Here is a 72,089-nt window from a genome sequence, read left to right on the forward strand (position 1 = left end):
TTGAATTTTTGTATTCTGTTCCCATGTCCGCAATGAACGTCTTCATTCCATACTTGAATCAGAAAAAAGGATTCAAAAATAGCTTTTGAGATTTTATTGGTGCTGGGAAATTAACCGTTGCATCTTGCGCTTTAAGCTTACATGTTAGGTTCTATGCTTGTTACTAAGCGGCGGACAGAACAGTTTAATTACAACCGCGAGTAAGGGCGATTAATTTATAGCGGCTCTCAAACGGCTCGCATAATAACGACTCGCATACGGCACACACACCATACACACACCCACTTAGCCTACCATTAGCATAAGAAATACACGTGGAAGAAATAATGAAGTATCACCTGAAAAGTGGAGTGTTTTCTTGTGGGCCCGCTAAAACATCGAACCTTAGCGCCAAACTCATTCTATAAATTAATTCTATAAATCACGCCATAAAGGCCATGAATTAATTCTATAAATTAATTCTACAGATTAATTCTATAAATTAATCTAACAGTGGTAAACCACTAAGTGTTCGAAAAAGTTAATTATTTAACTCAACTCGACGGATCAACCCGCGGTTCTACACGCCAATCATATAGAGGTTAACCTCGACGATTGCATAACCAATCACTAAATTGTGATACATAACCTCAACGGTCAACCGTTTACGACCTACATAGGTCAGGTAACTAATCAACATCGCTTAAAAGTATAAACTCATTGGTAAACCATGGCAGCACAAGACTTATCAAGTGGAATATATCATTGCAAGAAATGCATGCAGGAAGACAATGACCGCATGGTGCACTGCAATCGATGCTGTTCCTGGTATCATTTCGGCTGCGTTGGAGTAACAGACGAGAAATCCGAGAACAGCTGCGACTGCGTCAACGTGTCATCGGAAGTCATCACAACCATATTGAGCAACGCCCTGCAGAACCTCGAAAATACCACACGAGCAGGCGAACCTCAGGCCACTTCGTCACCAGCAAAACCAACGGGGCCGCTACCAGAACCGGATCGGGACTTTGGACTATGCCCGGCAAAAATATTCCAGGACACAGCTAGGACAGCTGTTCCTATTTTTACTTCTGCCAAACAAAAAGCGATGGTCACACACTCAGCTGTGCGTGACACGTGGCATTACGATCACGAGGCACCGCAGCTGCCGTTCCTAACCTCAAACAACACGCGTGCTACGACACGCGAACAACCGCACCTAAGTGCTACGCCGATGGCGCCCTGGAATTTCACGAATACTCAAAACAGGGCTGCATCGTACTATCCAGAAAGTAAAGTGCGAATGGACGTAGACCTAAAAACAGCAAATCAGGCACAACTTGCAGCCCGTCAAGCGATAAAGAGCTTCCAACATTTGATGGCAATCCTCAGAGCTGGCCTCTATTCTACAGTAGTTTTCAGACAAGTACGGAAATCGCCGGGTATACGAATGCAGAAAATCTTATGCGGCTGCAAGCTAGCCTAAAGGGAAAAGCACGTGAGTTAGTTCAATCCAAACTCCTTTTACCAGCAATGGTCCCTGAAATCATACAAACATTACGTATGTGTTTCGGTCGGCCAGAGCATATTTTGCACAACTTACTGGAAAAAACGCGGCAACTACCCGCAATAAAAGATAAGCTTGAACCACTTATCGAATACGCACTGTGTGTACGAAACATCTACTCAACGATGGAAGCATGTGGACTCACAGGTTACATGCAGAACCCAATGCTCGTACAAGAGCTACTAGAGAAACTCCCCACACAACTGAAGCTGCAGTGGGCAATGTTTTCCAAAGACACAAGATACCATCAATGGAATCTTTTAGCAAATGGATCTACGACATAGCTGAAGCAGCAAGCCAGGTAACATCGCCGCTTTACCATAAGAAGAGCGGAAGCCTAAATCACCACACAGAGGCACCTAAAGAGCAGGTCAAGGAAATTATGTGCGTCGTTTGTAACGAACCTGAGCACAAATACACAGCTGGCCATCGTTCAAAGCCACGCCACATCAACGAAAGATGTCCTTTCTGAAAAATCACAAGCTCTGCCAAAAATGCCTAAACCGTCATCACCAAAAGTGCCAACGTGAAAAGGTTTGCGTGCATACGCCGGAGGGCAAGCACACCCAGCGATCCAGAGAGTCCGGCTCAACATAGTTCCGTGTCATTCCAATACAAATCATCAATAAAACGAAAGTCACTAACACTTTTGCATTTCTAGATGAGAGATCGGCACTAACGCTCATCGACAACAAGGTCTTTAAGCAACTTGGTCTAAAAGGTGTTCCAGATCCACTGTGCCTAAAATGGACCAACGGTACAACACGCGAAGAAAATGCATCGGAAAGTGTCACGCTTACGGTTGCCAATCCACATAATGGCAATCAATTCTACTTGGAAGAGGTTCACAGCGTAGATACCCTGGATCTACCTGTACAGTCTATCTACATAAGGGCTCTCGCCAAAGAATTCTCCCACCTAGCGGGACTACCGATAGCATCATACACCAACGCACGCCCAAGCATCCCAATCGGGACAAATAACTGGAACCTCGCCGTACCCCTTAAAATCAAAGAGGGGGCATGGCACCAACCAATAGCGTCAAAGACGCCACTGGGATGGGCACTACAAAGCTCCACGCAATCAAGGGCCACTAGAAATAATGTCAGCGTTCACATGTGTGGATGCAGAGACGCAGACGCCAAGCTGCATGAGATCATCAAACAAGCGTTCTCATTAGACGCTACCACAGCAAAACCGCTATCATCACCAGAAAAAACTCAAGCTCTAACCAGACTTGAATCTACTACCGCCTTGAAGAATGGCAGGTACGAGGTCGGTCTAATGTGGAAAGACCCTGAAGTTTCATTACCTGATAGCTACGCAAACGCACTAAAACGGCTTAAATGCCTACAAAAGCAATTTTCCCGACAACCACAGTTGAAGGAGCAAATCACCAAGCAAATCGAAAACCTCGTCGAAAAGGGCTATGCTCGCATGCTGACGCCGGAGGAAATAGCTGCACCAAACAGACGGACATGGTATCTACCAACCTTCATAACTAAAAATCCAAATAAACCAGAGAAGGTCCGGCTTGTATGGGATGCAGCCGCCCAATCCGGCGGCAAGGCCCTGAATGACTACATCTGGAGTGGTCCAGAATTCCTAAACTCCCTGTTTGACCTCTTACTCTCATTCCGACTGGGACGAGTGGCGATCTGTGGCGATATCGCCGAGATGTTGCACCAGATCCGAGTGAGACTAGCAGACACCCATGCGCAAAGGTTTCTGTGGTTCGACAGCAAATCCGAGAGGCAAGAGCCTAACGTCTATTTTATGGAAGCGCTTACTTTCGGAATCAATTGCGCACCCTGCATTGCACACTTTATTCGTGACAAAAATGCAGATCGATTCTGTCAACAGTACCCTCAAACAGCATAAGTCGTGAAGGACTACCACTACGTGGATGATTTTATATACAGCGGCGACGACTACGTGGAAGTCGGAAACATCGCAACTCAAGTCAGAGACATTCATGCAGCAGGTGGTTTCCACATACGCAATTGGTCTTCGAACTCAAAGGAGGTCCTACGAATACTAAAGAGGGATTCGCTGCTTCCCGAAGCTGTCGAAATTACCGCCACAGAAAAGGTACTCGGCTTATATTGGGTGCTGAACTTCGACGTATTCACATTCATCTGCAAGTTCGCCAGGCTGAAGCGCAACGTTTTAGACAGCGACAAAACACCAACCAAACGCGAGTTCTTGCAAGTACTTATGTCAATGTACGACCCACTCGGCTTCATCTCATGCTTTACAATAGAGCTGAAAATCCTACTGCAAGAAGTCTGGAGAAGCGGCATTGGCTGGGATACTGGTTTGCCCGACGCATTGTTACCCAAATGGATACGATGGAAACGGATCCTTACAACAATCGCCGGATTGACCATCCCGAGATGTTATTTCAACAGCAGCGATCAAATCCATGATGTTCAGTTACACACGTTCGTTGACGCCAGCGAATTGGATGGAACTGCAGGCTGCAGTTATCGGAGCAAAGCTGAGTAACCGAATCCAACGCAATCCAAGTTTGTCAATTAATTCGAGTTGCTATTGGTCCGACTCAAAGACTGTTCTCAAATGGCTTCGTATGGATCCACAAAAGTTTCAGCAATTCGTGATGCACCGCGTGGCCGAAATACTGGAATTCACAAACGTTAGCCAATGGAACTGGGTTCCAACCAACCTTAACCCTGCAGATCTTGCTACTAAAACAAACAACGCCAATAAATATAAAACTTGGCTACACTATTTGCTGCAGGATCAACACGAGTGGCCAAAATGCGATGATTTGGGGCCACCAAACAATGCTGAAGTCAGGCATAACATACTCTTCATCGACAATTCGCCGATGGAGCTAAAACTTAACGCGGAATATTTTTCCGACTGGCGCAGGCTATATCGAGCTTTAGCGCGCTTTATTCTCTGCATTGAGAAACTGAAAGCGAAACAAAAGAAGGCATCGCCACCTACCTCATAGTCTTACGAAATGATTCAGCAGGCACGCACACTCCTACTGCGGCATGCGCAGTCATCTGAATTCAACCCAGAAATTCGCAACTTAACGAGAGGTAAACCTTTAAAAACAAATTCTAAACTCATATGTTTGAATATCTTCCTAGACGAAAACCAGCTCCGAGGTCGAGAAGAAAACCTAAACGGCCAAAACCAAATACTGCTCCCATATGTGCACCACATTACTCGGCTCATAGTGAACTGGTATCATCAGGAAATGCACCACACATCTCATGAGACGTGTATTAACAGGATTCGAGGCATGTTTTGCATACCACGCCTACGAGTCTTATACAATGGTATGAGGAAGTCTTGCCAACGCTGTAAAAATGAGAGCGCCATGCCTGTTCCAAAGCAAATGGCTCTCTTGCCCATCGCCAGGCTGGCTGCCTACCAACGTCCCTTCACTATTTCGGGCCCTTCTTGGTTGCTGTAGGACGGAGAAGCGAAAAAAGATGGACCGTTATTTTCACCTGCCTAACCATACGGGCAGTGCATATAAAACTGGCGTGCTCTCTAAACACGTGCATAATGTGCATCCGAAACTTCATCAATCGGCGCGGGACCTCGAGAGAAATTTACAGCGACAATGGCACTAACTTCAAAGCTGCCGAAAAGATTATCTATGACAAAGCGCAGACGATCAACTTCAACGCCGTGCAACCGGCGTTCGATGACATCAAATGGAAATTTAATCCACCAGCCGCTCCTCATATGGGTGGAGCATGGAAGCGACTTGTTCGTTCTGTCAAGACTGTACTCTACGCAATCTGCCCAGCGAGAAAATTCACCAGCGAGGGCCTACAAAGCGCACTCTGGGAAGTGGAATTCATCCTAAATTCCTGACCGCTTACTTTTGTCTCTCTGGACAGCAAAGACGACGAGGCTATCACCCCTAACCATCTACTACTAGGATCAGCAAGCGGCCATAAACAAGTCTTCGAAACCACACACACCGTACAGCACATGTGGCAAGCGGTACAAGAATTCGCCGATCAATTCTGGCGACGATGGGTACGCGAATACATTCCAGATTTAGCCAGGTGAGGAAAATGGTTTACGAAGAGACCACCAATAGCAGCTGGAGACGTCGTTGTAATATTGGACGAGACTCTGCCCCGAAATAGATGGCCAAAATGTGTAGTCGAGCAAACAATCCTGGCCAAAGACAACCAGGTGCGTCGAGTGATCATCAGAACCGCCCACGGGACTCTTCAACGGCCCGTGGCTAAAGTAGCTGTATTAGACGTCGGCTGTAATGGAGCAAAGCAACCCCCTGAAGAGAGCAGCTTTACTGGGGGGGGAATGTTGCCGCCGAAATCCGCTAACTGCCCAGCAGACCCGACGCAGCCACCAATGGGTTAACCCATATCACTCATTCTCTTTCATTTTTATACTTACACTTAAGCGCCAGCCTACGTGCTGGGAAATAACCTGTTGCATCTTGCGCATTAAGCTTACATGTTAGGTTCTATGCTTGTTACTAAGCGGCGGACAGAACAGTTTGGTTACAACCGCGAGTAAAGGCGATTAATTTATAGCGGCTCTCAAACGGCTCGCATAATAACGACTCGCATACGGCACACACACCATACACACACCCACTTAGCCTACCATTAGCACAAGAAATACACGTGGAAGAAATAATGAAGCATCACGTGAAAAGTGGAGTGTTTTCTTGTGGGCCCGCTAAAACATCGAACCTTAGCGCCAAACTCAACACTGGTATTGCTACTAAGTATTTCGTCAAGTAATATATTAGAGTGACTGCATATTCGTTACCATTTTCAGATTTTGGCAGTGGACCAATGGTGTCTACTATTACCCTATCTGTAATAACTAAGGGTGTTTTTTTATGTGCCTCGTCGATTTTGACTTTAGGCATTTTTCACATTTATTATTGTAGTCTTTTACATGACGAGTCATGTTTTTCCAATAATAATGTGTTTTTACTTTGGCCAAAGTTTTTGTAATGCCTGTATGGCCACCCTATATAGGATCATCATGGTATGTAAACAATATTGCTTCTTTATCTTAATCTCTTTCTATAATGGTCACCGGTTGGAGTAGCGCTACTCTTAATGTTTTCAATATTTTATTCCCCAGTTCTTTAAAAAATTCTATTGAATAAGTTTCAAAGATCTTTTCACTCGGTGCCAATTTGAGTTGTTTGATGTCGAGTATACCGGCTTGTTTTTCAAGCCTTTGAAAAACTGACCTAAGTCTAGATTTCCATTGGTGTACAGATCTCCAATCTCAATTCTTGCTATAACTTTTTTCCCATGTTTGAGGAAACATAAATTATGTGTTATGCGCAGGGTCCCTACTTTTCATATATCATTGCAGAGTGCTTCATGTATTTTGGGCTTAAAAGCATCATTAGGTACGTCCCTATTTTTATTTTTATTCTCTGACCAGAGATTATTTTGTCTTCTTTGCTGCCTGGTAGTGACTTTCAGGACATGTGCGCTTGTGTTCTTTAGATCCTGTATCGAAATGCGGGATAATGCATCCGCCACAAAATTATCTTTTACCTTCAGATATTCTATTGTGAACTCATATTCTTCTAGATCATGTCTCATTCTAGTTAACTTTGAACTTGGATCTCCCATAGAGAATAAATACGTTAGTGGTCTATGGTCTGTTTTGACTCTGAAGTTTTTTGCCATATATATATATATCCCAGTGTATAGCAGCTAGTTCTTGTTCAGTAGTGATGTTATTACTATCACCTTTGGTGAATGAACGAGAAGCGTACTCGTAACTGCTTATTACCACAAGTATGAGTCAAAGCTGCTCCACGAGCATCTGTTAACTGCAGCAGTGTGGGTTTTATTTAAGCTTCTTTCAGGTACTTTAATCCTTTTTGGCATTCTTCGGACCAAACAAAATCTACGTTCTTTCTACATAGTCGTGTTATCAGAAGTGAATGTTCTGCGAAGTTTTTAATAAAACGTCTGTAGTAGTTGCAAAAAGCTACGAAACTTCTAGCACGATCAGCATTTCAATACTGCAAATTTTTCAATGACATCGTGTTTAGGTTGTGTTTTCTGCATATGTCAAAAACATTCTTTAGGTTTTTGAGCATGTGTTTCTCAGAACAACTGATGACCATTAAGTCATCCATGTAAAGGAATGCTCGTGACGGATTTAATCCAGAGAAAGCAATTGTCATTGTGGAGACCTGTGCCAAGGGAGCTTTCGGTGGCCGGCGATCAACAGACAGAAAGCCCCGCGGCTCAAGCCACGAAATGAGCTTTTCACGTTCGAGCTTTGGGTATCGCTTTCTCCATCTCTCTTCATTTTGATTCTTGGCGGCAAGCGCAGCATATAAACGTATAAAGCAACACATGAATAAATTAATATCTAATTTGTTAATTGTTAATTTGTTGTTGTTTCTAATCGCTGGAATACGGGGTTGATACAGTCATCATTCTTTGAAAGGAATTTGGTGCTATTTTCAGATCATATGGTAGTCTAGTAAACTGATAAGATCCATTGCTAGTGGAAAAAGATAAAATGCTTCGCGATTTTTATTCTAATTCTTTTTGGTGGAAACCTGACATTAAATCTAGACATGAAAAATATTTGGCTCTGCCTAGTTGATCGAGATAACGTCTATTCTTGGTAATGAGAATTTATCGGGCAACAGTTTTTTGTTTATTTGATGATAGTCTAATACTGATCGCCATCGTTTCTTTTCTGATCCTTCGACTTGTCTTGTTATTTCTTCCTTATGATTGTAAGGTATTCTGTAATTTTTAATGTATACTGGCGGTTAGTCATACAATCTTAGTTTTTGTTGGTAAAAAAAAGCATTTCTGCACTCGGAAAGAGGAATATTGTAGTATATCCATACCATAGTTTGATGGTAGAACAGAAAATCTTCAGAGGTTCATGGATGCATTGAGTTTATTAAATACTCTAAAAGGCAACCATGAAAATACAGCAGTGTGTGTAATAAAGACAAAACTTAAAGGCTACACTAGAAATCTGATAAACTCTGAACTGACAATAGAAGCAATAATCAACCGTATTGCCACAAATCTAATAACAGAATCGGTAGCGTCAATAACCGCTAAACTAAAAAAAACCTACCACAGAGAAAGGAAACAGCAAGCCAGTACGCCCAAGAGGTTAAAAAGCTTACTGAATCTCTGGAAGTAGCCTTAATACTCGATGGTAAACCCGTTGAAGTAGCTAAGAAGTATAGAATTTCTATCGCTACAGTGCACATTGGGCCAGCGAACCGCTAGTTCGACGAAAATTCAAATTTCTTATTGAAATATTTTGTTCATGTTTGTCAAAGTGTTTTTTGTGTACGTTTATTTGTGTTGTCCAAAAGTAGGAAAAAGCTAACCTGCTCACTCGTCTGTTGTGGATTATAACTAATTTTGTGCCAAATTGTGCCAAAAAGTAATTATGTGTCATTATAGTTCAAAGTGTATATAATCTAATTTTAAAACCCGTTTTTGCTCCTTTTTGCTCCGATGTGAATAAATCCCTAATATTGTAGCTGTGGTTGAGTTCGCCTACGAGCAACTGCTTGACATCTACATACAAAATAGTCGTAGCACATCTGCCGTTTCGAGTTGGATTTGTGATGAACTGAAAGCATTCAACTTAAACACTGAGAAAAAGGGTGAAATCAACACCAAAGTGAGAAGCTTTCACCTTTACATACAAAGAAACCTTGCAAAATGTTGTAAAAATATGGCCAGATTTAAGACAAAGCATACCGAATGGCTTCTGTCCAATATGGATATAACAGTAAGTCCATCGTTGTCTTCAAATCCAAACCTGTCAACATCAAGACCAGTTCGACGCCCACCCATTAAATACGTTAACGCAGGTCCCCGTCAGAAGAGAAAATTGGCATCCATCGTTGTCTTCAAATCCAAACCCGTCAACATCAAGACCAGTTGGACGCCCACCCATTAAATACGTTAACGCAGGTCCCCGTCAGAAGAGAAAATTGGCATCCAATTTAGCTGTAAATCAGAACCACAACACATCTTTTCTTCTGCTTGCTTCCGCAGTTTCAGCCGAAATATCGAAGGAGAAGTATGCAGCCCTTGTTTTAAAAAAAACATTTCTTACTCCGAGTGACCCCAATGAGGCTAGAAAAAATATTTTTACTCATACAAATGACTCGGTTCGACTAACGGTGGATGAAGCTTTAGCATATCTGCTTGAAAATTCATTGACCAAAAGTCAATACAACAACTTTCGCGAGCTCCGCATTTCCCGATCTTGTGAACTTTTTCCTACTTACAACAAAGTGAGAGAAGCTAAGTCAAAATGTAGACCTTTAAACAGTAATATAACCGAGTCAGTTGCTGAAGTCCCGCTGCAAAATCTTCTAGACCACATTAGTTGCCGTAGAATTCAAATGCATGAAGATTTATTTGGGCGGCTTGGCAATACTTTAAGTCTGATCATTATTGCAAGCTATGGATTCGATGGAAGATTAAGTGTTAAAAAAATGAATTAAATAATTTTATGAATTTAACGAGTGCTAGCTTTATTAATTACCGTACAAGTATAGAAAAAGGAAACCTATCTCGTATGGGCGGCTAGAGAACGCGTGGTCAGCTCGGCCTGAAACTTAGATATATTTTTATGTGCATCGACACTATCATATGTACCAAATTTCAAGAACGTAGCTTTAAAACTTTAATTTTCGTCGAACTATCGGTTCGCTGGCCCAATGTGCAGTGGCTTTAACAAAGAATTGTATAAACAATCAGGTACGTAACATACTAAAAGCTGGAATATTCCGTGACATTAAAGAGCTGACCGTTGCAATAAAACAGAAATGGACAAAATAATTACCGATACCATTCGATGGAATTTTAGGCCTAGATTTCTCCTAAGTTTTTAATTGCCAACTAGATTTCAGTGAACCAAACGATTCACTAATATTAAGACCAAATAATTTAGATTTTAAACATCCCAATATTACACACCTGTGACAGTAATAACACAATACTCCCAGCAAGATCTGAAGTAATCCGACAAATAAATATTCCAAACAAAAATACAAATTTTGTCATCTTAAATCAAGAAGTCGAAAAAGGAATATTTATTGGGAATTCGATCCCAAGTCCGACACAAATATTTTTCCGAATTTTAAATACAACCAAAAGAATTAAGAGAAAAGAGTTGGAAAAAATCAAATATGAACAATTAAAGAATTGTGAAATAGTACAGAAAACTGATGACCAAAGAAGTCAATCAGTAATGCAAAGCCTGAAGCCAAACTTCCCACTTATGTTCAAAAACTCACTCACAGGTATACAGATACAATTATAACAAACTAGAACTGACCCGTCGAACTTTTTGTGTTTTTTTTTTTTTTTGGAAAAAATACAAAAAAAATTAAATAACTACATTAATCATTCATTATTATTTCTGTATTTAGTACATAGGTTGCTCTTCACTTAAGTACCTTGTGATACACGACATTTTTTGTTTTATTATCAGGCGCAAAAACAAACAACGCAGATGGTCTTCCGACCCGTGAACATGCCACGTATAATTGACCATGGGAAAAACATGAATGTTCTAGACTTAAACTACAAACTTTTAAGGATTGGCCTTGTGATTTGTTGATGGTCATGGCAAAAGCAAGACGTATCGGAAATTGAAGTCTTTTAAATTCAAACGGCATATCGGTTGGGATCATCGGGATCCTCGGAATGAGAACTTCCTCACCTTTGAATTTTCCTATTATTATCGTAGCGTAAATTACATTGTTCATCAATTTACTAGAAACCAAACGCGTACCGTTGCACAGTTTTGGTTGGTTTATGTTTCGAAGCATGATTACTTCGGAGCCAACCTTTAGGCGCAAATTGTGCGGTGGTAAGCCAGGCACGTCCAAAGAGTTTAAAAATTCTATTAGATAGTTGGTGGCTTTATTTTCATTGTGACGCAGTCAATAGATTTGAATGAATGCATTGTTCCAATGATCTTATTTTGAATTATGTAGTTCAGGTCATCTTCATCTTTATTCTTAGCCGTTAAAATTGCTCGCTCACTCAATCATTCATTATTTTTGTAGTTACAAATAATATTTGGAAATACATTGTTGATAAGTTCGTCTTTTGAATAGACAAAATTACAGAAATTATTTAGAAATGATATTAATCCGCTCGATTCATCGACAGGTACTTGACCATTACCGATAGTCAGAAATTGCTTCGAGAAATCCTCAGTAGATGTATCATTAAGCAATGTAACTCTTATGTTTGTTGTCAGCTGCAGTTTCTTCACATAGCGCCATAGATTTGACGATTTGAGGCAAGCGTTTATTTCATCGGCAGCTGTAGATCTTGGACTCACTGGCAGTATTTGGCGGAAATCGCCAGACAGTAAAATCGTTGCTCCTTCAAAACATCTCGAGTCATTGCGTAAATCTTTTAATATTCGGTTAAGTGCTTCTAATGCACGTTTATGCGCCATTGTGCATTCGTCCCAGATGATGATTTTCGATGGCGCTAAATTTTTGGCCATTGCTGAGTGTTTTGCAATATTACACGTTGGTTCTTCAATAGTTTGAAGATTTAACGGTAATTTAAATGCTGAATGACCCATACGGCATCCTTCTAACTGTCGCAGCTTATTTGTATCGTAGTAAAAGGCCTCGATCAATATCGATACATCTAGTATTTAAGTTTCGATTATTTAAATGTATTCTCAGTTTAACAATATACGGCCACACTCGAAAAAAGACCACGCCGCCAATAAGAACATTGTAAAAGCATACTATTAAAAAAAAATCAAAATAAAGTTTATAAGCGTCTAAAATATAATTAACATAGTGGTCCTTCGAGCCGGATAGCTTAAATAGCAATCAGCGATAGAAATACAGTCCATAAACAAAAACAAACCATTTAATCAAAAATGTGGCAGTGGAGCAAACAGCAGCTTGGCCGCATTGATTCGTGGAAATCGCAAACACTACGAGATGTACATTTTGCAATCTACCTGAAATTTGTTCAGAAACATTGATAAAACGACAGCTTCGTACGTTCAAAGGTTTAAATTATAACAATGCTGAAAAGGCAGAACATGAGCAGGCAATCTCAAAGGAACTAGGCGCAAACGCTTTATTGCGCGTCTGTGAGTTTCTTGACATCGGCGTCGGTGAGAAAGAGAAAAAAAATGATTTGGAGGCAAAAATTGTTGACGCCATATCATTTGTCAGCACCGGAGACTCTGATGGGTCAAATGCAATAGTTCTGGAGCAGCGACTAGTTATACTGGAACAAATTGAGAATGTGGATACAGCATACGTAGACGTCAAGCGTAAAATGTGCGAAAAGGAGACAAAGCTTATAAACAACAAACGGATACTGTCAGAGGCAGATAACAACCCAACTGCAAACTCAGAGATAGACTTAACTAGTATGCACAATGAAATACTTATAGTTCAAAGGGAACTAGAACTTCTTCAAGCGGAAGAAGAAGCACTGGTAAGTGAGAAAAATGTTCTGAAAGCCAAGGTCGCACTAACAGATTGTTCTTCCCGCATGTCCGAACGATTTGAAACATCTGAGCGAAATGAGCGAACTTCAATGTGGGTTCGTTCGCAATCTGAAGAGTGTCAGAATAATTTGGATGAAACCAATAATCCGAGCATGGCAACAAGAGCCATGAACCAGATGCTGGCGCGGCAGAGCTTGAACAGTAAACACCTGGAGTTTGATGGTTCATCAGCGTTGAATTGGACACACTTTATCCAAGAGTTCAATGCTACGAGCAAACATTGCGGATTCTCCAAAGAGGAAGATGTTCAACGATTATCAAAAGCTCTAAAGGGAGTGGCTAAGGAAAAGGTTTCTTTGCTACTAATCTCTGTAAAAGATCCAGACAAAATCATATCGATCTTAGATAAAGCGTATGGTGGAGCCGAAAATATTGCACTAGAGTTGATGTCAAGAGCGTGCCAAATAAAGCCAGTCAATAATATCGACAATTTCGAAGAATTCAATAACACTGTTCAAAACATAAGTTCTGCTTTGGAATACACTGATAACCGGTTAATCGACACCCAACGATTACTAGCTATGATGATCGGAAAACTGTCCGAAAACTATCTACGAGAATGGGGCGCATATCTACGAGATGCAAACGTGCGCGCTTCATTCTGTACATTTGACAAGCTAGCTGAGTGGGCACAAAGACAAGCAGATCTAATCCAAGATGTCTCATTTTTCAAAAAGGTTACATCAATTAACCAGCAGTCGTCATTCGCAGAGAAATATAAAGTAACCCAATCCCAACCACAGGAAATAGAGGCGGTGAACCAACCAAAGCCAAAATCAAAAGCAATTTGCTTTATTTGCAGCGAGAAAAAACACCCTCTAACCAAGTGCAACGTATTCTTAAAAGCAGATATTAAAAAGAGATGGGATTTAGCTAATCGTAACAAAGCGTGTTACAGCTGTCTAAAATTCCATAAAAGCCAATGCAGCGAAAGACAAGCCTGCAAAATTGACAATTGTGAAAAGTTTCACAACCCATTACTGCACAAGAGACCCATACAAGTAAATCTAGCAGCCACCACAAACGTCACAGGATGCGTATCTGATTCACCAAAATCTGCATTACTCAAAATGGCACCAATCACGGTACACGGCGAAAAAGGCTCGAAAGCATTTTTGGATGACGGTAGTACATCCACAATCATGGAAATGAGCTTGGCAAGAGAAGTTGGCATAAAGGGTGACGCAAAACCATTTTGTTTTACTTGGACAGGTGGTGTCTACAGATATGAAGCAGATGCGGAATCGGCAACCATTAATATCAGTGGAAAAAACGGTCCGAAACATCAGCTAAATGGAGTTTGGTTAGTCAACGATCTAAAAATACCAACCCAACAACTTGACTATAAGAAGCTACCAGAATTTGTACCAAAAAATATGGTAGACTACACGAAGTTACAGGATAGGCAACCCGTGGTATTGATAGGACAACGCCATGCTAAATTAATTACCGCACGAGCCGTTATAGATGGCAATGAGCATCGGCCAATGTTATCTAAAACCAAATTAGGCTGGGTAGTACATGGACCAGCACAAACCAATCTACAAGCATCACATTTTACTTGCTGTCAAATAGAAGATGTATGTCTACAACAAATGATTAAGCAACAATTCAGTATTGAAAACTTCGGTGCCTGTACAATAAAGATCGACAAAACACGGTCTGTGGATGAGCGGTACCAAAAGGGTAATTTCTACGAAATTGGATTGCCATGGAAATCGGATGACATAAAACTACCGGAAAGCAAGTCAATGGCTTTTCAACGACTCAAATGTCTTGAGCGAAATCTTTTGAGAGACAAGGATACCGTAGAAGCATATAAGAACGAAATAGCAAAACTTTTGGACAAAGGTTATGCCGTCCAATTAACAGACATTAACGTTCTCAACTCTCTAAAACTGTGGTTCTTACCACATTTTGCTGTTATCAACCCAAATAAGCCCGGCAAGGTTCGACTTGTATTCGACGCTGCGGCTACTTGCAACGGTACGTCCCTCAATAGCAACCTGCTTACTGGCCCAGACTGGTCAACGTCTATAATAGGAATTTTGATACGATTTCGGCTACATGCGGTAACAGTCGTAGCGGACATTCGCGAAATGTTCAATCAGGTGAGCATTACAGAATGTGATACTACAGCACAATGTTTCTTATGGAGAGATCTTGACCAAAAAAGAGAGCCATCAATATTTCAAATGAAAGCAATGTTGTTTGGAACTACTTGCTCACCATTTCTGGCACAATTTGTTAAAAATTACAATGCTAGTAAATTTAAAGATGAACAACCCGACGCAGTAAAAGCTATTTTGGAAAATCATTACGTAGATGATCTCGATTCCAAACCTAGTGCGTATGAAGTCATCAACATCATTAATGCAATCACGAAAATACACTCAAAGGCTGGATTTGAATTGTGTCAATTTATATCAAACAGCCACGAAGTGATGCAATCCATTCCAAAAACTCTCAGGGCGAACAAGTCTACAGCAATGATAGGGGAAAAAATGGACGTACAGCAAAAGGTGCTAGGAGTATTGTGGGACGCAAAAGGCGACTTCTTCACGTACTCCACTGCGGTAATGCATAAAGTTACAGATGATCTGCTTTCTGGCAAAGTTACACCAACAAAGAGGAATGTATTGTCAGTAGTTAATTCGCTATATGACCCATTGGGGCTCATGACACCAGTCACAATCAAAGGACGAATCCTTATGCGAGATGTATGGGAGTCTGGAATAGGCTGGGATGACCAAATCAAGGGAGATCTAATAAACAAAAGGCGAAATTGGATAAAGGCATTAATATCAATTGAGGGCACCAAAATTCCAAGGTGTTATAGCTCTAATCTGAACAATGCCGACCGCGTTGAAGTGCACATATTTAATGACGCAAGTGCAAAAGCATATTCTTCAGTTGCCTATATAAGATGCAGCTATGTTAAGGAGGATAAATGTCAATTTGATGTGTCACTAATTGCATCTAAGGCAAGGGTTTCTCCAATCAAACATATAACTATTCCGAAACTGGAAACGATGGCCGCCGTACTGGGATGCCGTTTGGCTGAAATGATAAGCCACGAATTACAAGTCAATATAGATCAACGTTACTTTTGGACTGATTCACGTACGGTTCTTACCTGGATTAACAGCGATAAACGTTTCGACGTTTTTGTCGCAAATCGAATAGGTGAGATTTGTGAAAAATCGGTAAGATCAGAGTGGCGCTGGCTATCAACAAATGAAAACATCGCTGACGTCATAACGCGTGACAACATATCAGAGCATAAACTTCATTGGTGGTTGACGGGACCCGAATTTCTTCAAAGACCCGAATCCACATGGGATCTTCAAAAACCCATTATAGAAGAATACGACCAAACAGAGGTCGTAATGGTACTTCAAGAGATGGAACATCCAATGGATATACTCATACAAAGAATTTAAGGATACAATAAATTGATTCGCAGTACTGCCTGGATTGAGAGATACATAAATAACTTAACGAAACGGTTAAATGGTAATAGAAAATTGAATGAGTTAAGTGTCGGCGAAATTGAATGGGCGGAAACTGTCTGGTGGAAGGTTGTACAGCAACAGCTATTTCAGGACGATCTAATCAGCCTAAAAACTGAAGAGCATTCTTCAAAGTTGAGGTTGTCTAAACATTGTGTATACCTGGATGACAATGGCATAATGCGAGTGGATAGCAGAATAGAACGTGCAAAAGAGGTATCGACATATACGAAAAGCCCAGTTGTTCTCGATGGCAAACATATCTTTACTCGGATGCTGATCAATAAAATTCATCTCGACGCACAACATGTCGGAACACAGGTAGTAGTACATCAGTTCAGGAAGGCATACTGGATGCCAAAATTAAATAGGATCATCAGGAAGACGATGAATGCTTGTGTTTGGTGTAAACGCAAAAAGGCAAAACCACAAACACCAAAAATGGGATTTCTGCCCGAAGAAAGGTTTTTCACCCACAAAAAACCATTTACAGCAGCAGGCGTCGACTACTTCGGTCCATTTTACACCAAAGCAGAAAGAGGAACTCGAGCCTCAAAACACCTCCGCAAGCGGTACGGAGTAATATTCACATGTCTGACGACTAGAGCAATCAACGTGGAGATAGCCCACTCCCTAGACACCGATTCCTGCATAATGGCAGTTCGTAGAATGATGGCTCGACGTGGACCTATACAAATCATCTGGTCAGATAATGGCACAATTTTTCGCGGAGCAGCACGAGAGTTACAAGAAGCCCTAGAGGACCTGGATGAGTGTGCCGTGAAAGAGTATATGGCAAGTATTAAAATAATTTGGAATTTCATTCCAGCAAATGCACCAAATTTCGGAGGCTGCTGGGAGCGACTAGTAGGCTTTTTTAAACGGGCAATTGAAGCAATTTTAACAGTAAACGCAAATCCCAGCGATGAAACGTTGCAAACAATTTTTATGGAGGCAGAATATCTGGTCAACAGCAGACCATATATACTGGAATCTGATGACCCCGACGACGAACTTGGTCTGTGTCCAAACGATATTTGTATCCCGCAAAGCTGCATACTCCTTGGCCCAGGCAACGTTACTCCCAATACGATGGAGAAACGAGCTTGGAGAATCTCGCAGTACCAGATAGACTCTTTCTGGAAACGTTTCATTAAAGAATATCTTCCCACACTTATACATCGGGAGAAATGGCATAAAGATGTGAAAAAACTTGGAGGTCGACGACATAGTTGTTATGAAAGACAACACCCCGCGCGGCGAATGGCCGCTCGGTCGAGTTATGAAAGTTTTTCCAGGTGAAGATGGAGTTGTACGCGTAGTCGAATTAAAGACGGCTAAAAACACGTATCGTCGCCCAGTCAACCGTCTATGCAAAATAGGAGTCAAGCGCTACGATGAGAAGGATCGTGCTCAAAAAAGGGATTCCGCACTAGGGGCCGCCATGTCGTAGCTTATTTGTATCGTAGTAAAAGGCCTCGATCAATATCGATACATCTAGTATTTAAGTTTCGATTATTTAAATGTATTCTCAGTTTAACAATATACGGGGCATCTAGGAAATATAAACCACCATTTTCATCAGCGATGGCCTTCATTAAAGTATCATAAACTTCCTTTTGTTGGTAATTCAACAGGGGTACATTCCTTTGAACTACTAAATCTAATTTCTGGTGATCATATTCACGTTCCCGTTCCAATTCTCAAATAATGCGTCATTCATTTTACGATTTGGCTCTTTCTCCTTGTTCATCGGATATCCTAGGACGTGGCATAATGATTAGATTCCTAATTGGTTTGGTTTGATAATATGGGTTACTAAACACTGCACAAAACACGATATTCGAATTTCTATTATGTTACTACACAAAACACAATATACCGATTTTTCCTTTAGTTTTCACATTGTATATTACAGAGCACTACAATGACATTAAAACAACAGTTGACTTTATTTAAATTGATTGTTAGAAAACGTTTGTAAAGAGGAAAGAAATCGGCTGTTTTGAGCGGTTTTCCGGCAATTATTTATTGTTTTTAAGATGTGTTCTGCTATTCGGGGGAAACAAATCCAAAGGGATCAATAACCATGAAGATTGGTTCAGCAGATCTCGAGTTATAAGTGGTTGAACAAAGCCGACTTTCTTTTATATATGTATATAGATAATTTTTACAAACAAGAACTAAGATTGAATGATTAACCGCCAGTATAAATCAAAAATTACAGAATACCTTACACTCATAAGGAAGAAATAACAAGACAAGTCGAAGGATCAGAAAAGAAACGATGGCGATCAGTAATAGACTATCATCAACTAAACAAATGAAGTAAGTAAGTCGTCTCGCCGACTTAGGTATACCATACACCAGTAAAGCAAATATTTCAACTTTATTAAACAAATGCAGTTTCACATGCTTCTTACAAGCATATCTTAGTATCTCGCTCACTCAATCATACGAGCACCCTGGCGCCCCCACCAGCCAACGGCCAACTCCGGCCTTATGGAAAAACGTTTATATGCATAACTCAACTGTTTTTTGTCCGATTTTGATCAAATTTGGTAGTTTGCTAGATATTAGTATTGAATTTAAGTGTGCCAAATTTGATTGCATAAGGTAAAAAAATACGGGAGATAATCAAGTTTTTCAAATTACGGGGGCGGAGATGGGCGTGGCAAAATTTTTATACATACAAAATGTGTGCATTTACTAAGCGAATATACATACCAAATATGGTGTCTTTAGCTGCAATAGTTTTTGAGATAAACGCTTTTTTTAAATTGCGGGGGCGGAAAAGGGAGTGGCAAAAATTTGAAATAAACTTGATCACTCTACATACTACACGAGTCTACATACCAAATTTGGTGGCTCTAGCTCTTACAGTCTCCGAGATCTAGGTGTTCATACGGACAGACGGACGGACGGACAGACGGACATGGCTAGATCGACTCGGTTGTTGATCCTGATCAAGAATATATATACTTTGTGGGGTCGGAGATGCTTCCTTCTACCTGTTACATACATTTTGGCGACTTTAATATACCATTTCACCCTATGGGTGTATGGTATAAAAACTGTTGCCCGATAAATTCTCATTACCAAGAATAGACGTTATCTCGATCAACTAGGCAGAGCCAAATATTTTTCATGTCTAGACTTAATGTCAGGTTTCCACCAAATAGAATTAGAAGAAAAATCGCGAAGCATTTCGTCTTTTTCCACTAGCAATGGATCTTATCAGTTTACTAGACTACCATATGCTCTGAAAATAGCACCAAATTCCTTTCAAAAAATGATGACAATTTCTTTCTCTGGATTAAATCCGTCACGAGCATTCCTTTACATGGCTGACTTAATAGTCATCGGTTGTTCTGAGAAACACATGCTCAAAAACTAAAAGGATATTTTTGACATATGCAGAAAACCCAACCTAAAACTGAATCCAGAAAAGTGTTAATTCTTCATGCACTGTCACTTCGTGGGGTCACAAATGTACTGGCAAAGGAATATTGCGAGATGACACCAAATACGATGTCCTTGAAAAATATATTATCAAACGAGATCTGGACCTTGCATTCGCAGATGCCGTTAAATAGGACACGAAGGAGATACTATCTGATGACCACAAAAAGAAGCAATGGTTGAATTGCTTTAAGGTGATGATCACAATAGAATCTGATCAGTTAGGGAGACTGGACAACACAACGGTCCCATTCGAGGTTGTTAATGGTTTTGAGAATTGGAAACCATTTCTGAAATGGAAATATATGTAAATTTCAATGTAAAGCTAGTACAGAAACCGTTGCGACGAATTCCGACCGTTTTGGAGAATCAAACAGCGAACAGTTTATTCAGAACTTCACCGGTAACTTGGCATCTAGTGGACCAGGCAAGAATGCTTTCATATACCCCCACCTGACAAAAGTATGCAATTCAAACCACTTTATACGTGGCTATAAAGGCAGTATTACTTAAAGAATACTGCTGCTCCTCAGATGAGCTGGAGGCCGTCGCTTGGGTGCACACACCCTGCATAGTTGCCCCAATGCTAAGGGACCAGCGGTTCTGGAGGCCTTTGCCAAACTAGACATTAAAAACACTTTTAACAACGCGGGCTATGGATCGCTGATTAATCCAACGTTTGTCAGCAGTTCCCTGTACCGTTCCTGGCAAATTGGCATCATGGCCACAGACCATGTAACCATGAGGCTATCTTAACCATTCTCAACTCGAGCCTAGTGTACACTCGAACTTATACACCGCTAGGAAAGCTCTAACGAAGTCAATCTACGCGAGCAATCGAAATCGTTTTCTTAACCTAAGCAACACGGTGGAAAATGACCCATGGGAAAGGGCATGTAAAATTATGGTGAAGCGCTTAGTTTCCGGAAGGCAGGCATATCCACAGAGGTGGTGCCAGATGCTGATAGCTGAGCGCGGGAGACCTGGAGTGGCATAGAGGCAGCTTTTAACCCTGTAAAGTAATTCCTTCAAGGAATTGGCCATACATACCAAATTTAGTTTACGTACCCCTTTCCGGGGGTTGAAGGGGGCGTGGCAAAAAGTTTGAATAATTAGTTTCTGGGCGCTAACTAAACGAGTATAAAAACAAAACTGGATGTCTCTAGCTGTTATACTTTTTAAGAAAAACAGTTTTATGTGAATTCTGGAGGCGTGGCCAAAATTCCAATTAACTCTATATATATTTACATACTACACGAATATACATACAAAATTTGATGGTTCTAGCTCTTATCGTCTCCGAGATCTGCGTGTTCCTACAGACAGACGGACGGACAGACGGATATGGCTAGATCGACTCGGCTGTTGATCCTGATCAAGAGTATATATACTTTATGGGGTCGCAGAAGCTTTCTTCTGAATGTTACATACATTTTGGCGACTTTAATATACCATTTCACCCTATGGGTGTATGGTATAAAAAGTCTGTCTGTCCAATTAAAACCGCGTAACGCGAACTTAAGGAATTGCTTCTGAACCGATTCAATACTACGCTGGCGAACATCAAATTGAGGGTTCCACACTGATCTAACAGATCAGACTTAATAGAGTAATGAGCTTGGAACGGAGACAAACGACTGCATATCATTAAAGAGCACTTTGAGGCATTAGGGTGCAATTTATTAACGTGGCACCAATCATAGAATGCATCGAGATCTGATTGCAAGTACTGTTGGAAAGAAGAATCATTATAGAAATAACAAATCTTGACGTCATCCGCAAAAATGAGCACGCGTGAATAAACCAAGGCGAGGGGCAAATCATTTATAAACAGGGTAAATAACAATAAGCCCAGATGACTGCCTTGGGGTACACCTAACGTAACTCGAACAGTTTTAGATATCGAGGAACGAAAAGACACCATTTGGGTTCTACCAATAAGAGACGATTTTAGCCAAGCCAATAGCATGATTAACCGTATCGAAAGCCTTCTAGAAGGTTGGTAAGCGACGAACGACCTTTCAGCCTTGAAGCCATGCTGACAAGTAGAAATAGTGGATCTGTATAGCTGTTGAAGGGAAGATATAATAATTTTCTCAAACAGCTTAGGTATTGCGGAAAGTTTGGCAATGCCACGCTAGTTAAAAATTTCCGATTTACCCTTTTTATAAAGCGGAATAATAAAAGACTCCTTCCAAACATCAGGAAAGCTACAAGTCTCACTCGATATAAAGAATTAGCGAGATAAAGGCTTAGATAGAGAAATCGAACACATTTTAAGGATGCAACTAGGTATATTATTAGGCCCAGGTACGAAGAAAGACTTCATAGATGATAAGTTAGAGATAATACAGTCTTCAGTAATGCTAGGAAAAAACATACAATTTAAATGTGGAATTGAGAAGGGATAGGATGTGGGATCCGAAGCAGTAGTAGAATAAGTCGACTGAATGAATTTAGCAAACAGTCTGGTCATTAAGTCTGAAGGTGGAAGGTAGTAAATTAGAGCGTCGTTTAGAATTAACAAAGTTGTAAAATCTTTTGGGGTTCTTATACCTTAACCTTACAGCGCACGATATAATAATTGTAGCATTGAGTATTTAATAGACAATATTGAGACATCGCTACACAATAATTTGCATAGTGAAGTCGCGATCCACTTTTTGTAAACCTTTTAAAATAATTCGATTTAATGTAACATTTTAAAATAACTCGATTTAATGTAATTAGACACCCTACGTGTGAACCAGAACGGCGTACTAGAGATGGTAAGGAGCATATACATATGCAGGGCCGCAAAGAGAAAATCAGGGCCCGGGGGTTCGGGCCCCCTAAATTACCTACTTCCCTTCAAATAAATCCGCTATTTTCGACTGTGATGTATAGCGGGCCCTTCTGAAAACTGGGGGCCCGGGGGAAACCCCGGAAACAACCGTCCCCAAACCATGCACTGGTGAGGTCGCTATTTTGTACTATAAAAGAAATGCATTATTCTTAGTAAGATCAGATACCAATTGTAGCTACATCGGGTGTTCATCGCTGTGTCTTTGCCCCCATTTCTACCTTTGTAATCTCACTCCTAGGTCCACCCAATTTATGTATTGGTTGCGACAACCTTTAGTCACTGGTTTATGTGCTAGTGCCTATATATATATATAAATAAACAAACATTTAATAACTTCAAGAAACACTAACGTCTTTCATTGAACATTTTGGTGACCCCGACATTGGCGGCTCCAAGTTAAAAGAGTAACAGACTTGGTGAAACCGTCATCAAGCTAAAATATTTGGTCAACTCAGGCGACCAATCTCTCAACAAAAAGGAAACTGGTCAACTAGGCGACTACTTTCTTTGCACGCTTTGGACACAACAATCCTAAGCGAGGGCACAAATTGATGAACATCTCACATCAATCTGGGCTCCCGAATAAAAACATCGCAATTGATTAACTTGGCAATCATTGCGTAGCCACCTTGGCGAATAAAAACAATTTATTGGAAAACTAGGAGTTGGTTTTTCTGCAACGGGGTAGCAATGCATACCCATTGAATAAAAGTTGATCAACTAGGCGATCACTTTATAAAAAACATTTAACAACGATTTGTGTCAATGAGGCGACCAAATCATAAAAAGTTATTTTTATATAAAACAAAGTTTGATCAACTCATAAACTCTGTTGCATTCCCTGGCGTCAGCAATATCTGACCTAGTTAACTCGGTCAGTAACCCAGGTAGTACGCACGAGTATAGATTTTGGCATTGGTCAGCAATTTTTGAAACAAAGAAACTCAAAAAATTGGTTCCACTGTCGGGGCATTTATCAGTGTAAAAGAATAGGTATATTGGAAATAAAAATAAACTATTGTTAAAACACTAATCAATAGGCGACTTCGACTTATTTCCTATTCTTATTTGTGCTACACTTGACCAATTTTAGGAACGAGTCGGAGCGTTCCCTGTCTTTGACAAAATAAATAAACTCCCATCGGGTCAAGTACTAGTACAGATAAGCAATTACATAAGAATCTAAAAGAACATGGAGGAGTTTTATAAGCAGCAGACAGAACGAGGAGAGGCAATTCAGGCCTTCATTTGGAATACCAAAAAGGATTCTTTCGCCAGGAAAACGAAGCCATATTATTTCAAGGAGAAACTTGAGCTCCTGGAATACATGTGGGAGAACTTCGAGAAAAGTCATCAGGAGTTGATGGACAAATTAAATAACGTGCCAACGGAAGATGAATACTTTGTAACGGACTATTTCAGCAAAATCAAGACGGTTGTATCTAATATAGTGGAAGATTGGAAGGACCATTTGGCAAAAATAAAGCTAGAGAGACAAGCTCGACAACGAGAGGAAGAGCGAGTCATGATCAAACCACTGGTTCGCATGCAAAGTGCTCTGCTGGATTCATTGTCCAGGACATTAAGACAAATAGTGCCTGAAGAAAAAATGACTTACAAATCGGTAGTCGACAAATTATGGATGCAAATTGAAGAAATCCATTATGAGATTCTTCGGCTAGCTGAAAATCCAGCCGAAGCCGGATATAATATAGCTACGTTTGTGGCCGCAGAAAATACAATACTGAAATTCTGTGTGGCACCAGCAGAAAATGTAGTGATACAATCACCCAAAATTCCCATTCCAAATTGATGGGGATTATCTGAAATGGCAACAATTTCATGACATCTATAAGAAGGTGGTTCATGAGTAAAATGTATCCACAATAGAGAAAATGTGGTACTTAAAATCAAATCTTTCTGGAGAAGCAGAGAGATTGATATGGCACCTGGAACATTACAAAATTCAGAGTTTGGATGGATTGTTGCTGGCAGTTTCTGTAAAGAACTTGTATGATGATATTATCATAATGTTTCATATGACAAGGAAATTGGACAGATTTAACCAAGCACTATATGAGCAATCTCTTTCCAACACAAGAGATCTACAGGAAGTAAAGGATTTCCTATCCTTCTTGGAACAGCGCTTCCTAACATTAGAGGCGATGGGAAACCAAGAAACGAAAATTGCAGCATTGACAAACCAAATCCAAGGAAAACATGCGCAACAGCATCTGGGACAAACAGTACCCTGTGTGCTTTCTGCGAAAGAGCAAAGCACAAACTCTTCCAATGTGAAAAGTTCAAAATCAAATCCGCAGCAGAGCGGCTGAATTGGGTGCAGAGACACAAATTGTGTGTCAATTGCTTCAAGTCGGACCATATGGCAAAAAATTGCTCTTGGAGGGGATGCTTTAAGTGCGATCAAAAGCATAACACAATGTTGCATTTAGAAACAGGCAACCAAATTGCTACATCTGCTTCTGCAGCTTCTGCATATAGAATTGGCAGAAAATACACCCTGTTGGCAACGGCCAAGGTAGTGGTAAAAGGGATCAATGAAAGGAACAGAGAATTTCGAGCACTCCTGGATAGCGGCTCACAAGTAAATGTCGTCTCAGAGAGACTGGTAAAGAAATTATCGTTAAAAATTAGCGAGACTCATGTGCACATAAATGGAGTGGGTGGTCAACCACAGATAAGCAAGGCGCGAGTAAGCTTGGTTGTTAGGTCAAGATACAACAAGTTCGCAATGCTAGTTGAGGCATTTGTATTGCCACACATAATAGGTGACCAACCCACAGAACAAATAACGCAGAAAGTCACATTACCAGACAACATTCAATTAGCGGACCCAACATTTGATAAACCAGGAAAAATTGTGAAAAATTCTTCCTCGAAAACCTACACACGGCGGCAGACAATCGACTAATTGTAAAGCTTCCATTTGCTGAAGAGGCTTCATCTCTTGGAGAATCTCGGGAAGTAGCCATAAGAAGATTCACGTCGTTAGAGAGGCGAATGAACCCTGACATAAAAAAGGAGTATGTAAAATTTATGTCAGAATATGAACAGCTTGGACATATGAAGCAGGTAATGGTGGATCAAATTCCCAAGAACCATTACTTTATACCGCATCATTGTGTACTAAAACCAGAAAGTACCACCACCAAGCCAAGAGTGGTATTTGACGCATCATGCAAAACCTTATCAGGAAAATCACTGAACGACATTTTATATCCTGGACCAGTTGTACAGAGTCAACTCTTCTCAATTCTTCTGCGGTTCAGAACACACAAATATGTGTTCACGGCAGATATTGAAAAAATGTATCGTCAAGTTTGGATAAACCCTGCCGATCAATTCAATCAGATGATTGTGTGGAGAGAGGATCCAAGTCAAGAACTAAAGTTTTATCGTTTAAAAACGGTAACTTATGGAACCACGTCAGCCCCATATTTAGCGACGAAGTGTCTGGAATATTTGGCACTGAAAAACATGGAAAAATTGTCGTCTGGAACATCAGCATTAAAAAATGACTTTTATGTTGATGATTGTCTCACAGGAGCAGACAGTTTACCAGAAGCCTTGCAAATAAGACAAGAGCTTCTAGAAATCTTGAGACCTAAGGGTTTCAACTTACGAAAATGGTGTTCAAATAGCAGTCAACTTCTAAAGGAAATTCCAAAGGAAGATACGATTGCTGACATCAATCTCGGTGACACACTGGAACAAACAAGTGTCAAAACATTGGGAATCATATGGGCACTCAAAGAAGACTAATTATGTGGAAAGGCTCAAAGACATACAAAAGGAATAACCAGACGAGTGGTGCTACCTGAAGTCGGTCAAATCTTTGATCCTCTAGCACTGTTCACACCGGTAGCGGTAAGAGCGAAAATGTTTATTCAACATGTTGCTACCGAACGAATTGAGATGGATGGTGACCTACCGCCGTATTTGGAGAAGCAATGAGAAGCCTACCGAGAGGATGTACAGGCACTAAACCACATGAAAATTCCAAGGCATATTTTTGATGGCAAAGTCCCCACTACAAAGGAATTGCATACATTTGTTGATGCATCAGAAAAGGCGTATGGTGCGGCAGTTTATGTCCGATCAACCTATAAAAATGGCCAAATTTCGGTCAGATTGTTGTGCGCTAAGTCGAGAGTGGCTCCCCTGGAAAAACAGACACTGCCCCGGCTGGAACTATGTGCAGCTGTACTTGGAGCTGAACTAACGGATAGAGTTCGACAGGATCTCCAATTCGGATCAGAAAGTGTGGAATCATTTTTCTGGTCAGACTCAACAGTAGTACTCTCGTGGATTAATCCACGGACATCACATTTCCACACGTTTGTGGCTAATCGGTTGACAAAAATACACGCAGTATCACATCCAAGGCAATGGCGTCATGTGTCATCAGCACTCAACGCCGCTGATGCTCTGTCTCGAGGCATATCAGCATTTCAGCTTAGCACACATACATTATGGTTGTATGGACCACTATTTTTGCATGGACCAAAACGTGGCTGCCCAGCACCATTTAAGCCTACAGAGCACACGATGGATACCGCTGAGAAGAAAACCAAGGTATTCAGCATGGTGACTGCCACGGCAAACAACAAGAGTGAATGGATATATACAGTAAATCACAGAAATTCGTTTTACCGGCTACAGCGAATAGTGGCGTATGTGCTACGGTTTTGTCACAAGCAGAACAGGAAACCAACGGCTCAGTTAGAGTTGGAAGAGTTGGACCAAGCACGGAGAGTGATCATTAAGCAAATTCACGAAACAGGATTTGCATATGAATTACGGCACTTAAAAAAAAGACGACCTGATCAACCGCAAGATCGCAAAAGCACGGTGGCAACATTGCCACTAATACTGGATGAACATTCAATCATACGAGTATCAACTCGGCTACAACAAGCACCAGTATCAACGGAAACAAGGAATCCATATCTCTTGCCGTATAATGATCCGGTGGTAAAAATGATGCTACGGAAACTTCATGAAGAGAATCTTCATTGTGGACATGAGGCACTACGCGGAATAGCTCGGCAACAGTACCACATCATTAACGTGAAACCGATGGTCCGGAATGTGATCCAGGGCTGCGTAGTATGCACGAAGTACCGGCCTCAGTTCCTTAAACAAGTCATGGGCGACTTACCTAAGCATCTGGTATCTCAGAATAGACCCTTTCTCAATGCCGGAGTGGACTATTGTAGACCATTCTGGATCCACCATAAGGTTAGAGGAAAACGTCCCGACAAAGCCTACATTGCAGTATTTGTATGCTTTGCAACCAAGGCAGTACACTTAGAATTGGTCGGAGACCTGTCCACCTCCTCATTTGTGGGCGCGCTTCAGCGCATTATTGGGCGCAGAGGAAGATGCCAGACATTATACTGCGATAATGCAACAAACTTTGTTGGAGCAAACAACCAACTTAAGGAACTGACCGATACAATACACTCAGAAACGCCAGCAGGTAGTATCAAGGAATTTTGCAATTAAAAAGGAGTGCAATTTAAGTTCATACTACTACGGTCTCCACATTTCGGAGGATTATGGGAAGCTGCGGTAAAGTCCGCTAAGCATTTACTGTTGAAAAACGTATCGACAGCAAACTTAACGTTCGAACCACTGTGTACCATCATTGTCAATGTTGAAGCAGTGCTGAACTCTCATCCGTTAACGCCAAACTCAGACGATCCCAACGACTTAACAGCTCTAACCCCAGGCCACCTATTGATTGGAGAACCATTAGTAGCCCAACCAGATGCCGAGCCAAAAACACAGCGATCGATTCCAGAGCAATGGGAATTAGTGCAACGGCTTAACCATACATTCTGGACACAATGGTCTCAAGAGTACCTACAAGAATTGCAGGGTACATCCAAATGGAAAAAACCATATAACAATGTCAAAGAAGGCATGATGGTAATTCTAAAGGAGGATAATGTGCCAATTTTTCAGTGGCCAATTCGACGAATTGTTAAATTATATCCAGGCCTGGATGGATACGTCCGCGTGGTAGACGTTAAAACAGCCAGAGGCACCTACAAGCGGGCTATCCATAAATTGGCTTTCTTGCTTAGAGAGACGGCGACAAAACCTAAAATCGAGGCAGATGACACAGAATCGAATTCCCAAAAAGACCCTGGTATCGACGACATGGCAGAACTAGAGACAAAACGACGGTTGTCGATCGGTCTGCCACCGTTGGCAATGACGATCTGCCTAATGCTGTTGTTACTGCCTATAGCATTTGCTCAAAGAAATAATATAACTCGATTCAACCCCAAACCAGGCATATACTATAAAAGTATTGGCACAGGAAGGATGGCAACGTCTGACTGGACTATTGTGGCATTTTTCGATCTCGAACCATATTGGGCCGACCTGAAGACATTTTCAGACCGAGTAGTAAAGGTTGGAGAAATATGCGTGTTAATGAAGGTTCCAGAGGCATGCACCGCAATGCACAGGAAATGATCTCCTTCACATACAACGCCAACGACGATCGCCTTTAGATATAATTGGGAACATTGCGAACGGCTTTTTTGGTGTGCTGGACTCAAAGTATGCAACAGAGATGTCAGGCACCATACGAAAAGTTAAATCAAATGAAGATTACTTATTGAAGTTGCTGCAAAATCAGACATCTGTAATTGATTCAACGATAAATATCATTAAGCGAGATGAAGCCACAATTGAAAATCAGATGAAACTAATGGAACAACAAATGAACGACATGACCAAGGTCCAGGACAATGCGGTAAAGGCATTGCAATGGTATATCACGCTAACTACTCAGATGACAGTTATTGCAGGGAATTTGCAACGAATTCAAACCGAAATTTCCCGAATATTTACAGATGCCCATTATAGCAAAATAAGCCCGTTACTACTATCACCAGGCCAGCTTCGGGAACATCTGAACCAACTGAAGAGACATCTTCCGTTTGGTTTGGATTTGCCAGTTCCAGATAACGACGTCTTGCAATTATATGGCTTAATGAAGGCACAAGGCACAATCGCGAACAATCATATGATATTTGAGGTCACATTTCCATTAGTGGCAACGCAGGCAGTGCAACTGTATAACCTGGTACCCATTCCAGCAATTGGAACTCATTCCAATGAGTCCCCACAATCCCTTGTAATCATGAACATTAAAATTCCCATCATTGCTGTCAACAAGGAACAGAATCAATACATTGGGCTCTCAAGAGCCGATTTGGAACAATGCCATCAGCTCAACAAAGAGAAATATATTTGTTTTGATAAACAAATGACGTTTACGGCTAATAGCAACTGTGAGTTCCAGCTATTCAAAAACACAAAATCATTAACTTGTCAAATACAACACACAAACAGATCAATCGTGTGGTATGACAAGTATCACAAAAATCAGTGGATTTTTGCCACCACTAGACCAATTGAACTCGCAGTGACCTGTGACGATAATATACAAGGTATCACTATTAAGAAGACTAGATTGTTAACGCTAGACCCAACGTGTACAGCAAGGAGTTCTGCTATCCGAATAACAGGTCACCGTATAACTACGACAGACACAATGAAATTGTCGAATGTCCGATTTGGCAACTTCAGCATTGGCCCAACAAAAGTAGGGCCAACAACAACACAATTCACAAAGATGCAGCTAAGCTACGACGAACTAAGCAACATTCAAGGAAAACTGGAAACTAAGCAAAACTGGAAATTGCCAGAAGACCCCAGCCAGCCGGCTCACCATGCTATCGTCTCCTACGTAGCGCTAACAATACCATTGGTTCTTGTGATGGTATATGGAATAAGAAGATGCTCACAACCCCCAAGACACAATTATCCAGAGCAGACAACCGTGAGGAACGTCAATCCCATACCGACTCCTGCTGCAGTAAGCCCAGCCCCCAGCAATTTCGCGGTCAACGTTGGATAACGTTGAACAGGTGTTCAACGGCCGGGAGTATGTTGGTGTGTAGATTATATAAAATAAGCTAACATTAAGACAATTATAATATAGAACAAATGCAAATGTATGTCAATTAAGTATGTAACCCGATTATAGATATCGATGGCTCATCAGTCATAAGTAGATCTGATATGGTCAGCAGTAAACAATAAAGACCTAGTTAATTAAGCTGCTATGGTTAGGTATTATCAATAAAGACGTACTTTGCTGACCTAACACTATGTCGAACTATGCACTGGTGAGCTCGCTATTTTGTACTATAAAAGAAATGCATTATTCTTAGTAAGATCAGATACCAATTGTAGCTACATCGGGTGTGCATCGCTGCACACTAACGTCTTTCATTGAACAAAATGTTTTCGCTGCAATGGAGAGGGTCATATCTCAAAAAACTGTCCAAGGACTGCGAAAGGTGGTGCAGTGTATAATTCGAGGAGCATGGAGACTGCAAACATGGGTGTGATACAAAATACTAAACGCATAAAGCAAGATGCGGATGTGTCGTTGGTGTCCAGAAGAACTGTATAGAAGATTAGAATTAATTTTCTGCAGAATGCTCTCATGTATCTGATTGGTCTAGGTGGAAAGATTAGTCATCCGCTTTGTTCTTTTTAAGCTGAGGTCAAGGTTGGCGACATCAAGACAATCCAAAAATTTGTTGTTGTCGCAAACGAAGATGTGATGTTGTATTCGGTTATGATTTTACGGAAAAGTTCTTCGTTACGTCGTCAGCCCTCCTGTTGGGGATAATCAATTAATTATTTTTAATGTAACAGGGATCGATTCTTATATAGATGTACCCTCAGATTTCGAAAATGATGTGCGAGCAATGATCAACAACTACAATAGTGTTGAATACCCAACTGTTAAAGAGAGAACCCAGATGCAGGGTTAGCAACTGAATCAAATAACTGCATCAGTTAGTCTACAGACTGTCCAGGTGGTAATCACTTGCCGTTTCGCCAAGAACCAATTCATTCAATTTTACCCAGTTAAGTCGTTGTGGTGATAAACAAAAACGGCAGCTATCGGATCTGCGTAGATTTTTGAAAGCCGAATAGTATTGTGTTGAAGGATGGCTTTCCGAATCGGATAATTGACAATGTCATTGAGAAGCATTGCAGGTCGCAAAGTTTTTTACAGTCATGCCCTTAGTGAACAGTTGAAGCCCACTACGCAAAAGACGATGCACGCAATTCAGCAATCTTATTGGATACCGCAATTAGAGTCAAAAGTGGACAGAATTATTAATAACTGCGTTAAATACATAATTTATAATAAAAAGTTTGGCAAAAGATAGACCATTAGAAACGATACATGTGCATCATCTTGGGCCATTGGAATCAACTTCAAAGCAATATATGTATATATTGTCAACGCTATTACGAAGTTTGCTTAGTTATATCCAACATAAACAACAAATTGCAATGAAGTACTACGAAAGTTAAAAGAGTGTTCTGCTATATTTGGTAAAGGCGTTCGAATTATCAGTTAGGGAGGATCTGAGCTTATAGCGAAAGATATCGAGGAATACATAAAAACTAACGGAATCCACCATGTTTGGTCGACAACGGCCGTCTTAAGAGGCAATGGTCACATCGAACATGTAAACAGATCTAGCATTATGATTATTTCTAAGCTGTTAGCGGAAGAACCGGCTAAATGTGCCAAATCTGCAAGGAGCTATTAACTCCCATGTCAATATATAAAAAAGAGATCGCCATTTGAACAAATGCTGGGTGTTCAAATAAACAACAGGCCAGAGAATCTGATTCTTAAGTTGTTAGACAAGAAGCTATGCGATAAATTCGATGAAGGGCAGTTAACTGGAGCTTCTGCCAAACTGGAAATTACTTACGCCGAGGAAGCGTACAATAAACAATATAATTTAAAACGCAAGATTGATAAGGTATATAAAGTTGGAGATTTGGTAGCGCTTCGGCGTACACAGTTCTTTGCAGGTCGTAAGCTTGCGAGGGAAAATCTTGGACCGTACGAGGCAATGGCAGCTAAACGATGCGGAAGAAACAATGTTAAGAAAGCAGCAGATATCGAGAGACCACCGGTCACAGCTCAGACAATATGAAGTATTGGCGGAACAACCAGGACTCGGACGCGTTGTTATCGGGGTCGAATGACTCATATCAGGATGGCCGAATGTAAGATGTGTGCTAGGCTGCTGGTCGTTTTTTGTAGCGCTGGCTTTTGAGAAAGTCGACAGAAAATTGGAGTGAGTCGTGGAAAAGTCGTCTAAAAGTTTTCAACAAAAGAAGTCGTCGGTAAAAAAAGGGTTGAAAGGTCAAGTCTTATTAAGTTGAATATTAAACATTATATTTAATAAATTCTAATTTGTGAACTCACCTTTTTGATAATATTTGTTTTTCTAAACTGATTTATTTTTAAAACGTTTTTTTTTTGTTCATAAACGAAAAAATCCATAACATACATCCATAAAAAAAATTTAAAATTTTTAATGAAGTTGTGTTTTTTTTTTTTAGCTGTATACGTTTGTTTGCTTTGACTCCAAAGTCATTGGAAATGATCGAATACGATTTAAGATGTACCCAGTTGGTCTCCTAATATCATGCTGCTTTTATGCTGTTACATTATTGATTTACATGTCTATTGCCAAGTTGCGTAATCTTCCTGGAAAAATTTTAATATGCTTGGTGAGCAATTTGTTTTTCGCCTATATGGGAATTGCTTTGGGTCAATTGTGGCCCACATCGAATGAAAACGTTTGTTTCATATCAGGTGAGTGTTGTTCATTACACGGGCTATGTGTTCATATCAGAAAAATATTATTATTTCCCGGGTTTGCTCTTAATTTCAAAGAAGTCGTAATATACCCAGAAAAAACCAACAAAATGCACGCAGTATATATAGGGGAGAGTGGGGCTAATCGGGGCATTTTTTTAATCCTTCATATATCCTGATCGGGAGCTCGTATCCTCTCCTATGAGCACTTAAATGAAAGGTTAATTCATTGTCCAACTATTGATCAAAGATACGTTTCGATATAATTTACCGTTACAAAGCAATACCGGTTTTTTCGAACATACCCCAAATTGGCGTTGTCTAAAATAACGGGGCAATGTGGCGCAGCGGCGATTTACAACTTTTTTTTATAAAAAAACGATTTTTCATAAAAAAAACCCCCAATAATATATTTTAATATTAAAAAACATGTTTTATAAAAAAATTATTTTTACCACCAACAATGTTGATTGGTTCAGACTTCCAATTATGATTGTTAATTTCATCGTTTGGATGGCAGCTATATGATATAGTATTCTGATCCGTCTGATTCTGGCACATGTACTGTTTTTATCAATAACTAGTTTATACATCCGACTTATATTCAAATATAGTTATGATTTTAAAACGCCATTTAAATTTCTATTAATGCGCTACTTTGCCCCACCATTAGTGTTAGCATTTTAAACTAAATATTTTAAAACTGTGTGAATTTCAAAAAAAAACGAGGTGCACGCCATAAGTTAATTCATGTCGGGATCTGGCTTAGTTAACATCTAACAAAATAAAAAATTTATTCAATGTTTTAAAAATGTTTTCTCGGCGAAAAAAAATTGACTTTTGAGGTAAAAAATTGGATACTTCTAAGTTTATTATCCAAATATAGCCTACTAAAATGCGATCTTAGGACACTTCGTGCTATTATTTTTCAAGATAATTCGACTGCGCCGGTTTGCCCCATGCGCCGATTAGCCCCACTTTCCCCTATGCTGTATTTGCACCTACTATGTTTTGTTTTTTATACCCTTGCAAAAAGGGTATATTAATTTTGGTCAGAAGTGTGCAACGCGTAGAAGGAAGCATCTCTGACCATGTAAAGTATATGTAGTCATATATCCAAATACCCAAAACCTTATAAATTTTTCGCCCCCTAAAATAAAACTTTAAAGTAAACATCCGTTTATTTTATTAACAATTGGACACTTGCAAAAAAAACTGTCCGCTTAAAAGTCAAAAGCGTGAGAACGCTAATTAAGCATTGAAATTCGGGCCAATCAAATCCGCTTAATTGAACACTTGCAATAATAATTGTCCCCCTAAAAGTCAAAAGCGTGAGAACGCTAATTCAGCATTAAAATTCGGGCCAATCAAATCACACCAATTTCGATCACGTCACTAAAGGGCTCACAAGTTTAGCCTATAAATATTACTCTAACACATCTTTGTACTTTAGTTTTAAGTATTCATTCATTGAATAAAGTCCCGTCTTTTAACTCAACAAAAACAATATTTTTTTTTTTCTTTATATATCTGGACCAGATATATAATTATATATTCTTGATCAGCACGTAGAGACGAGTTCAAATAGCCATTTCCGTCCGTCCGTCAATCAACGCAAACTCCTCCTAGACCGTAAGAGCTCCAGAGCACAATTTCGCATGTAGGCTTGTATATACTGCAGGGGTTGTATATCTCGGATTCAGCCGGATCGGACTACTATATCACATAGCTTCCATACAAACGACAAAATCACGAACAGTGACTTTTCTCAATAACTTTGTTATGTTAGTTTTTTACACCTTTAAAAGACTGTGCCAAATTTGATCAAGATCGGGTGACTTTATTATATAGCTCCTATAGGAACAATCGCTCGAAAACAGTGACTTTCGTCAATACCTTCGTTACTTTTAACGCGATTGCTTTTAAATTAAACATTTGTTAGTTTAATATGTCTGTTAATGATTGTGCCGAATTTGATCAAGATCGGGTAACTTTATTATATAGCTCCCATAGGAACAATCAGTGGAAAACAGTGACTTTGATCAATATCTTCGTTATTTACCATGCTAATATTATGGGCCGTTCTTTCACAAACATTAGCCTTTTTTGATAAAACGATAATGGCAATAGGTAAGAAAAAAGTTACCAAAAAAGTTGCAAGGGTATACAAACTTTGACGCGGTCGAAGTTATCCCCAGCCCTCTGGTTTTTTTTATTTTTTATTATTTAAAAAATTGTTTCTATATGGTATATATAAGTTAATTTTGTTCTCTATATGTGAGATGTCACTAAGTATAAGACAATTATTTTGGATCGACCGAAAACTAAAAGTACAAAATGTTCTTATGCTAAGCTAGCCCTGACCTATAATCGCTGTGTCAGCAATTATGCTGCATGGATCAAGTTCAGAAGTCAAGACGTCCGCGCGTGGAGCGTTGTCAGCGGAGAAGCGATTGCATGGCAAGCAAAAATATAGTTGCAAGTTTGGTGCCCATGCAGAACTTAGGACGATGACTTATGTCAGGCCGAATGTGTTAACTCCTCTCTCGCTGGTTCGACGGCCGTCCCCGGTTTTCCTCAGGGTGTCAATGACAATACGTAGCGATGCTTGCTGTGGCTAGGATGGTGACAAATAAGGTGGTCATTATTATAGGCCATAATTTCATGTTCCTCTCGATTCTGCCAATATGATGAAGGTTTTCAAAGTTCAATCTTTGAAGGTATGGCATGCTCAGAATTTTCTTATGACCAGTAATATTTAGTGTGGTAGACGTTGCTGAGCCTGGGTGTCTTTTGACAATATTTTTAATGTTTCTGTAGAGACCTGAGGTTGTCGAATTTAGTTGCTTGCAGAATGTGGAGGTAAGCGTAGCGGTCCAATTTATGATTGGTATTATTTTTTTACCGCAATCTGCGACGTTATTATTTTCTTCGAAGTGTAATATTGATCCGTTGTGTTGAGCTGAAAACATTATTTTGTTACAAACTAAACTAGGATTGGGGTATTTAATAGTGAAATGTACAAAATTATTATCTAATATTACGTTAACATAAGATATTTCAATTAAATCAGTTATAGTTAGCCCTGCAGAGTGCTCATTTACAATTTTCTTTAAATCCTCTGAATCAAAAATTACGGGTTCACTATTTGTATCTTTGCAAGTGTAATTGACAACATCAGAGTCTCAAGTTCCGAAATCATAATTCTATTTCTATTGAGCAAAGTTCGGTAATGTTCGCCTGGCTCAATCGGTTTCTCTTTTGCAAATTTAATGATGGTATTTACTGACTCTGTTAATTTACTTATTTTCTCCTGGACTTTGGAATTTATTATATTGGAATTAGCTAATTCTTTTTGCTTGAGTTTAAGTTCTTCGAAATCATTAAAGTCTGGTGTTCCTGCTATTATCTTTAGAGTTGTTCCTAGTATTATAATGCACCTAATTTGTCTATGATGAATGTTAACTGTTTCCAATAGATTTCTTATATTATGTACGTCGGACTCAAGAATTAATCTCATATGAGATAAAGGGAAATGAACCATTAATGCCGTTGTCTCATCGGTAATTTCCGAGTACATTGAAAGATTTGTTGAGTGTCTGAGGATTTCATTATCTTTCCAAATAATAGCTTTCCCGTCCAGCATTAGGATGTACTCTGAGTTCGAGTAGTTTGTCATCTTTCCGGTTGTCATTAGTCCTAATAGTAGAAGGTATAGTATCCAAACCCTATTAAGAATAAAGAGAATGAGTACTAGAAGGATGATTTGTATATCTAATGTTATCCTTATGAACCTCCCTCCCCTTGACAAGAACCGTTGTTCCCAAGTCGGCTTCAACCGTGACTTTTCAAACAAGGGTGTCAACTTTTTGCCAATTCTCTTATTTTTATCAATATCTTATCGCCTACCTGAAAGGTCCTATCTCTCCTATCTATGTTTTGTCTCTGAAGGAGTTGCTCTTGTGCTTTAACGATTCAACTTCTTATTTCTGCTTCAAATTCTGGCGGGGATGTATGCATTATTTCTATTGGTTTCTTATTGATGACCGAATGTATTGTCTTATTGTATTCTATAGTTGCTTGGAGAATAAAGTCAACTGTATCGTTCAATTGCTTCTCCAGTTTCAGGCATCTGACAATTTCTGCTTAAGTGCTATGAAATCTTTCTACCTGTCCATTTGAGGTACTGTGCAGTGGGGGAGAATTTACATCTTCTATATTAATATGATTTTTTAGAAGGGACTTTATTGTTCCCGAATTTAGTGAAAATATATCGATATGAAGTATTTCTCCAACGTAGTTGGGAATGGGGGTTTCGCCGATGTATTGTTTTTGTGGCTGTCGGTCATATTTTGCCTTATTACAGTTCGCGACAATTTCAAAAATAATAATCTTGAAGTATCTGCTTTATATTTTCTTGGGCCGCTCTGTGAGCGCTATTGTGTTCTGTAACTATGATTTCTTTCTGTTCGTTTTTATCGTGGACATCAAAAACCAATTTATTGGCATACCAAAATTTGGTGGAAGGGAACGTTTTAACTATTTTGTTTTGGATGAATGCCAAAGTTGGCAAATCGCATTTAATAGCGTTTACTACGTCCTTTTTTACTGCATCACATACTTTCTCTATTAAGGTGTCCTTCTTTGAAAAGTATATGACATTTCTTGTCTTTTTCACGAACATTATAATGATTTTCTGGGAAGCCGTAACGCCTTCTTCGATAACTATTTGGTTTCGAAAGCAATTAATTGGCTTTTCTGTGGATTCGATAGTATAGGTCAAATACTGTTCGCTATGAATAGTGGCTAGATCCGATGAAATGTCCTCCTCTAAAGCATAAATATTTTGTCTTGAAAAAGCATCGGCAACGAAGTTTTCTTTTCCCGGTTTAAAAAAAATTTGGGCATTATGCTCATCAAGGAACGCTTTCCACCTTTTGATTTTCGCGTTTGTGTTCTTGTCGGAAACGGCAAATGTAAGTGGCTGATGTTTTCGAAGGGTTTTCAAAGCCCACACTACCGCGAGTAGCTCACGTTCATTTGTCGCGAAATTCAATTCAATACGTATAGATGCAAAGTCTTTTATAAAACACCTATAGTGGCCTGCTAAGCCGAGGAATGATCTTATTTGGAACAGGTTGGTAGGCTGTTCAAATTTACCAATTGCTTCTACTTTACTGGAATTGGTTGTAATACCGCCCCGGGAAACCACGAATCCAAATACTAGACTTTTTTTTTGGAGAAATGGGACTTTTCTCGTGATACCCTCATGTTAGCGTTATACAGTTTGTCTAATACCCAAGAAATATGTTAGACGTGGTTTTCCATATTCTCAGAGAATATTTTCACGTCATCTACATAAACATAGCACGATTTGCCAATCTGTTCGGGAAACGCGTCATCAATTGCCCGCTGAAAGATTCCAGGAGCGTTTTTCAAACCGAAGGGAAGTCTACAGAATTCGTACTTCCCATTTCCTACAGAAAATGCGGTTTTTTCCCTATTTTTTTCCGCGAGAAGGATTTGATGAAATCCTGACTTCAAATCAAGAGTTGTGAAGTATTTGGCTTGTCCGAGGTTTGAAAGACTTGCAGTGATATTGGGTATAGCGTATTTATCATCGATTGTTTTAGAATTTAATTTCCTGAAGTCGATAACAAGGCGTTTTTTCCTATTTCCTTGTTCGTCTACTCCTTTTTTGTCAACTACCCACAAGGGATTATTATAAGGGGATACTGATGGTCTGCTAATATTATCCCTCAACATGTCACTAGTCTCGCTATTGACAAAGTGTGAAACCCCCAACGGGTATGGATAGTGCCTAGAGTAGATCGGGTTCTCGTCTTCTGTTCGGATTGTGGCTATGATATTTGTGTTGTAAGGTAAAGCTTCGTTTGCGTCAGCAAAAACGCGTATTCTTTCTTCTAACATTTCTGTAAATTTTTGTCTGATTCCTGGGGGTACTTCTATGTCTTCTACCTTTGTTAAATGGACATTTATACATTTTTGGAATTGAATTTATTTAAATCCGGACTGGGTTTTTAACGTGCTGCTTTTAAAGTCTAAAGTGGCACAAACTTCGTGTTGGTCTTTTTGAAATCTGGTTTTGGTATGGATCATTGTTTTGGTTTGGATATTGAGTCGGTTGTTTAAACCGCGAAAAAGTATCAATATCCATAGGCTGTGGTGCCTCTTGATTTATATTTGGGCTATTACCAAATTCAGGTTTCTGTTTGAAAAATGGAGTCTTTATGGGATTGGAAGTGCTCATGGTTTGACTCAACTTCCTGTGCTAGAGCCAGAGCTTTCTTGCCGAAAACAAAATATCGCTAAGGAATTTTTTGTGCCAGAAATAAATACTCTTAAGGCGTCGGCTCGATAGTTTTCATTAAGGGAAGCAGCTATGGTGGAATCATATGTCATGATTGTTTGGTTTATTATAGTATTGAATGGTTGATAAATTTCCATGCCTTAGTGCAGACAACTCTTCTTCTATTATATAAATCGGTCCTTTGTCAGAGTAAGCAAAGTCAAGTCTGTTTATAATAGCTTTAAAATTCAATGGTGTGTCATAGGAAGACAGTACCATATCAGCCGAGCCTTTAATTTTATTTCTCAGAATGCCCAGTGCCTGATAATGTTTTGAACTTCCATCATGACTCTCAAAAATCTTATACGCTGTATTCGCAGCTTTCCGCCACGAGACATATGTTTCAATTTTTCCCTCGGTACCCGATTCACAATATCTAAAGTCTCATTACACTTGATGCCCGGAACTATCTCGGCATCTTTTAAGACTTCTACTTCTGGTACGGACGTTGTTAGGTTCTTGAATTCATTTCTAATATCCTGAATTTGTTTTTCGAATACCTGCGCCTGACCTTGCAGTGCACCGGCAACAGCACTATTGACTGCAAACTCTAATATTATTTTCATATTTTCCTCATTTAAAGGCATTTTGTTTGTTACTTTTGTTGGTACTAATTTTTCTTTTAATTCTTTTATTAAATCTTCTAACTCACTATCGTATTCTTTACTGTCACTTTCGCTCGATATTTTTAATCTTCTTTTTTTTATTTCGTGTTACAAAGATACAAGGTATACTCAAGGATACTCTCAATAATTTTTCCTTCTTTGAATTTGTATTTTTATTTTATTTTTACACAAGCACTTTACATACATGTCTTCTTTTAAATATGTGTAAAAATATTTTATATAGAATAATTCGCTGCTGTGTGTTGTCTTCTCTTCGTCTCGCCCTCTACGTCGGTCTGACGGTTTCGATTTCAAAGAGGGGTACGTCTCTTTGCAATTATTGTTGGTTTCTTCTGCTAGTCCCTTCTAGCTTAGTTGTTCTTTATAACATCTTAATTTTTTTATGATGATTTTTCTGTGTTTTCGTTTCAGTTATTTTTTATAACTCGTTGGTTTTTGATTTTTTTGTGTTTTTGTTTGTTAGTTATTTTTATAACTTGTTGATTTTTTGTTGCTGATTTTTTGGATTAGTTACTTTTTTATAACTTGTTGATTTTTTTGGTTTTTTCCTTGCAAACTCAAATGCCGTAATTACGATGTTGATTTTTTGGGTGTTTGGTGGTGTTTAAGTACTTTTTTTCACAACTAGTTAGGCACCAGTTGGAGCGTTGTCAGCGGAGAAGCGATTGCATGGCAAGCAGAAATATAGTTGCAGGTTTGCTGCCCATGCAGTATTTTGGCCGATGACTTACGTCAGGCCGGATGTGCTAACTTATATATATATCCTATATGTGTGCGAAACAGTATGTTACATGATTAGTTTTCTTATTTTTATACTAGTAATCAAAACTTCAAAGGGTTGTGGCAAAAAGGTAAGCTCTGCAGCTGTAAGCTTTTCCAATACTTTTCCCCTTTTTTTAATTATTATCAGTTGCCTTGTGACTGGTAAAGCGAAAGGACGTGCTCGCGGAAAATATCATCGAGTTTCTTGTGTCGTTTGTCACAGTTACCGCTACTTTTGCAAAGTTTCAGTGCGAAAACAAAAACCAAAACAAACTAAGAAAAATAGCATTTAAGTGCTTGAAATTCGGCTTATCTTTGATAAGCGCCGTTAGTGAGCTCTGATTAGCCACCTAATCACATGTGTTTAAAAACAAAAAAATCGTTGCATACGTTTAGGCATCGATTTTAATTTTTTGTAGCATAGCACTTGGGAGTGCTTTTAGAATGTAACTGTTAAAATAGCAACTTTCAATCGGAAGTCGATAACAAACTACCTGTCGGCCGTAATGTATGCTGATGATAACCTAGTGGCAGTGCTGCCAGCTCTTTATCATGGCAGTACGTGCCCCAAAAAGCTGTCGTAAAAAGGAAGGCTTACTCGTCTCCGAAAGTGGAACAAAAAAAGGACGTAAGGACATATCTACAAGCGGCGTTCGTCGTCCGAGTCCTCGATGTCCACCAAATCCGAATCCGATTCCAATGATAGATTTTTGGAGCTCGGGGAAATTCGACGCAAGTGTGCGGCTGCCACTGCTGTGCCTTCTGCCGAGACTGCTGCTAACAGGTTTACTGTCCTAACACCAGCTGACGACAAAAGCAAAGCGTCTCCAATGCCACCGCTGCTCCATCGTAGACCCCAAAAGTCTCCAATAATACCACCAATCTTAATATCAAACGTGGGCGAAATCCTGGCATGCTCACCTTTATCAAGCAAAAAGAGACAAAAAAGGATCCTTTCCATACATACCATCTAAAACACGAAAGCGCATATAAGGCTGTAATGCATAGTCTTCACCACAGCACTCGACTGGTTTTTATATGTGAAAAACTGGCAAAACTTGGGCACAAAACGCGTCACTTGACGAATGAGATCAATTACACTCAAAATTTTTGAGTAAAACATGACAGATGTGTCAAATGCACCAAGCAACACGAGCCAGGCAAGTACCCCAAGGACAATGCCCAGTCCCCAGTCCCCAGACCCCAACCCAAAACACATTCGCGCCCATAAACACCATGCAGCACACTTTCCCCAGCTATTCTCAACCTGGAATGACTTATGCTGGAGTAACAAAGAATTCTGCCACAGCTAGCATCCCCGCATTGACCATGATCCTGTACTATCTCAATAGTGTGCCCTGAATGTCATTCATATTGAGCAAATTATAAAAGTCCTCCAAGCTCAGATGGAACAGATGTCTTTAATGATGCAAACAATCATGGCATCACTATGCAAGTAGGACTTAAAATAGTCATCTGGAATGCTAACGGCCTTTGTAAAAGCAGGCCAGATGTCCATCTACACCTTAAGAGGAACAATGTCTATATCATGTTAATATCAGAAACCCACCTCACAGATCAGTTATTCTTCCACATCAACGGATATGATCTTTTAGGTGCTAATCACATCAGTGGAAACGCCAGAGGTGGTTCTGGCATCTTAATTAAGTCGTCACCCATGGCTGTAAGCGTCATCCATCAGCAATATCGCTTCCTGTTATGTCCCTCCAAGACATTCAGGAGACACACAGATGTTTCTGCAAAGCCTAAGCAGCTTTGGGTCAAGGTTTCTGGCTGGCGGAGACTTCAATGCCAAGCATACCTGGTGGTGTTCTAGACTAAACAACCCTAAGGGACTTGCGCTCATACCCTGCATCCAGAGTCTCAATTTGACCACCCATTCGTCAGGTCAACCAACATCGCATGTTCTGGACTTCGCCATCACCAGAGGTACAAACCGCAGCAATCATCCACACAGAAGCATAGATTCGACCTACATTCGGACCACAGTGCTGATCTGGGTAGGAATTCCAGTTGAGTCGATGTTTCATCGACCAGCCTACTCAGGAAAAACTCCAGCTTAGTCTCCTTTAAAACTATGCTTTATGAGATTACTGTAGAAGTCATTGATGAGGCTGTGGAGAAGCTTTTGCGACATATCTGCGAGGCCGCCCATGCCTGCACGCCGCCAACAAAACCAGTCAGCTCCATGCACGACAAAGGGACATGTTTGCCCGGTCCGACGAGATCACAAATGCATTGCGGGAAAGAAAACGCCTGCGACGTGTCTGCCACCTTATCTGCAACCCACTGGACAATACAGCTCTCAATCGTGCCACAAAGAACCTGAAAGCGCTGTATTTCGAAATTCACAACGAAGTCACTGCTGAATACTTAAGTAATCTTGAGCCCAATCAGCCAGATCACAATCCCTGGCAAGCCTGCAAGTACCTCAAAGACGCCTTAAGACGACGAAAAGCTAGGTTACATTCGCATCGACTCATTCACCATTAAGTGCTTACCACTGACAGTGATCCAGCTATTTGCCAAATTGTTCAACAGGATCTTTGATCACTGCCACTTTCCAGACAATATAAAAAAAAAGTGCGCAGAGATGATTGCAGCATGTTTAAATATTGAACACTTACTGTATTAAGTTAAATACATAAATAATATTACAAACATATTGTAGAACTTAGTTACAATATTTATATACACATATACAAATTCAAGTACCATGCATTTTTGGTAACAAGACCACCAATGATGGACAGTCCTGAGTCGGCATATTTAACACGCCCGACAGCCTTGTCACCAAGTGAACTTCCATATACATAAATATTTATTCATAAGCAGACTGCTCCTCTGTCGGCGTCTCTGGCAGCGTAACTACACGGTCTTTAGCTCTACAAGACAATTGTTAAAGAATTAAGTATATTGAAAAAAAAAAACAAATTGAAAGAGTAATGACATGCCTTGTTTAATGGACGAAACAACTTTAAATGGAAAATTAAAGAAATGTGAATTCTGAAGCTTAAATAAACTGCGTTGAGTGATTACATGGCGACCAACTTAGTCACACGGGACTGCAAAACTAAAGAAGAAGGATGAAGGAAGAAGAGAAGAAATTTAAACACTGGAAAAGCAATCGAAGACAATGCAAACAGTACAATACACACAGTGAGTAGAGGTGATGAGCAATGCCTAAAGCGAAACGTATCGGAGTTAAAAAACGGGAAAAGAAAAGCCGAATTCCTTAAGCTACGATTTGTAACCAACGTAACAATTAATAGGAAAAATAAAAAACAAAAAAGCTCAACCTCTACAAAAATCGAATATAATATAATTCCAATAATAAACTCGTACGATTTCCATGTACCAGAATCCAAGAAGTTAATCCAGAACAAACTAAAGAAGAAGACGTGCCAGCCGGACTGCCCTGTAACACTTGCGAGTACACATGTATAAAGAGTCGCCAGCAGCCTGTGAAACCAGCAACGGCGCCCCAACAGCTTGTGCTTAAACCAGCACTGGCAACGTCTAGTGGGACAAGCTAGACCACGGAGTCAGCAAGGACCGGTTGCGCTAAAAACGTGCCCAAAGAGTGTCAAAATTCATTCTAAAATACTATTATTTAAAAAAAAAACTTTATGTTTAATTGTTAAACTGAGCGATAATTGCGTTGCTCAGTCTAGAGTATTGCCCGTGAAGCCATAAGCCCATTAAAAAAAAGACTTAAAAATAAAAAAAAAGAAGAAAAAATATACATCCAAAAATAAAAAACAATTACGAAAAATTTAAAAAAAAGCATAAATTGTAAAAGAATTTAGCAAAACGTTCATGTGCGTTTATATCCTGTAAAAAGCGTATCTACTACGCAATAAATGTGTAACAAAAAGGGCCTCATTTCTATATGCATGCTGCGATTGGAACACATAGCGTTGCGTCTGTGTGTGTATGCGTGTGCTCTGATGATTCAAGCAATGACGTACTGGGTAGCAGGACTGCTGTTTAAGCTAAAATTGCTAGATATGGGAAGAAAAGGTGCCAAAAATTGCTGAATTAGAAAAGATGAATTAACCGATGTCAGAATATTTAGGAGATTCGGGTTTTAGTTGCTTTAGATTAATAGTAATTTATTTTATTTCTTAATGTACTTATTATTATTTATTATAAATCGAACTTAGCCGGCTCGAGGTCAATCTTACAAAAGAAGATTATTTCAAAGGCAACACACAAAAAGGTGAGCAGGTTGTCTGTATAGCTATTTCAAGAACTACCAAGTTCTATCATCAGCAGACTTTGCTAAAGAACTCCAGAATTGCAATAGCCATACCATGTCTTCAACGCTAAAACTAGTTGGGAATTACATTGCAACTAAATGAAGCGAAATAAGTTGGCGAAGCCTACAATACCGACGACCGAAGATTATTTATTATAGTTATTATTAACGTTCTCTCTTGATATCTGTCCTACTCTCCTCAACGCTCAGCAACGACTGACTCACACGTCAGACGCGCTAAACTTCCCTATCTCTTAGAGAGACCATTAAAATACTGGTATCAAAGAGTAGCAAGAGAGCACACAAGAGAGACCGGCTCAAATCTTGCTAAAAAATTAAGATATACAAAAATAAAAATCAAAGTTAGAAACTCTTAAATTAATAAGGAACATGATCTTAAACATGATCTTATAAGAATACTTAAAATACATAGGTGTACTTCTCATTGCCACTAATTTGTGTCAAGTACTCATAAGGTAGAAAATAACTATGGCAACATTTTCCGTTCTATACTTTGTAGTCTATACCTGTTAAAATTATTGAAGTTTAATACGTTCAATTTGAATTACTTTTTAAATTTAAAACTCACCTTATATACAAAATCGCATTTAATGTTTTAACTCTTATGGCGTTGCGTAATTTGGTTTTTATTAAGTTAACCCATTTCGGGCCATGCCAAAAAAATTTTTGATCTTAAGGAGCAAGAATTAATTCGACTGCTGCCGTGTGCAGACGTGTTTTTTAATGCACTCCGCAAAAATTGAGTGTAAAAAAAAAAGACCGCGTTTGCAAAAATTTGTGTAGGGCTCTCAGTCGCCTCAGTCTCTGAGATTGCAATCATATTGCTATTAGATTGCTCTAATATCAATAAATACTAAGTTGCAACAACAAAGTGGTAATTTTTTTACAAAAGCCATGTCCACCAATTCGGGCCCAAGCTCTCTCGATCCCCACCAGCAACAGCTACAAGAACTAATTGTACAACAACAACGTGAGCGTCGACTCTCGGTACAACGCAACAACGCGTACTTTTTGGTGGTGTCGCCGATCCCACTGAATGCTAACGTAAGCAATAACACCGAAAGTGCCAGCCACGTGGAGAGAGCAGTGTGCTTCTCCATCAATATCGATAACTGGGTCACCGATTGCACCAACCAGCACCGTCAGCTTGTTGACATCAACCAGCACCGTCAGCTCGTTGACAGCAACTACTGCAACGTCTGCCGAAGTATTGACCTGCCTCAAGCCGTCAACGACAAGTCGCCCAGAGTCAGCCACAATAGTAAACCCAACGACTTCTGTCCAAACTGGAATGGACAGATATATTAAAATAACTAAGCGGAAGCTAAGCCCGCAAAAGAAAAAAAGTGGCAATACGCCGAAAATAACCAAACCAAATGAACGAGTAGCACCCCTTAGCGGGAATCGTTTTAAAATTCTTGCCGATCAGCAAGACGATCAAGCCGGCGCTGTAGATAAAGTTAAATCGGCTAGACCACCCCCTTTATACATCCGTGGAGCCAACTGCAGCGCCCTGATTTCGAAGCTAGTAGAAACAGTAGGGGCAAATAACTTTGTTGTAACCCCACTTAATAGTGGTAACATTAAAGAAATAAAATGGCAAACCCAAACTGAGGAAAATTTCCGCATCATCGAAAAGTACCTCCGTAATGCTAACATCAACTTCTATACCTACCAACTAAAAAGCAGTAAAGGGCTCCAGGTTGTGTTAAAGGGGATTGAGCCATCGGTCCCTACTCAAGAAATAGCAGACGCGTTGGTCGAAAAAGGGTTTGCGGTCAAGTCCATTATCAACAGGAACAAAGTCGCACAGCCGCTCTTTTAAATCGTGCTCCAACCAGATGCAAAGCGGTCAAAGCCAAATGAAGTGCACCCAATCTACAACCTACAGCTTCTATTGCACAGAAGAATCACCGTAGAGTAGCCCCATAAGAGTCGCCAACCACCGCAGTGTAAAAACTGCCAGGAATACAACCACACCTCAAACAACTGTAATCTTAGGTCAGTGTGTGTTGGCTGCGGCGAACATCATGAAGATGGAATTTGCACCAAGGACAGAAACAACGTCGCACTAAGACTATGCAGCAACTGTGGAGGGAACCACACCGCCAACTACAGAGGACGTCCTGTCTTCAAGGATCTTAAATTACACCTAAACGGGCGCAAACCCCCAGCTGGACCAAAAATCATCTTCAACGCCTCCAAAACTACACCGGAGGTATTCTTCGCGAAGGCTGTTAGATCATCCAACATGACTGCTACAACCAGTCCTAGTGTATCTTTCGCTAGTGTGCTCCAAACTGGACAGACGGAGCCCGCGAAAGAGACCCCGTCACTCCACCATCTACCGAGATGCTATAAGCATGATGTCATATTTTGTTGCGGCGTCTGCACCCTTGTAACTTACTCGCATATATGCTTCTGCAGCGTATGCTTTGCTACTAGCGTCGCAAAAAACGTGTAGTTCGACTTTCGTAGCAATAGATAAATGTTGGGAGTAACATCTTGCTATACTAACATCATGTATGTAGTCTCTTCAGATCGTTTAACCACTCTTGCCACTTTTTGACAGGGTCACCTTTAATGACATCATCCCATCCAATGCCAAGTTCCCAAATATAACGCATCAAGATCCGACCTTTTATTGTTACTGGGGTCACCATTCCCAAGGGATCATTTATTGAGTTGACTGCTGCAAGCACCTTTCTTTTTGTAGCCATCCGTGTACCATTCAATATGTCCTCGATTATGCTGTGCATTGTAGTTGTTGAGAATATAAATATATCTCTTTGAGCGTCCCAAATCATGCCGAGAACCTTTTGAGATATGTCTCCTTTTCCGCCCAATCGAATCCGTGTTAACGGATCACGTAGATCTTCGGGTATTTCCTGTAAGACACCATGATTATAAAAAATAAAATTTCGAATTTGAAAATTTGCCACTGCGTGTATTTGAATTACTGCATGAATTATCTCAACAACTTCACGAACTGTTGCTTTTAAATCCAGATAGTCGTCGACGTAATGGTTCACTTCTGTATATCACTTTTGTATATCGCCGCATTGTGGTTTTTTACAAATTGTGCTATTAATGGTGAGGACGTTGCCCCAAATATTATTGACGTCATCTGGTAGACTGTTGGTGGTATTTGGGTCTTCATATTTCTCCATAGGAAGCATTGTGAGACTGCATCTTCTTTGGCAATTTTTACTTGGTTGAACATCTCTTTAATATCTGCAGCAAAGGCTATTGTGTTTAATCTAAATCTTATAAGCACGCCTACGATTGATGAGTGCCAATCCGGCCCAGTTAGTAGATTTTTGTTCAAGGAAGTGCCAATACAAATGGCTGCTGCGTCGAACACTAGTCGAACTTTTCCACGTTTCTTGGGACTCTGTTTTGGAGATTTAACCAAGTTCACATTAGTGACTATTTTGGCACAACCATTCTTCAGTAGTTTCTCCACTTTCTTTTGGTATGCTCATGCTAGTTCACAGTTTTTGTTCAGCTTTCCAAACATTTTAGTCTTTGTTCTGCCATTTGGCGCCTAACGGGGGTTTCACCATGTCGCTTTTCCAGGGTAAGTTTACCTGATATTGTCCACTTACTCTTATTATAGATGAGTATATCTTGTGGTTGCTGCCATCGTCGAGAAAAGCTAGAATTTCTTTTTCACCAGTTGGACCACGTAATATAACTGGTAACATTTTGAGAATTGCTGCTTCTTGGACTTCTTGCATGCATCCGCTAATAGCTTGCGGCTCACGATTATTGCTTGTGCTTGCGTAATCCCATCGTTTCTTCACCTCTGCCTTTCTAAATTTACTACATTTATCTAGAGAATGTTTGTCTTCATCACAAATAAAACACTTAGTGGTTGAGCGAGTTTGTGTCACCTTTTGTGATTGAATTTGTAATCCTAATTTCTTTTGTGCTTCATTATCTACGTTATTAATTGTAATCATCTTCTTGTAGAAACATATATCATGATAAAATCTCGACTGCTCCTGCGTCCATTCAGCAAATATTTAAAAATTACATTCTGCAGCTCTTAATTTTCGAGCGGTTAAATATGATCCCAAGTCTCGGAGAAAACTTTCATCTAGCCGCTCAATTAGGGTTGCAAGCAACTTTTGTGTATCGATGAACTTGCATCGTACAAACTCCAGCGCTGAATTGATATTTTGAACAGAACAGCTGAACTCATGAAAATCACCAATTTCCTTTACATATTTTATTTCCTGTGCTTTTGCCGTCAGTTCGAACGCCACATTTTCTGGAGTTCCGTATATGTTGTCCAAAATGGCTAGAATTTTCGATGGCTCCTTGGCCGACATCAACAAAATGTCAACCTTCTTACGCGCTGCCCCTTTCAGTGACTTGTCCAGACGATATACATCCTCTTCTCCAGAAAACTGACACTCGCTTTCTGATTTTAACTGCGTCTTAAAATGTCACCAAGCCAAATGAGAGGAACCGTCAAATTCCAGATGTTTATACTTTTTGCTCACCAAAGCTTCTGCACGTGCATTCAGAACTTTCACCTCCAATGACAGCTGTTGTATTTCATATTCATGCTCTTCGATGACGTCAGCAGAAGCGCCCCTAGTTTGGGCTTTGCTTTGCTGTCTTTTTACACCAAGCATCAATATTTCCTTTTTTGAGATTTCGTCTTGAAGTTCCACGTTTTCTACATCGATGGCTTCTACACCCCTTAGTATTTCCAACTGGTTCATGTTTTCGAACTGGTTCTCGGACTGGTTCGCGATTGATGGTTGTATGGCGTTCCCGCTTGATTCGCCAGACGTTTTGTACGAAGTGACGTCATAAATTATTTTATTTATTTATTTATTTATTTATTTATTTATTTATTTACGTCAACTAACACAGCAGTCGACGAAAAAGCTTAAGCTAAAGACAGATAGTAATTAAATAAAGAAGGTAGCTTAGCTTTATACACAACTAAACATCCCCGGCCCGGTGGAGGTGTTTTATTTGCACAAGGTGCCAGCTATGCCCCGATTCACAGCCAATGTGGCCAGGGATGAGTTGCAGCCAATCCAAGTCCAGAATATTTTCATTGGTTTCGCTGTAGATGATTAAAAAGTATAGCGCGAAGAGAAGTGACAGAAAGATGAGGAGAGATAAGGTGAGAAAGGTTGTTAAAAGATTGGCAAAGAACACGAAGAGGTTCGTGAAGAGAGTAGTTAGTCAGACATCTACTAAGGTGAATAGGAAAAAAGTTTCTGGTCCGACGTGAGGGAACACAAAAATACAGCGTATCTAGTAAATTGGTAGAAATGACTTCGCCGTTGACTAGTTTATGGAGAAAGAGAATGCCAAAAACAAGCCTACGGTTATAAAGTGAAGGAAGATTAATAAGAAGAAGTCTATCAGAATAAGAAGGTAGGCGAAGACCCGGGTCCCAATTTAGACCACGTAGCGCAAACTTTAGGAATTGCTTCTGTACCGATTCAATACTACGCTGGTGAACATCATATTGCGGGTTCCACACTGGCGAGCAATATTCTAGAGTAGGGCGAACTAACGAAGTGTATAAAACCTTTGTTACATAGGGATCATCAAATTCTTTGGCCCAACGTTTAATGAAGCCGAGAAGGCAGCTTGCTCTGTTGACAATTGAAGAAATATGAACATTAAATGAAAGTTTAGGGTCAAACATAACGCCTAAGTCTTTGAATGATGGAACACAATCTAACAGAACAGACTTAATAGAGTAATGAGCTAGGAGCGGAGACAAACGACTGAAAGTCATAAAAGAACACTTAGAGGCATTAAGGTGTAATTTATTAACGTGGCACCAATCACAGAACGCATCGAGATCTGATTGCAAGTACTGTTGGAAAGAAGGATCATTATAGGAATAACAAATCTTGACGTCATCCGCAAACATGAGCACGCGTGAATGCGCCAAGGCCAAAGGCAAATCATTTATAAACAATGTAAATAATAGTGGGCCCAGATGACTGCCTTGGGGTACACCTGACGTAACTCGAACAGTTTTAGATATCGAGGAACGAAAAGACACCTTTTGGGTTCTGCCAATAAGATACGACTTTAACCAACCCAATAATTTTGGTGAAAAACCCATGATGTTAAGTTTCGCGAGAAGCAAAGAATGATCAACCGTATCAAAAGCCTTACTGAAGTCAGTATAAATAACATCAGTTTGACACTTTTTACGGAAGCCATGGTGTACAAGGGTAGTCAATTCTAAAAGGTTGGTAAGCGACGAACGACCTTTCATGAAACCATGCTGACAAGGAGAAATAGTGGATCTGGATAGATGTTGAAGAGAAGACGTAATAATTTTCTCAAACAGTTTAGGTATTGCCGAAAGTTTGGCAATGCCACGGTAGTTGGAAACATCCGATTTGCTACCCTTTTTAAAAAGCGGAATAATAAATGACTCCTTCCAAATATCAGGAAATCTACAAGTCTCACTCGATATAAAGAATAACCGAGCTAAAGGCTTAGATAGGGAAATAGAACACATTTTAAGGATGCAACTAGGTATATCATCAGGCCCGGGAACGAAGGAAGACTTCATAGATGACAAGCTAGAGAGAATACAGTCTTCAGTAATACTGGGAAAAAACATACAATTTAAATGTGGGATTGAAAAGGGATAGGGTGTGGGATCCGAAACAGTAGTAGAATATGTCGACTGAAAAAATTTAGCAAACAGATCTGCAATATCTAAATCATTATTAGCAGACTGGTCGTTAAGTCTGAAGGTGGAAGGTAGGACATTAGAGCGTCTTTTGGAATTGACAAAGTTGTAAAATCTTTTGGGGTTATTATAAAATTCAGCCTTACAGCGAACGAGATAATTGTTGTAGCATTGAGTATTTAAGAGACAAAATTGAGATTTGGCTATACAATAATTTGCATAGTCAAGTCGCGAACCAGTTTTTTTAAATCTTTTAAAATATCTCGATTTAATGTTACGAAGATTAGAGTGCCTACGTGTGAACCAGACTGGCGAGCTGGAGACGGTAGAGACATTCACATAAGGAACGCATTTATCAATTAGAGAATTAAGAGCAGAATAGAAAAACTTCACTGCACAATCTATATCGCAGCACTCAAATAGAAACGACCAATCAAAAGAGAAAATAAGGCTGTTAAGAAGATTGAAATTTGTTTTACGAAAACATCTACGACGAGAATTTGAGATGTTTTTAAATAAATTAGTAACGGAATTGTAAGAAATAGTAACTTCAATGGTAGGATGATAAGGATCTTCAGGTTTCACTAGTGGCTGTGTTTGCGATACAGCACTAACAGTGGGATCAGAGACAAAAACAAGATCAAGGATTCTTTTAGAACAGTTAAGGAAAGAATTCAACTGATATAGTGGACATTCAAGTAGGCTATCAAGAAAAACATGTTGAGATGAAGGAATTAAGAAAGATAGATTATCATCAACAAGCCAAGAAATATTAGGCAAGTTAAAATCACCTAAAACTATAAGAACATCCCGATCTTTAAGACGACCAAAAATAGTTCGTAAAGCATCAGCATGGTGCACGTAGATCATGGTATCAGAAGCTGGAGGAATATAAGAACAAGAGATATATAGGCTAAAGTTAGAACATGTAACTTCGACGCAAATAAACTCAACACCTAAGGGGAGATCAATCGGCACCACACTTGAAGACAGATTCGAGCTTACAGCAATGAGTACTCCACCGCCACGACGACCAACACGATCAAGCCTATAAGAAATAAAATTATTAGAAAGAATTTCATTATCTAGAACAGAGGAGTTAAGCCAAGTTTCAGAGAAAGCTAATATGTCAGCTGAAAAGGTTTGGCTATCACAGAAAAGGTTCGACAGCTTGGTAAGAAGTCCTCTTACATTTTGATAATGATTGCAAAGACTAGACGTTATTAGTTTTTTGAAGCAGAAGATAAAGTAGGAAGGTGGACAGGCAACGGACGAGAGCGCTTATTGGGCGCAAACTCGTGTACAACTAGGCCCTCTGGCCAAAAATTAGGGTCAACCATAGCTGAGAAGTACTCATTTGGTACTGTAATTTTAAAAGAGGAGATTTCGCGAGGCCTAGAAAACTTAAACTTTTGAATTAAAACCTTAGCAGGGCAAATATTACCAATGTAAGCTGCCACAGACGACTCAGAAGTATCTGGAGCAAGCCTAGAAATAAATAATTGTTTGCGATGGGGCACTACAGTTAGTGGAGGAGGAGGAGCATTGGGATCCGCAAGTGATTGAGAGCCGGCATGATCCTGTGATTGATCAGAGTTCCCGTGAGGGATAGATTGAGGTAAACCAGGGCTTGTAATGGGTACTTCAATCTGAAAAGAAGAGCATAAAGAGGGACAAGAAGATGGTGTAGGCGAAAGTAAAATCGGAGAAGAAGTAATAGAGAGAGCTGGCGACTGCTTACGAGGCAACTCAAGGGTACATATCTTGTGCAATTTCTCAGAAGGTGGAACAAATTTGAATTGCGACAATAATTGAACGCTAGAGTCACACTCGTTTGACAGCTGTTTGGCCAGTTTGTTTAAAGAAAGAAACCTTAAACGAAGATCCCTATACATACGGCTAAAATCAAGCTGCTGGCTGGCACAAGATGGGCAAGTCCATCGCATTAAGCCAAGCTCAGGCTTAGACACAGACAAACCAGAAAATTTGTCGTAGTCGCGGCCATTGAGGCCAGCACATTTTAAGTGAATAAGATTATCGCAGAGCCAACAAGATATTGCTCTATACTGATCATCAAAACGATCAGAATGTTTGCAATTAGGTAGACAACAAGCCATTGAAAAGCCGAAAGAAAGGCAAAAAAATTATATATATATAAGAATATATAGAAAAATTAAATTCACAGCACAAAGATAATTATTGATAAAAAATCAATAATTACAAATAAAACAAAGAGACAGCTAGAGTGCACAGCACAACAGAGAGTGCAAGAACAGTTATAAGCCGAGCTTTGAGAGGCGGCCTTACAAAAGTGATTACGCGGGAGAGAAGCTAAGCACAAGCACAAAGCAGAGAGAACAACAAAGCCACTAGCACTGATGGTATGATGGGGGCGATGAGGGGAGCAACTGCAGAAGCAATGACGAAAGAGAAAAAAAAAAAGAAAAAAAAAAATAAGTAATTGCACCAAACACTAATCACGAAAAAGAAAAAACTGTTTAAACTGATTAATTTTGCGAATTATGGAAATAAAACACAAGGGAGTCAAGCGAACAACACCAGCGGAAGTGTAAACAAATTAAGCACAATTAAAAATTGAGAAAAAACAATAAATATTAATAAAAACTCAGGAGCTATGCAAAAACACGACCGTCACGTCAGAGAGCAGAAAGCTTTTTGATGCCATCTCGGTACAGTCTTTACCTTCTTGCGGCGAAATTTCTATTAATTGGCATACTCGTTGCAAAGCGTTTGCGCCCAGCTCTTTCGAGATGCAGTCGATGTGTTCCAGCCTCTTGTTGGAGTCGTAAGGTAAACCCTTGAATTTTCCTAGTTCGCGCTTCACGAAATTATCACTAACAAATTTTTTATATATGGCGAAATGAACGTCTCGCAATTCTTGCGACTTCAACGCCTCCAATTTCTTTTCTACCACTTTTGGCCAACTCTACATTTTGTTAACTATTGTGGACTGTATTATGCGCGTTAATGATCCGGCTCGAAGGACCAATTTTATGTTGTGGAATTGGCCGTGTTTTATGGTTTAGTTTTTATTTTTATAGAGCTTTTTTATTTAGGCACGTTTTTCTTCGCCATCGTTTTATTAAGAGTCTAACCATCCCTTTCTTTGAACAAAAAGATAAATTGACTTATATACTAGATTCAAGAATAGAAATGGTATTTTCGGTAACTAGCTTAAATACAAATAAATGATATTTTCTGCGACAGGCATATTGGGAAAAAGGAAATGTACCACTGTGGTGAACTTTCTTTCTGCAATCAAGCAGTGCATTCGCGGGTCATTTAAAGTCGGCCTTACATTGTTTTTTTTTTTTTGTTTTTTTTTTCGAGCTACAAGTTTTAATCAAGGCACCTCAACAATAACGCACGGCACGAATCGCGTGGACAAATACACAATAGAAAAAAACAGACAAACAAATAATACCATAGCTATCTATGAACTAAAAACGACAGGATAGATGTTTTAAGTTTATTAATAAAAGGCTCTGTACATATTACAGGGAATAAAAGGTTGTAATCAGAGCAAAGGACCCTAAAAGGTTATTGCATGGCATAGTTAGAAGAACAACTACTAAGGGTTAAAGGTATAATAGGATGCTACTTCCTCTACATGCTGTTGAACGGATTCAAGTTTAGTCTGGTGCGACTCATATTGAGGTGACCAAATGCAAGATCCATACTCTAAAATAGGACGGACAAGCGAAGTAAAAAGAACTTTAGTTGTATAGGGGTCATCAAATTCTTTTGACCATCTTTTAATGAAACCCAGGACACTCATGGCCTTTGCGACCGTGGTGGAAATATGGCTGTTAAAATTTAACTTATGGTCCATAAGAACGCCCAAATCATTCATATTATTTAGACGTTCTAAAGGACTATTGTTTAGAAAATAAGTGTTAAGATTTAGTAGATTAAACTGGCACCAGGATTGAAAGTTTTTAAGATCAGCTTGTAGCCGACTAAATGAATCTGTATCTTTATAAATAAAAAAAAAAGATGGAAGATCGTTTATGAATAATGTGAAAAGCAGAAGGCCAAGATGACTACCTTGAGGTACACCAGAAGTCACAGGAATGGAATTGGAAAAAGAAGACTTAAAAAGTACCTTCTGTTTTCTATTTGTTAAATATTCTCGAACCCAAGAAAGGAAAAGAGATGGAAACCCAATGTTGTTTAGAAGTAAGTTTAGAAAGTAATATAGTATGATTAACAGAATCAAAGGCTTTGCTGAAGTCAGTGTATATGACATCAGTTTGTGTAGCATTTTTGAATCCCTTGATAATTATAGAGGTAAATTCTAAAAGGTTAGTGATTGTAGATCTACGTTTCACAAACCCATGATGACCATCTGGCCCCGGAGAATAAACTGGTTTAAATAGTTTAAGTTCGCTAAGAATAGAACTTTCATCAATCATTGGATTGAAAATGCAATTCGACTTTTTTAAATGATAAGAATACGGACTTGCTCGATATTCCGTTGAGGAATAAGCTGTTTTGAAAAAACTCGCAAACATATCGGCAATTTCCTGATCAGTGCTTGCTTTCTTATTTTGAAAGGACAAAAGAGAAGGGTGCACAGAGGTCTTACGTTTAGAATTAACAAATTTATAAAATTGTATAGGGTCAGACGAAAACTGAAGCTTACACCGCTGAAGATAATTCATATAGCATTGTATATTAAGCATCATGAATTTTGAACGAGCGACTTTATACAGAGCGTAATCTGATGAACGACGTGTTTTTTGAAACTTCTTATAATATCGTGTCTTCACATTTTTCAAATTGGATAGCTCACAAGAGAAGCAGGGAGGTTTGTTAAGCCGCTCCAGCCTACCAAGAGGCACACAAATATCAAAGAGTGAATTCAGAGTCTCATAAAAGAAGCGAACAGCTCAGTTCATATCTCTACAATTGTAAAGATAGGACTAATTGGTAGTAGTAATGTTTTCACTGAGGCTGGCAAAGTCAGTCTTACGAAAGCACCTAGTAAGAGGTAACTTATTTGAACCAAGTAATGGTGATAGCGAGGGCAGATCAATTTTTAAATTTAATGTAGAATGAAATTGGTTTTCGGTTAGAGCAAACGGTTCGATCCTAGAAACATCGCAATTAGCAGAATCCAATACAAAAATAAGATCTAACGATTTTCCATTAGAATTTAAGACAGGATTGACTTGGGATGAAGATAAGCCTAGAAGGCCACCAATAAAAGCATGAGACATAGAGGGCAGCAACGTGGTAGATTCATCTGTTGGTGACCATGCTAAAGCAGGTAAATTAAAATCACCTAAAACTATGAGCATGGATTGACTGGAAACTAAAGAGGAGACACCCTTAATTGTCTCTAAATGATTTAAATAGACCACAATGTCTGACAATGGTCGAGGTCGAGGAACAAGTAATGAAAGCATTAAAAGATTTAAAATTTAGTTTAACACCGACAAACTCAATCTCCAGGGTATTAGAAAATTGAATTATTTCAGATGATAAAGCAGCATCAACAGCTATCAGAACGCCACCGCCTACGCAAGAAATCCGGTCACGTCTGAATATAGAAAAGTTTGTGGAAAGAAGCTATGCATTATTACATTCGGCATCTGCTGGATTTTGTGCTAGCCGATGAATCTAATAATGGATATCCTCAATTTGCATCCACAATGGATATCCTCAATTTGCATCCGCAATTTGTCGACTACAGATTTGTAATTAATTTTTTCTTCAGGCACTATTTGACGCTCTTTGCTTGGGCACCAGTGGTTAGATCACGACTCGCACTTCCTCTCTTTAGCGATCTTGCCTCTCTAGTTTTATCTTTGCAAATGGTTCTTCCAATTCTCCACTGTATTAATTACAGCCGCCTTTACCTTGCTGAAATAGTCCGTTATAAAATAGTCAACTTCTCTTGGCACGAGTTTAAGTTTGTTAAATATGATGGCTTCGTTCTCCTGGCGATAGAATACTTTTTGGCATTCAGAATGAAAGCCTTAATCGCCTCTCCTCGTTTAGTCTGCTGTTTATAAAACTCTTTCATATTTTATATTTATTTTGCTTTTTTTACGGCATTCATTTTTGGAAACTTTATAGTGTGTGTACACCATTTTCTTTGCGTAGTCTTGCTCACTCTTCTCTTGATTTCGCGCCCCTTACTCCAAAATTTTCTATATTACCGTTTCAAATAATGGTAACTCAGTCTCGATACAAACAACAAAATTTATTTTTATTTATATAATTATTTACTCAGAGCAAGCAGTGAATATTGGTTGGAGGTTAACACAGAACAGAACAGGTCGCGGCTACGTTACACTCATTGATCATGTTCATTGCAACATGTTGTTAAACATTGCATTCGGGTACACAAAGTAAACAAACCAATATTATACAAGGTGGCGCAAAAGAAATCACCCTATTGGAAGATGCTCTCATTTTTGCAAATGGCCGCCAATGTCAAATCTGTTTTGACATTTGTGGACTAGACAGATACAGAATACAAGTGAATAAGCCATGGAGCGATACACTTCCCAAGAACGCGGAATAATTGTGAAGGACGCGTATTCGGGTCGCTTAATTTCGCGTTTCGGCGATTTGCACTGGCCCGCCAGATCGTTCGATTTAACGGTCCCGGACTTCTTTTTATGGGATTTTTTGAAGTCCCGTATTTACATCAACAAGCCTGAGACCTTGGAAGCCCTCAAGGAAAATATCCGACACGAATGCGAGAATTTATCGTCCAAACCGCTCGCCGAAGGGATGGAAAATGCCAAAACGAGCCCGTATGGAAATCAATTGTGACGGCGTCCATTTGTTCGATATCATCTTCTCGACTTAACACAATTAATTCTAAAGGTATAAATAAACATAATCAAAAAACAGAATCGAAGTTTTTCATTTAGAAAAAAAATAAGAGCCAAACAACATCGGCCTGGACACGGCCCCACTGTATACGATCTAATGGCTAAACGTCCATGTCTTCGGGTCTTTGCAAACACCTACACTAGGTTATCATCTACCTTTTTAACATTTTTTTAGGTCCATCTTTTTTAACTGAAAATTTTATTGTCTTAACGGAAATTTTCTCTTTAAGGTTTCTTCGTATATTTCTGTCTAATGGCTGCATTTTCATGGATGAACATAACATGTTTTGATATATGGCATACATTTGGGTAAGAAAACTATTAAAATTACTGTACAAAATTTTAAGATAACGAAAAACTTCAACTTGGTTTATTTCTTATGACATATTTTTATCGATAAGTGCACAGTGCAGAACACACTCACACGCATTTCGATGTAAAATGACCAGTTTTTTAAGTGTGGGAATGGTCTGGCAATCCTATTTAGCCAGCCCTATCTAAGTCAGCTGATTGAAGAAAAGAAAGACAATCTGGCAACTTATCCTAATGTTAAATAAAATACCAATGAAACTATAACCGGGACTGTGTTTATTCATCAATCAATACCTTAGTCCGACACATTTTGGGGACTCAAGCTAAATAAAGTAAGTAAGACTCGCCGACTGAGGTATACCCCACACCAAAAAAAAAAAATTTCAAATTTATTAAACAAATGCATTCTCACATATTTTTTACATGCATATCTTAGTATCTCGCTCACTCAAAAATACGAGCACCTTAGCGCCCCCACCAGCCTACGGCCAACTCCGGCCTTGTGGAAAAATGTTTATATGCATAAATCGACTGTTTTTTGTCCGATTTTGATCAAATTTGTTATTTTGCTTGTTATTAGTGTCAAATTTAAGTGTGCCAAATTTGATTGCATAAGGTATAAAAATACGGGAGCTAATCGAGTTTTTTCAAATTACGGGGGCGAAAGGAGAAATAAACGAGATTTTTTTAAATTGCTGGTGCGGAAAGGGGCGTGTCAAAAATTTGAAATAAACTTGATCACTTTACATACTACACGAGTCTACATACCAAATTTGGTGGCTCTATGTCTTTTAGTCTCCGAGATCTAGGTGTTCATACGGACAGACGGACGGACAAACGGACATGGCTAGATCGACTCGTCTGTTGATCCTGATCAAGAATATATATACTTTATGGGATCGGAGAAGCTTCCTTCTGCCTGTTACATACATTTTAGCGACTTTAATATAGCATTTCACCATATGGGTGTATTGTATAAAAAGAGTTAAAAGAAGTAGCCCCCACATTTTGGGGGCTCAACGTAAAAAAAGATTTAAAAGTGTAAAAGAAGTAGCACACACATTTTGAGGCTCTACATGAAGACTATAAGTGAAAATGGGATAGCACACATAGCTTGTCAACTCAAGCTAAAAAACGTATAGCGGTGTTTCATAAAAGTGTAAAGTTGGAGAAAAAGTGCGACGGATTTAAAATAAATATTCCTTAACCTAAGAGTGTGTGACGCTAAAGTTTAATAAAAATAGTGGAAAATGCTGAATGTTGAGTAAAAGACGTATCAGTAAAAAAAATAAATTTCACAATTTCTGGGAAATTGCATCACCCAAAAAGAAGACGCCGCATTTTTACGGCGTCGGTTACACATTCACACACAACATAAACGTAAAGTAAAACGAAACGAAACGAAAAATGGCACAGTTAAATGAGGATGACGGGTGTATAAGGAAGCGAAAAAACTCAGGGACTAAGGCAACGCACGCCTAAACAAACGCACACAAAACACTACTGCGCCCGTACTGACTAGGGAGCTCCGAATGTCCTTCATTTTGAGCAAATAATAAAACTCCTCCAAGCCCAGATGGAACAGATGACCCTAATAATGCAAACAATCATGACATCATTGTGCAAGTAGGGCTAAAAATAATTTTCTGGAATGCAAACGGCCTATGTAAAAGCATATGTCGACCTGTACCTCAAGAGGAACAATGTCGATATCATGTTACTTTCGGAAACTCACCTCACAGATCAGTTAATCTTGCACATCAACGGATATGATCTAAGGTGGTAATCACCCCAGTGGCAACGACAGAGGTGGTTCTGACCACTCCGTCACCCATGGCTGTAAGCGTCATCCTTCAGCAATATCGCTTCCTGTTATGTCCCTCCAAGACATTCAGTAGACACATAGATGTTTCTTCAAGCCTAAGCAGCTTCGGATCAAGGTTTCTGGCTGGCGGAGACTGCAATGCCAAGCATACAATGAAACGCACCATCAGACTACTCAGGAAGAACTCCAACATAGACTCCTTTAAAACTATGCTTGATGAGCTCACTGAGCCCGACGCCTGCATCAACACTGGAGTGGACATTGACGAAGCTGTGGAGAAGCTATCGCGAGACATCTGCGAGGCCGCTTATGCATGCACATCGCCATTTAGAGTCAGTCAACCCCATTCACGACAAAGGGACAGGTTTGCCCGGTCCGACGAAATCACAAACGCCCTGCGAGTGAAGAGACGCCTGCTACGCAGAAAGGGGCCTTTTGGCATTTTAGATTGCAAAAATCATAGCTTCTAAACCGATAAGAGTGCTGTGTGTTTGTGGTGCTGTAATATTCAAAGTTAAAGTCAGAAAATATTTCCAAGCATGTTTTTCCTTTAAAAATGGACCAAAACCCGGTTTTTTTCAAAATACGGAATTTATCATTACTTTAAGCGACTATGTAACATTTTTCAATGTTTTATTTCAATTTTCTAACATAATTACAAAAAGGAGAAAATAAAAAATGTTTACATTTTTTAATTTAATTTCGAAAATTTGCTATTGATGGCTGATTTTTTTCAAAAAATTTTCAATATTTACATCAAAATCTAATAAACTCAACATTTTGGGACTATAGTTGCAATTTTCCAAATCCTTTCGTGATCGCACGTGTCTCAGTGATGCAATAAGTGGGTCCGAAGAGACTGCCAGCATGTTAAAAAGGTCTTCATTTTGTCTAACACGAGAAGTTTTTAATGTATTAGTGTATCTGAACCTTTTGTAGTCCTTGTTTTTATATTCCTGTGCTTCTTTGGATAGCTCGCGTATTGGTAAACACTGAAATTCTATTAAATCCTTTACGTGAGCCAAAATCCTATATACCGTTAAAAGTTGAGCAGTTTTTAAGGTATATTCGACAAATTTTTCACCATCGACCATTTCCTTGCAATTTACAACATTGAATAACAGCCAACCTCTTAATAATCTCTTGACTAACACATGTTATTAAAGATGTCATCTCATCATTTCCAAAAAATCTCCTTGAAGTATTTCCACTATTCGTGTTTCCGTATCCGTGCTTTGGGCAGTCAACTTTCAGTCCTAGCTTCCGAGAGAATTCAGCTTCTATAATCTCCTTCCTACTCCGAATATCGTCACGAGGTGTATTATCCGTTTTTATTTGTCCTGGCCGAGGAAGTGTGTAAGCTAGCTTCAGAATAAAATCCATACACTTTATTCTGCAATGCAACGGAGATATTCCATATTCGTAGCAGTTCTCCTCATTCTTTTAGGGTTTTTTTTTGCAAATTGGACACATCAACGTTTGGGAGGTGTTTTTTAATTTCGCTTAAGACTTTTTCATCAAATATGAAAATGTTTTTCCAATCTTGGTGTAAATAATTTGTATTAATTAGGTAAAAAACTTAATATTTACATCCAATTTGGTAAACAGAAATAAAAGCTACAACGAGGACCAATTTTTCATCAACTTAAATAACATTTACCTGCCTTGTCAGTTTTTCCAAAGCAGGTAATTAGTAATCTAACATTGTAGAAAGGCATATAAATATATGAACACTTAGTATTTACAAAACAGCATTACGCAATGTTATCATTTAAATACAAAGAAGCTACGGGCCAATATGCATGCGCTCTTTTTCTTCCTTATACCTTGCAGCGCATTTTTTAAGCGAGGTTACCTTAGTTTAATGGCTTTTGCATCGGTGTCGCAGGGATCCGCATATTGGGACAATAAACATCTGATAGGTAAATATTTCACCTACCTAGTGTATGTAGTCCGGTTGTGATACTAGTTGATCCTTGTTAGTTGTATTCCACCAAAGTTAAAAAACGCCTATATTTAGTGTATTTTTTAAACGTTTTTAGCTCAATAACGATTTAGATAATTATCAATATTTATGAAACATGCTATTAATAATGAACATACTTTTCAGATAAACCCAAAAAATCTAAGATCGAATGTTGAAATCGCCAATATTCAGTTTTAAAGTTCAGATTTTTTGAAAAAATTATCATTTATTTCCATTTACTAAAAATGTATCAACTTTGGGGGCCTCTAGCACCCATGAATCTCAACCGATTTCAAAAATTTGTTGGATTCATAATCTCTGAAGTATTCCCTATCGATTGTATTATCGATCGCGATGCAACGCTATCCGAGCAGAGCTCTACTATGAAGGCATCGACGCAGTCACCATCAAGTGTTTACCGCCGTCAGTGATCCAGCTACTTGCCAACTTGTTCAGCAGGATCTTTGATCTCTGCCACTTTCCCACCCAATGGAAGTGCGCAGAGATTATAATGATTCCGAAACCAGGAAAACCGGAGTATGACCTCGCCTCGTACCGTCCAATCAGTCTGCTGGCAATACTCTCCAAGGTATTCGAAAGAATATTTTTGGCCAGAGTACTGCCTCTACTGGGCGAAGGTATTATGGTGCCTGAACACCAATTTGGCTTCCGACGACATCATGGCACACCAGAACAATGTCACCGTAATGTTGGGAAGGTACTTGGCTCCTTCGAAGACAAAACTCTACACATCCGCTTAGACATTAGGCAGGCTTTCGATCGTGTCTGGCACGACGGGCTTCTGCACAAGCTTAAGGTGTTACTACCTGCTCCTCACTTAATCGTTCTGAAGTGCTACTTTAAAGACGGACGCTTCTACGTCAGGTAAGAGAGCTCCGCTTCCGGAATTAGGTGTATCAATGCGGGCGTTCCACAGGGCAATGTGCTGGGTCCCATCCTATACACCTTGTACACCGGAGATATGCCAATGGTACAAGACGATCAGCTTCTAATTGCATATTCATATGCAGACGATACTGCGTTTCTCGCCTCTGCTTCGGATCCATCGGTGGCCTCGAGTCTCATCCAGGAACGATTCAATCTTCTGCAACCATGGTTGATCAGATGGAACATCTACTTAAATCGCTATTGAACAAGAAGCGTTCAAAAAATAAACTAAATATTGGCGTTTTTTAATCTTTGGTGGGACAGAACTTACAGGGATCAACTACTATCAATACTACATACACTAGGTAAGTGAAATATTTACCTATTAGATGTATATGGTCTCAATACTACTAACTAAGGCAACCTTGCCCAAAAATGCGCCGCAGGTAAGGAAGAAGATGAGCGCATGCGTATTGGCCTGTAGCTTCTTTGTATTTAAATGATAACATTGCGTAATGCTGTTTTGTAAATATTACCTGTTTATATATGCCTTTCTACAATGTTAGATTGTCAATTACCTACTTTAAAAAACTGACAAGTCAGGTAAATGTTAATTAGGTTGATGAAAAATTGGTGTTAGTTGTAGGTTGGTCCTTTTCATTTCCGTTTCCCTTATTGGATGTAAATATTAGGTTTTTTGACCTAATTAGTTCCTTTGCGCCTAAGAAGTGAAAGTTTTGAACATGGAAGAAATCTTCGACCGTCATCGACCCACTTTTGACGGCCTTTGGTATTCAAATATGCAGAGAAGTGCTCGGAATTAACAAATCAACTGTTGGCGACATAAAAAATCAAATAAGCCAACTGAAACCTGCTGTTTTTCAATCCAAGAGTGGAAAAACTTTTACGGTTAAGTTTGATTTTTTTTTTGACAATGATTGATGGAAAAGTGTTAAACGAAATTACAAACATTTCCTCAACGTTGAGGTGTCCAATTTGCAAAAAAACTCAAAAAGAATTTTACGACTTAGAGTCGTAATAATAGTGTATGGATTTTATTTCAGAAAAAATATAATAAAAAAATTTGGTAGCTTCGTTCGTCCTAGCATTGCGTGCTTCGATTTAGTCAGCTTTATAAAGTAGATCGTCGACGTACATATCCTCAGCTAATACAGCAGATCCAATTGAAAACAACTCCTTATACTTCTCTGATAAGAACTGTAAGGACCTGATTGCGAGACATGGAACGCACGACACGAAGAACGAATAGGTTCTTGCAGTGACTTTCTCCACAAGTTTTGTTGGAAACTTCTCTCCTCAGGTGCGACAAGAAATTGTATGTACATTTTTGTTATATCAGCTGTAACGGCATGGCGATACAAACGAAACGAGAGTAATGTTAGGATCAGATCTTGTTGAATAGTAGATCCAACAATGAGTATATCATTTAATGATATTTTTGATGATGGGTTAGACGAATCGTAAAATACTACTCGAAGTTTAATTGATGAGCTCTGAGGTCTAAATACACAATGTTGAGGAATAACGTAATGATTTCCCGAGTGCAAATTGTCTAACGAAGCTACCTCCATGTGATTCAACTTAAGATATTCATCTAAGAATTAGATGTACATTTCCTTTAATTGGTGTTGAGATGATCGCCGTCTTTCGAGTTTAAGAAAACGTCTTTTTGCACAGGACAACGAGTGTCCAAGTTATTCAGGCGATTCCTTGAACGGCAACCGAACCTGTATGCGCCCTGAATCAAGGAATTATGTGTGCACCTGAAAGTGAGTTTCACATGCTTGTTCTTCGAAATATCGAAATATCTTTATTTTGAATTCCATGTATTTCATCCATTTTTCAAAACCTTTCTAATAATATGTTGAGGTTTTACTGTTGCGTTAAATTACAAGTGTAGTGTTGAGTTGATTGAGGTTCAGCAATCTTACCCCCGACGATCCTTCCCAATGCAGTTTCTGGGCTTATAAAAGAATGGGTTGGCTAACTCAATTTCTTTGGGAATGGGCCAATTTGACACATCTAGTCTCTTTTCAGGCTGAGGTAGAGATTTAAATTTAGTCACGATAAACTTAATGTTCCACTCATCTGGAGATATTCTTGTACGAATTTTGGTAGATACGGAATGTTTCCAGCAATCTCATAATGATCGTAACGAAACGGAAGCTGAAGCCTTTTGGCTAATTCTTCAGTTATGAAGGTAAGCTCAGAGCACGAATTAAGTAACGCTCTTGCGAGCTGAAACCCGCCAAGTTTGTCTTGAATGAGAACTATTGCTGTTGAAAGTAATCCGCGCCGAGCTTCACGAGTCAACATCGATGTTGCAAATGTTTTACTTTCGTCATGTGTATTATGAATGATTTGTTGAGATCGATGATGAATAGAAGGTCCATCTAGTTGATAATTCCCCTGGACGTTTGAATCCTTAATCATGTTTCTGTGATGTAAACCTCCACAATGTCGACATCTATTTAATAAAGGACACTTTGAGGCTGGATGACTCTTATTAAGGCAATTTAAACAAAGTGACGCTGTCTTAACAATTTTTAATCGCTTAATAAAAGGTAGCGAAATAAAAACTGGACAGAATGCTAACCTATGCTCAGTTGACGGACATTGAATGCATCTGCTGTGGGCTGCAACAAATACTTTCAAAGTACTATAAATTTTGTCTCTGACGGGTCTTTCCTCATGTCGGTTTCGCAGATACCCTTCTAAATACTGACAGTGTCGACTGAGAACTTGATAACAGTCGGCCAAGTCTGGCAATTTATCGTATTCTTGAACCCGATCGTATGCTTGTTTGGATTCAAGATCAATTTTTGACATAACAATGTGAATAAGTACTGCGTTTAATACATCAGCTTCAGACCCAAGAGACAATAATGATCCGCGTAGATCTGAAACCGTATCCAAAATTGTACGTAGGGTAACAGCGTCTGCCTTTTTCATGCTAGCAATGTTAAATTAACTTGAAATATGTTCTACCAAAATAAGAACTTTCTTGTCATAGCGCTCGTTGAGGCGATCTAAAGCCTTGGGTTAATTTTCGTCTGATACTTTAAATGGCGAGACTACGCTTAGAGCTTGGCCAGATAGACAATTTATTAGATAGTTAAATTTGTGAACATTGGACAATGAGTTGTCTTCATGTACCATATTTGTAAATGAAGTAATAAATTTTTTGAATTCCCCATATTTGCCGTCGAATTTAGGTAATTTGAGGGATGGAAGCCAATTATGATGTCCCCCATGATAAGTCGATGAATTAAAGAAACTAAGTTCTTCTGGTTTTTCCCTTTTACTTGCGGCAATGCGCCGTAATATGAGTGCCTTTGTTTCGATAAAAAGATTTTCTATCTCTGCCCGATTCGCGTCTGCTGGACCTATGCCTGTTTAAAATACGACTTAAGAATTTGAAGAATTTGAAAAGATTGTCAATCTAATATAATAGGGTCATTTTAAATATCGATTCTAGCTCTTAAACTTTGAATATTAGATTGCAGTTGATTCCGTTGTTGTCTAAGAGGTAGGAGCTATCAAATGAACGAATAAACGAATTTATATAGATTTAAGTTTTTATGTTGGGACTTCTGTCACGGTCGCCAATGTTTGATCTGCCCAGATGCAGATGTTACAAAACTTCAATGCTCAGTAGCGTGTGGAGTGGAGTAAGGAAAAATAAGTCTTCTTTTCTTCGAATTCCAGAAAGAAGTCATTTTTATATTTCGTTTTCATGAGCAAGAAGCTCTTCGTGAGCCATGTAACAGAAGCTTTTAGAATATGTTCTACAGTGGTAGAAATTCGAATAATCTTAAACAAATAATATAAGAAATTTTAATATATACAAATCTAAGTGAACGATGACGTCTTCTCCAACAAATGGCTTTTTTCATTTTGGCGTTGAAGAACGGAGCCGAAAGTATACTTCTTCGAGTTGCGTTTGGTCTTTCGAACTGTCCTAGCGTCTTAAGCAGAAAAGGAGTAGCCATACCATACGTTGACGATATAACAATACCAGCAAAAACTGAAGACGAAGCTGTAGCCAATTTATAGGAAGTACTCAAGCAATGCGAACAATATGTGGTTGTGATTAATTTAAAACAATGTCCGTTCCTTAAAACTATTTTAAAAAGTTTATATTGAATTTTATCTGATTGCGAAGCCTCTAACAGATATGACAAAACACGATGCATGGATTTTTTTGTGAGAAAGAGCTAGATGCATTTAACGAATTAAGGATGCGTATTACAGAGAAGCCAGTTTTGAAAATTTTTCATCAGCTGCACGAAACGGAGTTCATACGGATGCCTCAATCGCAGATTTGGCGTAGTCCTTCGCCAGAAGTCGCCAGAAGATATGCAGTTTCATCCATGAGCAAGAAAAGAACAGATGCCGAAAAAAAGTTCACCAGTTACGAGTTAGAAATATTAGCTGTTGTACAAGCATTAATGAAATTTCGAGTCTATTTACTAGTATTACGCTTCAAACTTGTTACAGATTGCAATGCTCTAGCTAAAACTCTTCAGAAAAAAGAACTATGTATGTACACGTGGCACACGAATACGCCATGCCGATGCACTTAGTCGAGCACCAATGATCAGCGAAAGCAGCATGCACAGCAGAATCAAGCATCTTCAAGCTCAAGATGACCAGTTGAAGGCAATCATAGACGTTTTGGCGGATAGGACGACCCACAATAACTATTTTTAATGAAGTAAGTAAGTCGTCTCGCCGTCATACACCAGGTGAAACAAATATTTAAAATTTCGAAAACCAAATGTTTGTCTACTAAAATGTTTTAACATGCCTCATACCATATGTTATCTCGATCACTCTACAAACACACGAGCACTCTAGCGAAGCCACTAGCCAACGGTCAATTCTGCCCTTATGCATCGAGTAGCAAAATACGTTCATACGTATATTTTGCATGTTTCTAGTCCGATTTCAATCGAATTTGATAGTTTGATAGAAATAGATAAGATTTATTAGTCTGCCAAATTTGATCGCGATGGTCAAAAAATTGCAAGAGCTAATCGGTTTTTTCTAAATTATGGAGGCGGAAGTGGGCGTGGCAACATATTAAAATATATGTATTCTGCGCGCATACTAAGCCAATATACATACTAAATTTGATGACTTTAGCTTTGTTAGTTTTCGAGAAAATCAGTTTTGTTTAATTTTCGGGGGCGGAAATGGGCGTGGCAAAATTTTTAAATAGTCAATATCTGCGCGTCTATTAAGCTAACTTACATACCAAATTAAATGTCGTTAGCTGTTATAGTTTTTAAGAAAATCTTTTTATCGTAAATTCCGGTGGCGGAAGGGGGCGTGGCAAAAAGTTGGAACAATTATTTTCTGCGCGCTAACTAAACGAGTATATAAACCAAATTTGATGTCTCTATCTGCTATACTTTTTAAGAAAAACAGTTTTATGTAAATTCTGTGGGCGTAAGGGGGCGTGGCCGAAATTCCAATTAACTCTATATATTTACATACCACACGCGTATACATACCAAATTTGGTGGCTCTTGCTCCTTTAGTCTCCGAGATCTGCGTGTTCATACGGGCGAACGGACGGACAGACGGACAGACGGACATGGCTAGATCGACTCGGTTGTTGATCCTGATCAAGAATATATATACTTTGTGGGGTCGGAGATGCTTCCTTCTGCCTGTTACATACATTTTGGCGACTTTAATATACCATTTCACCCTATGGGTGTATGGAATAAAAAGCTTAAATTCTGCACAAACTTGTCTCAGACAACGAACTTATTGTCGTGCCAGCAAGTATGCAACGAGAACTCATAAAACTTGTTGTAAGGCTCTAATTTAAGAGTAGATTCAACAAATATATATATTAAACGTTGAAAAAAAAAAAAAAAAAATATCACATGAAGATTGTGCCCCTTAAAATCTGAGATCTTATGCAAGTATAGAAGTAAGACCTGATAAAGGTAGCAAAAAAGCAAAATCAAAGGTAACAAAATAACATTTGGTTTCCGCCACCAGCCTATGTCATATAGGACTATATATCGATATCGTATACACATATGCGCATAACATAAAAATAATAATAAGAGCGAAAAATTGTTAAAGAAGCTGCACATGTTACATAAAAAATTAAAGAAGCTACATAAGATAGATGCTAGTAAGGTAGCCAGCAAAATGATTATCGAAGTAACTCAAATAGAGAAGCAATGGATAAGTTACAATGAGCTAATGCTACAGAGCTACTACAGAGGGAAAATATGAGGATGGTTATATTTAATAATGGCCAGAATAGTAACTAAAGGGGAGTCAAACGGTCAGGAAGACATTTAAGTAAAGGTAACTATGTCAAAGAATTTTAAAGACAGCAACGGAGAGTAGCGTGGTAATGCGATCTCAAGAAATGAGAATTATAATTGACAAAAGATAATTAATGATAAAGTCCGTCAGCTCCAGGAATATTTGATGGTTGAGTTGAAATATTAATACTAGAGGGCCGGGGCTAAATCTGACCGCGTCAAAGTTTGCATACCCTTGCAACTGTTTTGGTAACTCTTTCCCTACACATAGCCATCAAAAGGGAATGCGAAAGAACGGCCTACAATTTTGCGATAGGAAATACCGAAATTATTCATCAAAATCACTGCTTTCCGCCGATCGTTCCTATGGGAGCTATATGATATAGTCACATGATCTTTATCAAATTCGGCACAGTCATTAACAGATATATTAGACCAACAAATGTTTAATTTGAAAGCAATCGCGTCAAAAGTAACGAATTTATTGACAAAAGTCACTGTTTTCGAAAGATCGTTTATATGGGAGCTAATATAATCATTTGCTCTTGATCAAATTTGGCATAGTCGTTTATATGTGTAATAAACTTACCAATGTTAAATTTTACAATAATAGCTCAGAATAATTGCAGAATAATAGAATAGCTCAAAATAACGAAGTTATTAATAAAAGTTACTGTTCGTGACTTTGCCGTTTGTATGGGAGCTATATGTACAGTGGTGGCCAGCAGGTTAGTCCCCCTTTTTTTTACTTTGAATTTGATTTTCTCGGCTCCTAAGAAATTTAATAAAGAGGTTTTTTCAGTTATTTGTTGGTTATTGTATTTAGCTGATGACCCGTAATTGTCATGTCAGCTTTCGACGTTTTTTTTAAAGCGCCCCCAAAATTCTGGTCAATATTTTAGGCCCGTCTTTCCCGCATTCTTTGAAGAAGTTGTAGATCTAGGTAATCTAAGATAAACTGCATACCAAAAATTTTAATTTTAGCCCCAGTATTTGTTTTGTAGCCGAATCGAAATTTTGGGTTTTTGTATGTAATTCTGAGGTCCTTTGGGTTAACGCCATTTTACGATACCTGATACGATACGATAGGGATTCCGGAAGAAGGAAAATAACCCAATCTTCATTCCTTGAATTCAAATTATGAACTGATTTTATTTATCAAAGTCTTGTTTATATAAATGAACTCTTAGACTCTAGGCGACGATTGTTCTTAAAAATACTTATTCTAATGACCCACGTTTTCGGGGGTTGACAATTGTTTATATTTCATGCTCAGCGTTGGCTACTTGATACCGCGCCGCTGTTATAATCTTATGTGTTTTCCACAGAGTGTGGATGCATGTTTTGTTTGGTTTTAAGCAATAATTGTCATATGAATCTTTATGACTTATTTTTGTGTTATGTTTTTGTTTCGTTTTGTATATTTCTTGGTGTATCTGATTTGGTGAAGCCATTTCAGATGAACACG

At 39.2% G+C, this 72,089-nt stretch overlaps 1 protein-coding gene across 1 annotated transcript; it reads left to right on the plus strand.

Moving 5' to 3' along the window:
• Positions 1-5,092: 5,092 nt before the first annotated feature.
• Positions 5,093-59,814, plus strand: LOC124461534 (probable G-protein coupled receptor Mth-like 11). Its single transcript, XM_047013040.1, has 4 exons — positions 5,093-5,299; positions 33,428-33,683; positions 59,544-59,622; positions 59,715-59,814. The coding sequence occupies exons 1-4, from the start codon at positions 5,093-5,095 to the stop codon at positions 59,812-59,814; spliced, it is 642 nt and encodes a 213-aa protein (XP_046868996.1).
• Positions 59,815-72,089: the final 12,275 nt, after the last annotated feature.

The sequence above is a fragment of the Drosophila willistoni genome, unplaced genomic scaffold (assembly GCF_018902025.1).
Source record: "Drosophila willistoni isolate 14030-0811.24 unplaced genomic scaffold, UCI_dwil_1.1 Seg531, whole genome shotgun sequence".
Classification (NCBI taxonomy): domain Eukaryota; kingdom Metazoa; phylum Arthropoda; class Insecta; order Diptera; family Drosophilidae; genus Drosophila; species Drosophila willistoni.

Coding starts and splice junctions, on each gene's coding strand:
- LOC124461534 (XM_047013040.1), top strand. CDS start 5,093: ATGTGCATCCGAAACTTCATCAATCGGCGCGGGACCTCGAGAGAAATT. Junction 5,300..33,427: donor GTGGAGCATGGAAGCGACTT/GTTCGTTCTGTC, acceptor TTTTTTTTTTAG/CTGTATACGTTTGTTTGCTT. Junction 33,684..59,543: donor AAACGTTTGTTTCATATCAG/GTGAGTGTTGTT, acceptor TTTCTCTTTAAG/GTTTCTTCGTATATTTCTGT.